Source organism: Neomonachus schauinslandi, chromosome 8 (assembly GCF_002201575.2).
Source record: "Neomonachus schauinslandi chromosome 8, ASM220157v2, whole genome shotgun sequence".
NCBI lineage: Eukaryota > Metazoa > Chordata > Mammalia > Carnivora > Phocidae > Neomonachus > Neomonachus schauinslandi.
The window spans coordinates 141,393,719-141,465,807 of NC_058410.1; positions in this window are offsets into that span (position 1 = coordinate 141,393,719).

The window sequence follows — 72,089 nt, forward strand, 5'->3', positions numbered from 1 at the left end:
CCCTGACACTCTGGTTTCCAAATCTACTTTTGTGAGTTCCTTTGGCCTGAATTTGTGCTCCATCCCAAGTTTAATCACCTCTCAGGAAGCTGCTAAGTGGAGATTCTGGGCTCGTGGAGAGGAGGAAGCTTCACTCTTGTGTCACCTCCAGGGCCTTGTCGTCACATATCAGGCTTTCTCCTGCAATCTGACATCTGTGAGCTGCAATGCCTCTCAGCCAAGGGCCTCTGACCACAGCAATGTCTGTCTTTAAAGATACATCTTGATCTTGACATGCATCAAAATGCATATTCAGGCTTTAGAAGTGTGATGCCTGAGGTGATTCTAAATGATGGAATGGAAGAGGGACAAAATGAAAGATTCTTTCATTCTCAAATAGATTGGGCATGCATGTGAATGCCCAGAGGGGGCCTCTGATTGACAGAGAAGCTATATATTGGGACAGAGGTTAGAGGTGGACAGAGAGGTTTCAGAATTGTCAATGTAGTCATTGTCACTAAAGCATTCAGCCAAAAGAGGCCACAAAGAGATGTGGAGAAAGGGAAGGAAGCTAGTGGGTCGAGGACAGACTCTTCTGAATGGAGAAGAAAGACTCGGGAAGAGGAAGAAAGATGAATAGAAAGAAGTAGCATCTGCAGTGAATGCCTTTGCTAAATATGAATGAGTGGATTAGCAGGGTAGCTGGAAGAATGGGTGGGTTGACATTAGGAGAAAATCAATAGCTCTTAATTAATACCACCCCAAAGAGTAAGGATGATGGGGGCAGAGGAATGGATGGTTTCCACCAAAGAAGGTCAATCCTGGTTAGAATAAATTATACCCTTTATAGATGGTCAGGCACACTGCACCTTTTGTCCTATTTTGTTTTTTGATTTTAATTTCTAACTGCTGAGTTTAAGAGTAGAGGAGCATATGAGTACAGAACAGGAGACATTCACATCAAACCCACAGCCTGCCTTCGTAAATCAAGTAAGCTTCCATTACTAAAATAGGGAACAATGGGTAGGTGACCCTGACGCCCACGAACCGAAGGTCAACTCCCTGAAAGGCTCTTCGCATCATACTCGCTAGAGTCTGGCCCTGTTCCATCTGCCACGACTTCATTCTGTGCACCAGGTTTTCCCCTGCCACGAGAAATAACAAATCTGAAAATCTCATTTTACAAATCCATGAAACAAAACCATATTAAAGACATAAATTTAAAGAAGGGAAAGGGTTAACCGATTAAAGAAGAGTCTCATAGGTGTTTAAAAATACCCTCTACATATGTAATGGGAAGAATGTAATTAGTTCTTTATAAAAAAGCACAGTAGTGCGGGATATAAGAAATAGAAAAGGAATACAAGTTTGCACACAAAGCCATGCATTAGGCTCGCAATTTAGGCCCTCTGAGAGCAGTACGGAGATAGGATGCTGAGGTCCCATCTGAACACCACCGGACGGAACAAAGAGGGAAGGAAAAAAACATGACATTGCCTATGGTATTTTCCCCTTCTGATCATCAAAGAAGGAAAAAGAGATGCTGAATACTGAAATCCCTAGAAAAGACACTCTAAGGTAGAAAAGACAATCCCGGTGTGTTTAGCGACCTTTCGGTGTTTTGTTAGTTTTGAGGCAAAGTGTTGAAGACATTTAGAAAGGTTAACATTTAAAATTAGAAAGCTACCAAAAAACCCGACTTCACAGAATTGTCCTAGCTATTAAGGCATGGAAACAAACTATTTAGTTATGAAAATGAAAATCAGGATTAAATTGACTTGAACGGTAATTGATGACAAGGGAAATGGTATTTATTTGGTGCCTTGTTAATATATTATTTTATAGCTCTTCATTAGCAGGGAGCTAATCAGTGTTTTCTTCACTACAGTAAACAACCCAGAGAAGTGTTCTAAAATTTCTATTAGCCTTTTGGCAGCACAGTGTTGAGTAAAAAAAAAAGAGAGAGAGAGAGAACATTGATGTGTAGAAATGGATTGTGGGTTTTTTTCCCAAAATGTTTACAGTTTGGATTTTGATTTTTTTATCTCTATTCCTCCAGTTATTTGCTTCTTGTTTGAGTCCCCACATTGCTCAAGCCCCTGCCACCAAGACTACCTAGTGATGGCTTCCAAAGTTTAGGCACAGATTTTCCGGAAAAAGTAATCCAGTAACAAGAGCTACGCCTACGAATATCTATTTCAAGAGTGATGCCCTAGCACTCAACCAAACAACAGAAGTTAATATTAGAAATTTTTACTGAAAGAAGACTGGAAAAAAAGAACTGTGCCTTTACCCATCCAGAGCAAATGACTGTTACAGGAAAACCACAGTATAAACCACAAGATAAAAAAGAGCAACCAGAAAAAAAATGAATCATCAGTGGCCTTGGAAGATCCAGCATTTGTTTTAAGTTGGTTTCCTCAGGAAACAGACTTGGAAATAGGATGATGGGTTTATTGGCACATGCCTTTGGGAATAACACCTATAATGGAGTGGGATCAGAAGGATTAGGCAGAAGGCAAAGATAAATACTGTGCAGCCAAATCAGAATCCTCACTCGATCGCACAGGGAACGTTACACCCAAGACGGCCCTTTAGAGATGGCCCAGATCTCTCAGTCCAGATCTCAGTGCAGGGGTAGGGACTTTGAACCCCTGCACTGAGCAGTCATTGGATATCAAGTGTTCCTGGGAGGGATGAGTCTGCTCTCTTCAGATCTAAGACAACTCCTGAGAGGGACTTACAGGTGAACAGTCTGCAAACAACACTCCTGACACCTAGGGAAATATGTGGTTCAGTCATATACCCATTGGCAGACAACAACGATCACTCAGTCCACCCCTGTGCCTCTTGGACCAACTTGCTTTGTATAGGTTGAATGCATCTTGAAATTGCTCCTCGACCATATACATCCTCTTTTCCTGCAAATTATTATAAGAGGGAGTTTAGTAGAATTAAATAAAGGCCCTGCCATTGCAGCTGATCTCAGGGCCATGATTAATACCCATCTCTTCCCTCGCCCTTAACGAACACCTCCGCTGGTCTAAAGTTGCTTATTTCATGGGACAATCCAGACTGTCAACCTCGGGAGGGGGGCGTCTATGACTCTCATCACTCTGTCCTCCTCAGTGTGGCTACTGCCCTGTCCACTGATTTTCAAAACTGTGCGGGGGGATAAGCTGAGATGCTCCTGCAAATGACCTCGATGCCAAACTTATTCCCACCTACCCACATTGTGTCCAGCAGCCCTATGTCTTCCTGATGGTTGGAGTCAAGGACCCCTGCCCAGGTGGTAACAATGAGTGGGGCTGAAGGCCTATGAGTAGTAAAGGGAAACCCATATTTAGAATATGTAACCATTCCAGTCAAGACGAAACTTTTCCCCTTCGAAGATGGAAGGGGTCTAGGGTGATCCACTTGCCACCAAGTGGCTGGTTAGTCTCCTCAATTGATGGTGCCATCTTAGGGGCTCAAAATTACTGAACTGTGGAGCATTCCACAATAGGATTAACTAGAATGGCCTTAATGCGGGGAAATCCATGTTGTTGGGCTCATGCACACGCTTTATCCCTATTGCCCTGAAGTACTCTGTTTACACACTCACGTGCCAACATTTGCAGAGCCACAGTGAGAAAGTCTGCCTAATATCAACTGGCTGAGTCATGTTGTCTGCTAGCTTGCACGGCGCCTCTCTCACAGTGCGTGTTATCCTACAGTATAAAGATTTTCACACATGCTTCCCCGCTTCCATGGACCCATGCGCATACCCCTTCCTCAGACTTTGGTCTTTCTCTTTCCAGGTTTCTGACCAACTAATGAAACCATTTACCACTGCCTGTCAATCCATGTATATACTTTCCTCATAGCACCTCTCTTTCAATGAAAAGCAATGACCTGATAAGCTGTCCGAAGCTTTTCTCTTCACTGTTGTCTTCCTGGGCCAACTCTGAGTGGCACTTCAGTGCAGACGCAGTCTATTTGGGGCTTGGGTTCACATACCAAGGAAACCCATTTGTGACTCAAGCTTGGTCTTGCTCTCCTCCCTCAGCTGGTGGTCAGGGTCCCTGCCTGTGGCCCTAGCTGAGGAGACAGTATCCATGCCATCATGGGGCGTGGCATACAGCATGTATGACCTGCTGGTGCAGCTTACTTACAACACTTCACCTGCTTGTACCCAGTCTTGAATTAGAGATATCTGTCCTAGGAGATCTTAACATCTTCCATTTTAAGATGATTTGCTGCTGGGCCCATTTAGCCTTATGATCTGATGGATCTATAGGTCCACATTATGATTTTCCTAAACGGGCTTCCTGGAAACTCCACTTGCTGTTTTTTATTCTTCCCAGCACAGATATCTCTAATGCCATGAGGTTTTCTGGGTTCTATTGTCCACATGTAGGGCTCTCTATACCATAGCTTGGGCCTTATGAAGAACCTTTTCCTACTCAAGGGTCCACCCAAATTGGGAGCCCTCTGGGCAACTTGGTAAATTGGTTGGGGAAGTCACCTAAAGTTGAAATATGTTACTTAACCTGAAGAGGTCTATCAAGCATTACCTTTCCTTTCTGGTGGTGACAAGTGTCATATACACCTAATAAACATACCGCATCTGGCCAGCCACAAATGGGCCGCTGTTAAAGTGGTGGTAGTTGACCATGATCTTCTAAGATCTTTCGGGTTTTTGTAAAGGCCAGAGTAGTGAATTAAATATGAATATGGTAGAGGCAACAACCTTCAAATCCCTTAGGTCACTAAGTGTGGCAATAATGTCTGCCAAAGTGTAATGCAATTTTATATTTACTGTCTTGACTTGGGGAGGCAAAAAGGGGTAGTTTTAGAACTTCAGCTTGGCCTTCTCCATTTTGGCAGCTCTTCCCCCACTGACCAAGAAATCAACATGATGGTTCCCAAATATGAACATGCCTTTTATAAATTTGGGTACTGGGAAAATAAACATTGGGCATGTCTCTGAACCCAGTGAACTTCCTATGACCTGAACCTGAACCTGAACCAGGATTCCACTAATTACCTACCCCCACTCAAAGTCTGCCATTTCTCAAGGTATTTCCCTTTCCTCAGCGTATGGTTCCTTGAGGGTATGGCCTTGGGGGAAGATCTGGAACAAGCGATCCTGTTTTTACAAGCTGAGATTTTACGGGGGTCCCTCATCCTGGGAATCTGGTCTCTGCTTCAGTCTGTGGGCTCTGGATTTAAAAACTGACTAAGTTGCAGAAGGCAAAGGAGCCTGGCTTCTTATTAGAATGGTTGTCCTCAGGCTCCTGACCATCCTTTTTAAATTTCTTCTGACTGTATATACTGAACAATACTCATGCTGGCTGAACATCTATTTTACCCTCAGAAAGGCTGTATTCAACTAACCATCTCTGTAGTTTTCTGCGGGTCAGTTTTCCACAGCTGTCATTCCAACCACACTGCTCTTTATGATGATTGTGCCCACTTCACTTATAATAGTTAAGTGCTGCCCCCTGGGCTCTCACTGCAAGACCTTACCATCTCCACTGCTATCCAGGAACCTATTTTTTTAACAATACCTCCTATTATATCGGCCCCATGGACAGCCACCACTGGGCTTCTGAATGATGTTGATGCTTGGAAATGGAATATAACGTGGGACTTCCATGGAGCGTAGTCAGCCGATGGGATGCTATGCACATTCTGGAATGCCTTCTACTGAGAAGCTTTTGATCTCTTCCACTGCCTGCCATGGCAATACTGCACTTTCATTTCACTTCCTTAGGCCATCACTTTCTTGAAACTTCCCAAAGCCATTCTGGTAGCATGTTAGCACTGTCTCCTGGGACCCCTGTCTCAAGGGAAGATGCTCACTTTGATCGAGTACTCTTAGCATATAATCTCCTATGCTTTCTCCTGGTTCATCCTGGTATGTGCTAGTTCCATCTTGCAGTTCCTTCAGAGTATAGAGCGCTTAGCTGGTCAGCACTTCCCCAGCAGATAATGTTTCACTTAACCCTAGTTAATGGTCCGTTGGCCAAGAGGAACTGTGTGGGCACATCCTAAGCAGGGCACACGTTGTTTTGAAAACCAGAGCACACGTTGTTTTTCATTGTCTTCAAGCAAAGAGGGAGAGGGACTAGTCTTGAGTGAGAAGAAATGGGCCACTTCTTCAGGCCCAGAGGATTCAGAAGGATCTAAAGATTCAGGAGTTTGAGTGTATTGAGACATATATTCCTATCCCAAGTCTCAGGTTGCTGTTCCTGCCATCAAGGCCCTCACCTTGGCAGAGCAGACTTCTTGGGATTTAGAATTCAACTTTCTCTAGAACGCAATTACTTTTACAACCGCATCCTGAATTTTCCTTCCTCTTTCTGCAGAAGATGAGAATCTTTTTTATATATTGGCAAGGAAGTCACCTAGCTATCACTTTTTGCTTCATGTTTGTTCTCATAGAAGTCAATTTTAGGGGCGCCTGGGTGGCTCAGTTGGTTAAGCGACTGCCTTCGGCTCAGGTCATGATTCCAGGGTCCTGGGATCGAGCCCCACATTGGGCTCCCTGCTCGGCGGGAAGCCTGCTTCTCCCTCTCCCACTCCCCTCCGCCCCCGCTTGTGTTTCCTCTCTTGCTGTCTCTTTCTCTGTCAATTAAATACATAAATCTTTTTAAAAATAAAAAAATAAAGAAGCTGACTAATGTCCCTCATTTTTGCTTCTCCAATGCATTGCTAACCCCCAGTCATAGTCATCTGACCTTATCATTTCTACTTTCTGGGAACCTCTCAAATGCCTGGGGTATTTTACATATCCACACATCCCTTCCATGGGATCCCAGTGGTATCCCATTCCAGTTCCCCAGTTCACCAGCGATGGACGTTTGTGCAATACATCGCTACTTTTCAGGGTTTGTCAGCATTTTCTTGACCTGGAGTAATGGAGTCCCTGTTGTTGGGAGGCAGGCAGATGATCCAGCTCCAAGATCTCTTTTAGAGTCTGTTTCTTAGGATCACTCCTAGCACTAAGTGCTTCCGTTGGTTTCTTGAGAAATAAACACTAAAATGGAGATTTGTATGCAGATGGCTTACTGGGGTACACTCTCAGAAACACCTGTAACAAAAAAAAGGGAAGCAGGATTGCCCAGGGAGAGGAGTTGCATTTGGGTGTACTTACAACAGAGGCCTCGGGTGACCTCACAGGAAGCTCTGAAGCTGAGATAGTCCTACAGAGATGTCCTACAGAGATGTCCTACAGAGAGGCAAGAGGGCCCAGAATTATAGTCCTATGTTGGTTGACCAGTTTTGAATGTGGCCTGTCTCCTGAGTGAGGGTGTAATGTTAGGCAAAACTGTTTCTTTTAGCTGAGGGAAATTCTTGAGGGTACGAGTTAGCTATACACGGTCAATAGGCACCATTCTTCAGACACTGGGGAAAGGAATACCTCATACCTCAAAAGTGGATCTTGGTAGCACAGCAGAATATCCACTATGGTACCAAAGCAATAGGAGACAGCCAGGTAATCTGCTCTATGCCTCAGACTCATGGCTGTAGCCCAAAATAACTTTCACATGCAAATCCTGTATGACATCTTCCTTAGCCAATCAATCAGGCAGAGTTGCCTTGACTTTCACCTTTTCAAAGAAGAAAAGTTGCCAATAACTTGCCAGAGCAGAGCATATTTTCTTCTGTAGCAAAGTTCTTCCATAATAACTGGAGTCAGAGTGGGGTAAATTACCTCCCAACAGTGGCCCCAAACATGTCTTTAGATACTTTGAGTCACTACCTGGTAAACTGCAGTCCTACTTAATTAACATCCAAGCTTCCTCTGATCTGGGAGACAAAATGAATTCCAGGGAATTCTGGTAGAGTTGTCAGACTTCAGCAAAGCCAAATGCTCCACATAATTAAATGTAGATTGGGAAGAATTCTGCCTGAAAATCAGAGCAAAACAGCATAACATATGGCCCGGGTGTCAAATTTAAAAGGATATTTGTAGAAAGAAGTGTGCCTATCTGGAGGCAATTGGCCATAAAGCTCATGAAAAGGAAATCTTGGAAGAGTTTCAAGGTTAAAATTCAGTGCTACAAAGATGACCCACAGTATTAATGATGGAATTTCCCTCTTCCTCTTCCATCACCTTTTATTCTTCGCAAATCTACATACGTAAGCTTCATTTGTCTGTTCTGTGAGTTTGAATTTTGGAATTTGGAATGAGTACTCCATAATGAAAGGGGAAGAAGAGCCAAGTTTTCAACTCAAGGTTGAGTATGTGCTTATTTGCAATGCAAAATAACTGATAAGGGAAGACAGAGAAATGAAGAGAAAAACAAAAGTATCCCACTTAGATTTAATACAGATATTTTTCACTCATATAAAAGTGGGTTTATCATGCTTCTTTGATTAAAACACACACAAACAAATAAAACAAAAACTTCCAAGACTTCAAGAGAAAACTGGCGAGTACAAATGGGTTTTTTTCTCATTCATTGCAAGTTAACCCTCTTGCACAATGTAAAATGGCCTCTATCTTCCCACTCAGAAGCCTCTGAATCCCTTACTTCCTAATTCACTCTCAGAAGATGGCATCAAGTTTATACAGCAGTTCTAATTTAAATTTGAAGCTACTAACTGGAATTTCCTCACTTTCCCGTAGTTAAACCTCATTCCCACCTGCTATAACAAAGGAGAGTTCCTCCAGCTCTATAATCCAATCTTGCAGCCTGTGGTGCACATCCCATCCCCCACAAAATTTTAGACGCTTTGTGTCTGTGATTAAGCCTTTTCTTCCTGTGCTCTTGTTTTTTCTCTCTCCACCTGCTTCTATATTTTCATCTTACACAGACTCTGTAGCTCACATTCATATTCTTTCCTTTCTCACCACTGGGAGGCTCTTCATTTCAATGCTGTTATATACGCTTTGAACTTACAGTAGGTTTTTTTCCCCCCTGTTGACTAGTCTCTATCTACCTCTTTGACTTCCCTGCTATTACGTGCTCTTGATTTTTCCCTTTTTCCTCTGGCCACTCCTCCACTACCCAACCTTTAGTGTTGGCATTCCTCAAGATCTGACCCTGGTCCCTTTCCCATCTTACCGTTCAGTAACCCCTTAAGTGAGCTCAGAGTCTCAGAAAGCTACTAGGGCACAAAACATAATAAGATAGCTGTGACATACATCTCGCCAGTGCTTCTGTGGCTCAGTTAGACTCCAGCCAATTTGGCCTGGACTTGACTTGGTTTGTCTCCAAGCTGCTGGTTAGGCCCAGATCTGCTCATGTCTTTTGAACTCCTCAGACCAGCAGCTCATGGAGGCTGGTGAAAGGCTACAATATGGAGAGCCCAATTGCATAAGCACATTTCAAGCCACTGACTATGTCACATTTGTTAACATGCCATTGGCCAAAGCAAGTCACATGGCAAGCCCTAAGCCTGGAAACAGGAAGTAAATTTCTTTCATGGAGATAGAGAGGGGAGGAAGTAGGTGTTTTGTGAATAGTGATCTAATCTTCTATATTAGTCATATATTTATGACTGGTGACTCTCAATATTTATATCATCAGCTCAGAATTTCCTAACTCTTGAGCTATACATGTGGTTGTCTACTTGACATCTTCAGTTAGTTTTTCAGAAACTTCAACATTAACATATTCAAAAGTCATCATCTTTTTTGTCAGATTTTATCTTCCTTTATGATTCCCTAGCTCAATCAATAGCATCATTATTCACCAAGTTGTATGATCCAGGCAACTAAGAGTACCCTTAACACCTTCTTCTCCTTAACTACTCCCAAGAAAATATAATTAATCAACAACTTACACCCACTTTAACCCCAAAATATCTTTTTAAAATCTCCAGACCCACATGCAACTTTAAGCTACCAGCATCTCTTGTCCAGACTATAGCAATAGCTTCCTGACTGTTTAACCCTACATCAACTTTGTCCCACCAAACCCAAGTCCATTCTCAACAATTTATCCTGATATTTTTTCTTTTATCTTTCTCTATTTTTTTTTTTTTGAGAGAGAGAGCAAGCACACAAGTGGGAGGAGGAGCAGAGGGAGAAGGAGAGAGAGAATCTTAAGCAGACTCCATGTCCAGCACAGAGCCCAATGCAAGACTCGATCTCACAACCCTGAGATCATGGCCTGAGCCAAAGCTAAGAGTCAGATGCTTAACCTATCAGGAGCTCCTACCCTGATATCTTTTCAAACAGGAATTATTTTCCCTGATCCTGCTCACTGACCACAAACACACACACTTAAATCCCTTCAATAACTTCAACAGCCTTCTCTTGTGCCTCTTCCTTTGTTTTATTTTGTGTTCCAGCCACACTAATCTTTCTTCTGTTTCTCTAAAATCTCATGTTTCTTAGTTTTTGCACATTTAGATTCCAGAACTCCTAGGTTTATTTTTCTATGCTATCTACAGAAAATTGACATCTATGCTTCCTTAGAACTTGTAGGTTAAAATCAACATTATAAGCACAAGTGCTTATGTCCATGATATTCTTAGAAGAAGCAGTATTGCATAAATTAAATGAAAGAATGAATCACTGAGAGAATCGAAAGACAAGCCATACCTGGGAGAAAAATATTTGCAAAATACTTAATTGATAAAGGACTGATATGCATAATATAAAAGAACCCTTCAAACTCAATAATAAGAAAACGAACAATCCAATTTAAAAATGGGCAAAAGATCTGAGCAGACCCCTCACCAAAGAAGATGTATGATGGAAAATAAGCATATAAAAAGACACTCAACATCATATGTCATCAGGGTATCGCAAATTAAAACAAGCGATGAGATACTGTTACATACCCATTAGAATGGTCAAAATCCAAAAGACTGACAGCAGCAAACGTAGACAAAGATGAGGAATGACAGGGACTCCCCCATTCATTGCTGTTGAGAACACAAACCAGCACCAGCCTCTTCGGAAGACAGTTGGGCAATTTTTTATGAAATCAGACATGTGTTTATCATACAATCCAGCAATTTTGCTGGTTGGTATCTATTCACATGAGTTGAAAACTTAACGTCCACACAAAAACCTGCACACAAATGTTTATAGTGGATTTACTCATAATTGCCAAAAGTTGGAAAACTTCAATCAGTGAATGGATAAGCAAATTGTGGTACATCCATGAAATGGAGTATTACTCAGTGATACAAACAATCAGCCACAGGAAGAAATGGAGGAAACGTAAATGCATATCACTAAATGAAAGAAGCCCATCTAGAAAAGCTTTGTACTGTAAGATTCCAATTATATGACATTTTAACAAAGACAAAACTAACCAGACAGTAAAAAAAACCAGCGGTCACCCAGGGTTCTCAGGAAGGGGAAAAGGAATAAAGCATAGGAGAGGTGAGGGGATTTTTAGGATGGTGAAATTATTCTGTATGATAGTGTAATGGTAGCTAGATGCCATTATATATTTGTCAAAACCTACAGAACGGGGGCAGCCTGGGTGGCTCAGTCATTAGGCGTCTGCCTTCAGCTCAGGTCATGATCCCAGAGTCCTAGGATCAAGCCCCACAGTGGCTCTCTGTGGCGGGAAGCCTGCTTCTCCCTCTCCCACTCCCCCTGCTTGTGTTCCCTCTCTTGCTGTGTCTCTCTGTTAAATAAATAAATAAAAATAATCTTAAAAAAAAAAACCTACAGAATGTACAGCATTGAATGAACCCTTGTATAAATTATGAACTTCAGTTAATAATAACCTATCAGTATTTGCTCATCAACTGCAATAAATGTACCACATTAGATATAATTATAGGGGAAACTGTGGGTTGGGGTGGTAGTGAGAAGGTATACAGGAACTCTCTACTCCTGGCTCAGTTTTTCTGTAAACGTAAAACTTCTTTAAAAATTCCTATTAAGGGGGGCGCCTGGGTGGCTCAGTTCGTTAAGCGTCTGCCTTCGTCTCGGGTCATGATCCCGGCGTCTTGGGATCCAGCCCCACGTTGGGCTCCCTGCTCGGTGGGGAGCCTGCTTCTCCCTCTCCCACTCCCCCTGCTTGTACGCTCTTTCTCTCTCTCTCTCTGTCAAATAAATAAATAAAATCTTTAAAAAAAAAATCCTATTAAAAAAAGATACAGGAAACCCTCATGTTGTAAATAGTCTGTTGTTAACATAGGATAAAACAAAGGAATTCTTTATCACCTAGCACCAAGGCTATTGTGATCCCAAGTGGGCCTTGGGGTTCCTGGGTGGTTCAGTAGGTTAAGTGTTTGATTCTTGATTTCGGCTCAGGTCATGATCTCAGGGTCATGGGATCAAGCCCCACATTGGGCTCTGCACTGGGCATGGAGCCTGCTTGGGATTTTTCTCTCTCCCTCTCCCTCTGCCCCTCCCCACCCCGACTCGCGGGTGATCGTGTTCTCTCATTCTCTCTCTAAAAAAAAACAAACAAACAAAAAACCCCCACGAAACAAAAACAAGCCAACAAAAAAATGGGCTTCATAAATTATTAGCATATTACACCAGGATCATGAATGATAGATATGGAAGTAGCCTGGAGAAAACAAAGTGTAATTAAACCACTGGTTCAAAATAAGTGTGATATAATCCTCATTCTCTACTCTTGGCAAATAAATTAAAGACAGCATACTGAAAATGTCATTGATTTACTTCTCAGATGATTATTCCGTGTCCTAGCAGTAGTCCTTAAACAATATTTTCTTGCTTCCATTGAATTCTTTCATAAGACGGTGGACAGATGCTTCCCAGCTGTTGCTATATGTCAGGAAGCAGCTTTATAACTCTGTCTCCCAATGAAATAAATACAAACTGTAGGTTATAGAAGTTCCAGTTCTCACGTTGGTGGTATGTCCTGGGAATGCTATAATGGCTACCACCTGATATATGCAGAGGGAAAGCAAGTACGAAAAATGTTCCATGCACCTCATGCCTTTCTGAAAAATGATAGCTTTCCCCCAAGACATATGGAAACAACTGCTTTCCTGAATGTGTAATGTCTCAGGGCACAGATGAAGCTGGTCGGCTTGACAGATAACAGCAAGAAGAGAAATATATGAACATTTCTCTTTGGGCCAAGAAGCAATAATGTGTCTTACTAGAGTTACTGCCTCTATTAAAACTAGATACAGGATATTAATTGTATTACTACAGGAGACAGAAACAAGGACTGGGAGCACAGCTCCAAAACAGCATGGGAACTGTCACTTCCCAGTTCAGGCTTTCCTAATTAAGTCCCAGTGGGGTCTCCTGTTCATTGCGGTAATGTGCACTTCTCAGGATAAATGATAGTTAAACACACAGAAAAAAAAAAATCCCGGCATCCAAACTGGTCACCAATTCAAATTCATACTAGTTGGCAGTGACCGCAAGAAGTTACACGACCCTCCAGCGTCTGTCTGTTTACCAGTGAGCAGTTGTGAGTTAGCGGGTTCTCTGCCTCTTCAGAGTAACCACAGCTGTATCTTAAGACCCAAGTCATCAAAGGCCAAGCCAGACCCATCAAAAGGCAGAACACCAGCAAAATGGAGCCACAAGAAATATTCGGTCTTGGAGGACACAATACAGAGACAGAGTGGTGGCTGTCTGCTGGCCATTTTTCTTGCTTTCAATTAAGCTGTTTTGAGGGGGCAAGGGGGAGGTGGGAGGGGCGGTCTCTTTTCCTTGGAACCCTCCAGCCATGCCCGCCATCTTTCATGTCAGGACTCCAAGAACATGGAGAGAGAATATGCAGGTGCACCTGGTGTTGGCTCCCCCGTGTGGCTGTGAATCCGCACCCAGCTGCGTCTACCTGTGTCCTGTGTGTTTACTTCGCTCCGCTTGCTCCCAGAGTGAGTCTAGCCTTCTTCTTCAACCCCAGCACTCAAACACTTTTTAGTACTCGTGTCTCTTTCCCTGGATTTTCTCAGAGCTTAAGAAATCTCCAAAGACAGAAAACAAACAAAACCCTGTCTCCAATTAAACCCACAAAAACGTGAAATACATCAAGAGCGGCACTTCTTTGGTCCTCCCCCCACCCATTTTTTTTTTTAAATCTTGAATTCCTAACGGTAGAAATTACATTTTTTTCCTCAAATGAAAAGACTATGAATAAATATATAGATACAGGATTCAAGTGAACTAAGTAGATTATAAAGAAAAGTTGCCACCTTCTGGCACAAAAAAATCTACAAGGATGGACTTGGTAACTGTGGTGGATAATCGGGGCCATGTCTGACTTGAGCAAGAGGTGAATTGCTGCTCTTGAAGGAAAAGCCACATACCCCACTCACCTGGCCATTTTCATTCCCCAGAGCCTTGCATACTTCCCTGCTACACTATTAATAAAACAAGTGAGTCCTATGAGGACATCTATTTTACTAAGCTATTATTCCATAGGGTGGTGTCCTAGGTTAATACAGCCTCATTAACAATTGCTAGCAGAACCCCTCAAGCTTTTCCAAGAATTCATTTTACAATAATGGAAAGAACATCACAATTTCCCCCCATATCCAATTTCAAATGCCCTACAGCAAAGAATAGGAAGTTAGAAACACAAAAAAGGTATGTGCTATCTTTTCAATGTCAAAAGCACAGTCGTTCTGGGGGTCACTGTTAGTTACTGAACAACCAGTGTGGATTAAACGTGCTTCCATTTTTAAAGTGCGTATTATTTTCTTCTTTGTCCCGTGGAACACACAACACTACAACACACAGAGAGAATCCACTGTTTTGGCCCTGCATGTTCTAAATTTCCCACAAAAGTAGCAAGACATGTTTCTTGAAAGTCTTCTAATACAGACACAAGAGGGTCATTGTGCCATATTTTACTTTGCCGTTTATTTAATGCCAGTACCATACTGGTTAGGGTGAAGAAAATGCATATTTGCTTGGCGCATGTTGGAAACTGTCATCCAGAGAGGCTGATGATTATTAACACATGTTGTCTCAATAATTAAGAGGTACCCAGGTCATTAAGAACTCATTAATCTTCAAGAATTTTTTATCCCACAGGATCAGGTGAGAAGGTAGAACAGGGAAAAATTATGCTTTGCTTTTTCCATTGGAAATGAAATAAAAGCCATACAATAATGGGACTGGAATGTGGATCTCTCTCTCATTCGGCTTATATTTCAACTGTAGAACTACTTATTACTTTAGAGTATGTTCTTTCATTTTGTTTAAAAAGATGTTTCTCCTAACAATGGTCCAGATAGAAATGTTTCTGTTAAATATGCATTGGAGTTGGCAAAAGTTGGTAATTTTTCCACCTTAGCTTCAGCTGTACTTGAATAATAAAAACATTCTGTAATCCCATCCACTCCTATTATTCGCCCAAAGCCTTTCAGCCTCGTATGCCCTTTTGCCTCCTTTCCCATTTTATGGGATGCCTTTCTCTCCACCACTTGCTTTCTTTCCCCATCTTCAAATTCTCCTCCAAGATGCAAGGCCATTATATTGCTTGAAAGAATCAAATCTTCTTTCCTGGAGTGTCGCACAACCGGAAGCCAAAGGTTTCTTAGCATCAAGAACAAAGACTTTTATTTTGTAAAATCCTTCGTCCTGAGTGATCCTCCTTCTTCCTGAGTTGAGAATGTCAGCATTTTGCTGAAGGCTCAAAGCCACTTAAGCCAGGCAGTGCAGTAGAAAGAAAAACTCACAATATTTTCCTGTAGAATGTTTTTAATGAAATAATGGTCTTGGGAGATGTGAGCTTGACAGCTCAAGAGACAGAGATATTCTGATTAGCCAAAGGGTCAGCAAAGCCTGGGTCAGCAGCAGGACACCAGCCTGACTTCTGGCTTAGGGCAGATCGGCCGAGGAAAATACAGTCTGTCTCATCACCGTCTGCAGAGCCCAGGCCGAATAGCCCCGATGAGGACCAGCTGTGAGGGCTGGCCTCTTGATGGAGAGATGCTTCAACTCAAAGCTGAACCGACTCCCCAGCCCGCTGCCACAAAGGGCCATCAGGCCAAAAATCTCTAGGCGCCCACCTCCCTAATCAAGCCCCAATCAAAGATCCACCCAGCAGCACATTACTTACTTCTTTGTCATCTCTTTTGCTCAACATCAATAATGAAACCGCCAATCAGGTCGGCCCAGTGTGCTATTTTGATCAAGCAAAAAAGGGGAAAACTTCTCATCCTCTTATATCTCATAGTTCAAATGTGTTTCTTTGAAGGAGACAGTTTTCTCTAATAAACAGACATGATGTTACAAAGATTATTAAGAAATCAAGTCCCAGTGGTTTCTTAGTTCACACACTGGACCATGGTCTATGGAAAATGATTGATTTTTACAGAAAATGTATAAAGACCCCTGTTCTCACACCTCTACCTCTGAACTTCCGTGGAATGTCACTGAGATGTCAAACACAGATCATCAGTCCACTGTAGTGTGGATCATACCACCCGCAAATCCATACACAGCAGCAGTCATCACCCTTCAAAACAATATCAAGTTTGGCGTCACCATCATTTCCTTAGAGTGAAAAGTGTTGGTTTAACGTTCAAGAGCCAACAAGCCTCCCTCACGTGGAGGAAACTCTGAGGCTGTGTCAGGATAGCTAGCAATAATTTCAGCGTACATGAAAGCGATTACAAGCCACAGGAATATATCCCAATAAATCCACCATAAATGTATTTCTAAATTAACTCCTCCTTAGCTAGCTTACCCTGGAAATGTTCATGGCCACCCCAATACCAGCCAACATGGCGGGTAATGGGATGGAAGGGGATTCAGAATGGAATATCATACTTTTTTCTAATTTTATATGAATATGTGACTGTGTTAAGGCCCCTTTTAAGGCCATGGAAGGGCCCGAGGTGTAGAGAAGGACCTGAAGTTTAAGTTTCTTGATTTTATAGCAGATTTGTTTCTTATTTTATGAGATACTTGGAAGTTCTCTACCAAGGTCATTCCAGGAATTTTAATCTAAATGTGACAGATCTGCTGACGTTTCTAGTATGCCAAGCAGTCTTGTTGATAAGTGCTTGGTTCTCATCTCAAAGATTGAACTTTGTGGAGATGCTGATGCCAACGCTCCAAAGAGAATGGATTTCTCCGGCCAATTCTGATCCTACCGGGGAACTTGGAAAGCATGTATCTTTACCATGTGGACAGAGCCAAACTGACCTGTAACCATCACCAGTAGGTGGATCTTCTGGGGCATCTTGTGGGAAAGTCCTGGGAGAGGCAGAGGGAAGGTGTTGCTTGCCAATGGAGAAGGTAGCAGTAGGCAGAAGTTCCTGAAGCTGGACTGGCATCCGGGAGGTCTGAGGGCCTGTGAGTGAGTTGTCCATGTCTGAGCAGCACAACAGAGCATGGAATCAGGTGCATCTGTTAGGAGAACAAAGAATTGGAAGCACAGAATGAGAACCAGGAAACAAATGTGACCTTTGGTCCCCAACAAGTTTCTTCCCAAGACACGTAGGTAGGACCTGTGAAAAGAACTAGAATTACAAACGCATGAACTCAGTTTTACTCCAAGTCCTGTCACTGGCTCCCTGTTCGAGTCCCTCATGTGTGCATCTCTGCCCTGCGGGGTCCAGACAGCACCCCGTTTCCACAGCTTCATCGGACAAGGGTTCTGCCTTTTCTCTGTGAATTCATTCATTGGTCAGTATGGGTGTATTGAAATGCTTGTTACACCAGGCTATGCTCTAGTTACAGAATCCCTAACACTTGGAGTTTATAATCTAGCGAAAAGGCATAGAAATATGAATACACTAAATGTGCTGTGATGAAAATAACACCAAGGGCGTAAAGCACATCCCCAGTGGGGGAGTCACTTTCTCTAGGGTGACGATCAGGAACGATGCCTGTGAGGAGGTGTCACATAAGCGAAGTCCAGAGGAATGAGAGGGGGAGCCATGCAATGGTAGATCTAGGGGGAGAGTGTGTCAGACAGCAGAAACAATAAATACAAAACCTGTGGCCCTTGGCATGTCCAGGGACAAAAAGAAGACTTAACTACATGGTGAATGATGTGCGAAGTGACAAGAGAAAAGTGTAGAGAAGGAGGCATGGAATCAAATTACCTAGAACTTTAGAGACCAAGTTAAGAAAGAAGTACTTTGTCTTAATTATCTAGAAAGATAATGTCTTACACAGGAAAGTGATGGAAACCTATTTATTCTGCAAAATGATTGCTCTAATTTCTGCATGAAAAACCTCAACATCCCTGTCTCTAGTTCCACGTCTTGGTGTTTCCCCTTGGTTTCTGTTATGATCCTTCTAGATAACCTCCTTTGTCACCTCCTGATGAGCCCACTCAGTCTGTGGAGTGTGGTTCTCTCTGGTTTGGATTCTTTCCTATTGCCAACCAGGCTCGGTTTTGATACTACAGAGAAATTCCTGGATGGCCAGAGAACAAGTAGATGAAGAGGAACCCAACAGGATACAGTGCTGGCTGGTATCTGTTGAGAATTTTAGCAAACCCAAATTTGGGCGGGAAAGCAATAATTTATTTTTCAGACTTCCAGACAAATGTGACATACCCAGAAATTCTTATCTAACGGTAGAATGTGTGTGTGGGGGGGGGGGGCGGGATGAGGTGTCAATGGCTGTCATTTATACATTTTCTATTAAAAAAATCAAAATGTAACAAAGTCCACAACTATAATGTACATGATTTAATATTCTTCTGTTCGAAGGTTGTCTTACAATCTTGCAATAGCACATAGCTAGGGTATCTGGGTGGCTCAGTCGGTTAAGCATCTGCCTTCAGCTCAGGTCATGATCCCAGCATCCTGGGATCAAGTTCCACATTGGGCTGCCTGCTCCTCAGGGAGTCTGCTTCTCCCTCTGCTCCCCCTCCCACTTGTTCTCTCTCTCTCAAATAAATAAATAAAATCTTTGAAAAAAATAGCACATAGCTATAATTATGAGCATCAATGTCAACTAAAATAAGGCTGGGTTCATGGAACTACAATAGTTGCAGAGTTTCGTGTCTCAGAGATAGAACCAACAATGAATCCAAACAACTCCTAGATGTTTGTGTCAATAAACTGAACTTTTCCAAAATTCTTCTGGAATTCATAGGCTATCAAAAGCTCTACAGATAACTGCGAGGGAGAGAAAATGAAATTCTTTAATCTGCACATTTCACAGGGAATAAAATATGTTCTGAAACTTTCAAATACCTAGATTTTTGGGGTGGTGCTGGTGGGCATGATTTAGTCTTAATAAGTTGCAAACTTAATAATACAAAAGGAAATATCACACTGCATATATATTAACAAGATGTAAAATTTGTTCAAGGATGGAATACTAAGGTCCAGCAAACAAAAACCCGAAGGCAGATTAGAGGTGAAGGCTAAAAAGGCAAGAAAAAGCAGCCTCCCTAAGGCTAAAGTGGAGTATTGTGTTGAACAATATGTATAAAGAATTGATGTTTTATACTCTCTGTACAGCAAGTTAATCCTATCAGGAATAAGTATTGATTCACATTTCACATCTAACTTTCTTAGCTTCTGTCAAATTTAATGAATGTTGATGCAGATATTGATTTCTCTGGCAAAAGGAAATTAACAGGACATTGTCCAATTTTGACCTTTACTTAATGAGCCATGTATATATCAAAAGCTTTTTAGAACATGTTGTTGATCAGCTACAGAGCTTCCAAAGCAGTCTTATGTACCCCCCCAAAATTTTAAGACTTTTAATGATCTCCAAACTCATAATTACAATAGAGACAGGCCTCAATAGATATTCAAAAGAGGGCATTCCCCTTGCTACAGTCCAGGCAATGAGAAATCTTCAGTGGCTTGAAGAATGTGGAAAATGGGGTATGTCTACTTATAATTCAAATACCATCTTTTACAAGGCCCTGAGGGGAGTTTATTTAATAGCAATCCTGAATAAAACCTCTGGCTATGTACCTTTATGTTTAAATATAAGTCCCAGCACATGTTTGTTTAAATCACTACTACTGAAAAAAGCTTGACTTTAGTTTTGATTTCCTTTTGGGCAAAAATTTAGTTCCAGAGCCTTGAAAAGAAATCACATGCATTACGGTTGATCTACTACTTTTAGTTATTTCATTTCTTTTTTCTGTAATGTGTACATTATCTAGATGATCCTAAGGCATGGAAATAATCAAATAAATAGCCAGATCCTCTGAGTAAATGCCCTTATAATCCAAAGTAGGTGTAGACTAAAGAGTTGGGATCACATTTTCTATTGAATGCCATATCTTGCTAATATAAACTACAGGAATCTTCTATATTTTGCAGTATATTGTAGCATTGTAGTTTTTTTATATCAAATTACCCAAAGCAATAGCTATTACTAAGTCTTGAATATAGTTTGTTACATAAATATGTATGATAGTGGCATTTGTTATAACCCGATTCTGATAGCCCAAAGTGCAAATTATTGGTATAAGACCATAAGCCAGTCCATAATTTTGGATGAATTAAATTTGGTGGAATAAATTTTGAAGCTCTTTGCAACTGTCTGCTTCACATCTCTCCTTGTTTAAATTATGGATTTCTAAAGCTCAACAGGTCCAAGGGAAAATGGAATTCAAAGGCATTATGAAACTGGCCAAAGAAAAGAGAACTATAAAGTGGTAGGATAGGGACCAGATCCAAGAGAACTGGTCAAACATAGTGCAAGGGAACGTCAAGAATCTTATAAAGGGAGGGAGGTCATTATCTGCTTGGCAGAAATGTTCAGATAAGTTCCTTGACGACTGAACAACACTGGTTTCTTCAAAATATATGAAAATAAAAAACATTCAAATTGTAAATGGTTCTCAGATGTATGTCACTTGAAATACTGCATGCCTCTAAATTAAAGTGTGCATTAACATGACCTTTCCTTAAATAAATCCATTCGCTTACTGTATATATTATTTTGAATCACAAGCTGCAGTAGAAAGTGGCCTAATGAACCTTCTAAAATATTTCTTATTATAGTGTAATTCCAATTACACCAAGGAAAATATTTTGGAGGAAGTTGTAATTTTATTAGGTTCTCTCAAGTATTTTTTCTGAATTTTTTTGGATCAAGGCCAATTATGACATTTTTAAAATCTGATTTTCAGCCTATAAATAAATAATAAATAAATAAATGAATAATAAATGTATACACAACTGAAAACAGAATGGAGGAAATGGGAATCTTTTGCAAATTCATGTATCAAGTATATTCTTAAAATTTTATAAGAATATTCTTTTAAATAAAAGATTTATAATCAAGACATTGACCTCATTTCAGGGTCAAACCCCATCTCTGCCTTCTTTCTTACATCCTGTACTTACTGTATTTAGTTGTGTAAAATAGTTGAGGAGAGTAATTCTTGACTAAGAAATTCCAGTCTGTATCTTGAATAGTATTAGATTGCATTACATTTCCTAAAAAGTGGGTTAAAACTATTTTATGTAGTTAAGAGATATTAAGCAGTAGAAACAAATTATCAAATGGAGTATTGGAACTTTAGAAGTTTTTCCTTAGAAATCTTAAAAATAGGTTAGGAAGTCACCTGGGATGGTAGAACTGTGGTCTCTCTTGAAGCAGGGAATGGGCCCTATGACTACTTGAGATTCTTTCCAGTTCAGTGAGTCTATAATTTTATTTCTTAAATGCACTAGCAATGTGTAAAGACCCTTTAAGAGCTATGGGATTGGGAATGGTCTTATTTTTATACAAATGATACATTGTAGTCACATGATGCTCTTTCCTCTAAGGAGCTTGGAGAGCTTTCTTGACATTTTCTAATTAACTTTCCTTGCATTTCTCAGACGCATGAATAAGGCACATGTTATTATCCGCATTGTAGGCACAGCAAAGTTGAGTGCCTGGGGATAAAAAAAAATGGTGAACCCATACTTATAAAGCTTGAATACTTGAATTAACAAAAGACTTGCTTTGCTTTCAATAAGGCAGAGTTTACAGAGGAGGTAGCTTCACAAAATCCTCGGTCTTTGAGAGGAAAAATGAATAAACTTTTTTGGGCACAACTGTGTAGAATCGTGTCCATGGTACCAGCTCACTATATGTAGCAAAACGATGGAAGGGCAATTGTGAACACAGCTTTTAGGGGAAAAAAAACAATCAAAACCAATGGATGGTCCAAGTCATGTATGGTATGAATTCCATTTACCTCAACTAGTTATTTTGTTGGCTGTAAAGTTGTCATTTTTAAAGTCCCATCAAAATGTAGTAAGGGAAAGTGAAAGTATGCAAAAGACATAAAGGACAACATAAGGCCAAATTCTGGTGAACAGGGTCTATTTTTGTTTGGATGTGCCACACACTGTAACTCGAATGATGTGCGTCATCCTCATGCTAACCCTCATGTAGATGTGGAAATTGAGGTTCAAATAGATAATCCCATGAAACTCATGAGTATTTGTAGACAGAGAAGGTTTTTGCCCAGTTTTCATTCTGTCTTCCAAACCAAACATGAAACTTTCAAAGTTTGGAGATTTTAGGGGCAAGGGGCATGTAGTCACTAAGAAATATGTGTGTTTTTAGTTATATCCTGTCCTCCTCTTTAAAATTGGAGGTAAAAGTGACACACACACAAAAAATAAGACGAACAGGAAAGTCTCCTACCTTTTCACTTAATTTTTTGGCCACTGTTTACATTTATTTTTCTTAAAGAAATGAAACAAAATTGTGATTGAGGAGGAAGTATATAATGAGGAGCTAAGAATTATTTGGGCTTAAATCCAGTGATATCACAAATCTTCTATCTAAAGCCTCAAGGGCTTTTGTATTTGTGGTGGTGAGAGGGGAAATACACAGAGAGAGAGAGAGAAGAACTGAGATAGAGAAAAAGATAGATAGAGACAGATAGACAAGACAAACAGACATAGCCGTGATGGAAGGAAGTTCCACTTCAAGTATGGAACAATAGCTCCTATAAAACCAATCCTGCTCAAAAGAACAACTACAGATTCTGGAAAAAAATGGAAAGCAACTGCATGAAGATACCAGAGAGTGAACAAAAAGAGACAAAGACTCTCTTTGAGAAGTAACATTTGCAAGAAGAGAATTGTAGTGGATAGAATTATATCTCCCAAAAGATATGTGCAAGTTCAGATTTCTATACTCACAAATGTGACCTTATTTGGAAATAGGGTCTTTGCAGATGCAATCAAGTTCAGATGAGGTCATACTGCATGACTAAGTTCCTTGAATGAAGAGGGATATTTGGACATGAAGACATACAGGGAGAATGGCATGTGATGATGGAGACAGAAATTGGAATGATGTGTCTATACACAGAGTGGCATCAAGGATTGCTGGCAACCACCAGAAGCTAGGAAAAGGCAAAGAGGGATCCTCCCCTAAAGCCTTCAGAGAGAGCAAGGCTCTGCTAACCCTGAGTTTTGGACTTCTAGCCTCTAAAACTGTGAAAGAATACATTTATTTTTTAAGCCACCATGTTTAAGGTAATTGTGTATGGCAATACTAGAAAACTAACACAGCAATGATACTGAGTTTCCCATTTTACAGATTTTACCCTGGGAGTAGTCCCCAGTATTCAATGAGGACAGCTATAACTTCAGTAGAAAAACCTCAACATTACTGGGTTGATAAATCAGAACAGAATTTGGGACAACCACAGGCCTTGGAAAGTGGAGTTCCAGAAAAGGAAGAGTCAGAGAAGGGAGCCTTGGATTCTAAATATACAGTCTCCCTAAGTCTCTGTCTGATCCTTGTATGACACATATATGATTCAAATACATGCATTATGCAAACAACAAGCATCCCTGGAAAGACTAAAACAACTGAACTGCAAGGAAAACAGAACAGAATTTTCAGTTTGAGTTAAGCCCACTTAATAGCCTACAAAAACAAACACAGGGCTCTTTAGAGGAACATAACTAGCGCAGAATTTTGTGAGATGTCATTTACAAAGTCCAGGATACAATCCAAAATGACTCAACATAATAAGAAATAGGAAAACAGGGGCACCTGGGTGGCTCAGTTGGTTAAGCTTCTGCGTTTGGCTCAGGTCATGATCCCAGGGTCCTGGGATCCCGTCCTGCATCAGGCTCCCTGCTGAGGAGGGAGTCTGCTTCTCCTTCTCCCTCTGCCCCTCCGCCCCCACTCATGTTCTCTCTCTCTCTCAAATAAAACCTTTAAAAAAAAAATAGGAAAACATAAGCTCTTCTATACAGAAAAGACAATGAATAGAGACTGACTCTATTCCCAGATGTTGGAATTAGCACATAAGCAGCTATTATTGTATGCTCAAGATTGTAAAAGAAAATCTGCTCCTGTTGAGGAAATCTCAGCAGAAAAATAGAAACTACTAAAAAAGGATCTAATGAAAATTGTAGAACTGAGAAATATAATATTTAAAATAAAAAATTTGGTGGATGTGATTAACAGCAGAAAAGAGATGACATAGGAAAGATCCCATGAGTTTGAAGACTGTTCAATAGAAATGAAGAATATAAAGAAAAAAAGGCCCAAAATGAGCAACTCCTCAGGAACTTGAGATGACTCAAGAGATCTACCAAGGATGTAATTGGAGTGCCAGAGGAAAGGAGAGAAATGATGGAGCAAAAAAATACATTAGAAGGAATAATGGCTGGAAATTTACCAAATTTAATGAAAGACACAAAATCACAGATTCAAAAACCTCAGCAAACACCAATCTTGGTATTATTACCAAGAAAATCTCACTTGGGCACATTATGGTCAAACTTCTGTATTTTCATATAAATTTTAAAATAAGTCTGTAAATTTCTATTTTAAAAATTTGCCTTGGTTTTGATTAGGGTTACTTTGAATCTTTATAGAAGACTGAAAAGAAATTAAATTATAACAATTTTGAAACTCTCAGTGCATGAACAAAGAACACAATTCCATTAATTCAGATTTTCTTTATTTTTCCTCAGCTGTTTTCAGTGTATAGGTCTCCTGTGTGTTTCCTGGAGTTTTCACAGAAAAGATCGTCTGTGTATTTTGTTAAATTTAGTCCTAAATATGTTGTGTTTTTGATATATTTAAATGACTTCATTTTCATTTCAATTTCCAATTGGACATGCTAGCATATAGACATATGATTAACTTTTGTGTACTAAACTGATATCCTGTCACCTAGCTAAAATCACATGCTAGCTCCAGGAAATTTTTTGTAGATTCTTTAGGATTTTTCTAAATAGAGAATAATAATACCACAAACAAAATTTTTTATTTCTCCTGGGCGCCTGGGTGGCTCAGTCGTTTAAGCGACTGCCTTCGGCTCAGGTCATGATCCTGGAGTCCCAGGATCGAGTCCCATATCGGGCTCCTTGCTCAGCAGGGGGTCTGCTTCTTCCTCTGACCCCCCCCCCTCATGTGCTCTCTCTCTCTCATTCTCTCTCTCAAATAAATAAATAAAATCTTTAAAAAAATAAAAAAATAAAAAATAAATAATAAATAAAAAAATAAAAAAAATAAAAAATAAATTTTTTATTTCTCCTTTCCAAATTGGATGCCTCTTATTTCTTTTTCTTGCTCTACAGAACTAGTTAGTATCTCCAATAAAGTGTTGAAGGAAAGTGGTGAGAGGAATATACTTGCTTTCTTTCTGATATTAGGGTGAAGATTTCTGTCTTTTACTGTTGAATATAATGTTAGCTCTAGATTTTTCATAAATGCACTTTATAAGGTAAAGAAATTTCCCTTCTATTTCTTGTCTACTGAGAGTTATTACTTTTTAAAGTCACAAATGTATATTGAATTTTTAAAAATACTTTTTTTGGCTCTATTGACAAAAGTTGGTTTTTTTTTTTTTTTCCTTTTTTAGTCTGTGAATAGGATGAATTAAATTAATTGATTTTCACATGTTAAGCTAACTTTACATTTCTGGGATAAATCTTGTTTGGATACAAAAGGTTATTATTTTATATATAGCTGATTATGATTTGATAGCTTTTTGTTAAGGATTTTTTTTAAACTTTCTACTTTTCAATATTAGTCTGTAGCTTTCTTGTAATGTCTTGGTCTCATTTTGTTATCTGGGTAATTTTAGTGTCATAAAATGAATTGGAAAGTTTACCATTATCTTTTATATTCTGGAAAAATTTGTGTAGAATTATAATTCTTTATTCCTTAAATATCATAGAGAATTCAACAGTGAAATTATATAGGCCTAAAATTTTCTTTATGAAAAAGTTAAATCACAAATTCAAGTTTATAAAGTTGATACAGGGCTATTTGAGAAATGTATTTCTTCTTAAGTAAACTCAGTATTTGTCTTTCAATTAATTTGTCTTCCTGTTGGAATTGTAGAATTTATTGGCAAAAGATTGTTTATAAAACTCCAGCATCACAGTTTTTATATTTGTATTTTCTGTAATTATTCCTTTCATTCCTGATATTGGATATTTTTGTCTTCTTTTTTTTTTCTTAATTAGTCTCTAAAAAGGCTTTCAACTGTATTTCAACTGATATTTTCCCAGAACCAACATTGTTTGCTTTGATTTTTCTCCATTTTTTTTCTGTATTCCATTTCATTGATTTTTTAGTCTTACCTTTATTACTGCTTTCCTTCTGCTTAATTTGAATTTCACTGCTCTTCCTTTGCTAATTTCTAAAGGTACTACCTTATGTAATTGTTCAAAATCCTTCTCGTTTTCTCAGTTAATCATTTAATCTTAAAATTTTCCCTCTAATCACAGGTTGAGTGACATTCCACAAATTTGAATATGTTTAATTGTCTTTTAGTTCAAAGTATTTTCTATTTTCCATATGTGTGTGTATGTGTGTGTGTGTGTGTGTAGCCTATGGCTTGTTTTGACATCTTTATGGTTTTGCTCTTTAGTTTTATTTCTCTGTGGTCAGAAAACATATTTGTATGATTTCAAACTTTTTTAATTTATTGAATTTAAATGTATTTCCAACAAAATGATACAACTTGGTAAATATTCCACAGTATTAAAAATGAATTTGTATTTAGTTATTGTTGGATAGAGTATTTTATAAATGTTAAATAGGTCAAGTTTGTTGATAATGTTTTCAAAGTTTATATTCTTACTGATTTTCTGCCTACTTATTCTATCAATTCCTGAGCTAAGTTTGTTGAAATTTCTTACAATACTTGTATATTTTTCTATTTCTTTTTTCATTTTTGTTAGATTTTTTTCTGTGTATTTTAAGGCACTTTTATTAGAGGCATACAAATTTTGAATTATTATAAATCCTCGATATTGACTTCTTTTTTTCTTATATTGACTTCTTTATCATTAAGTAATGTCTTTTATTAACCTTGGTGATTTTCCTTTTTATTACATCTACTTTTTTCTGATATTAATATAGCCATTCCAGTTTTATTTTTATTTGTAATTATGTGGTGTCCCAAGCCTCCATAGATACAATGAACTAATCTCTGGAACCAGAAAATGTCACCTTATATGACAAAGACTTTGTAGATGTAATTAAGAATCTTGAGAGAGAGACAGAGATCATCCTTGATTATCTGGGTCAGTCCTAAATGCAATCATAGTTGTCCTTATGAGAGAGAGACAGAAGGTGATTTGACACAGAGAGAAAAGATGAAGGCATTGTAACCCAGAGGCAAGGATTACAGAGATGCAGCCACAAATCAATAAAAGCTGTAAGTCACCAAAACCTGAACAAGGCAGGGAACAGATTCTCGTCTAGAGCCTCTGTAGGGATGGCACCCAGGCTGACCCTGAATTTGATTCAGGGATACTGACCTCGAACACGTGACATCCAGAACTATGAGAAAATGAATTTCTATTGTTTTACGCCACCAAGTTTGTAGTAATTTGCTATAACAGCCCCAGGAAGCTAATATACAAGGTCTGTCTTCTTTCATTTTACTTGAGGTCTATCTCTTTTTTTAAAATTGGGTTTAGGTAGCATAGAGGAAGTTCTTTCCTTATTATTCATCTATTCCTGCCTTTTAATTATGTTATTTAGGACATTTATATTTAATGTAAAATGTAGTTGAGTTAAATCTAGTCCATGCTGTTTCCTATTTGCCCCACTTACTCTGTATCCTTGTGTCCCTCTTCCATTCCTTCTGTTGAATAGAGCATTTTTAGAGTCTATTTTTTCTCTACTCCTTGTTTATAAAGTATATTATAGTTTGTTTCATTCTCTTCAGTAGTTTCTCTAGATGTGTACAATATATCCTTTTATTTTTTTTACTATCTATCTTCAAGTTACATTATTTTATATTATTTCACATATAAAATCAGAACCGTTACTGGCTTCCATTCATTATGAGATTGTTGTCACATCTTACTTCTCCATATCAAATAAAATTCCATTGTTATTCATTTTACTTTGGATTAGTGTCTTTTTTTTTAAGATTTTATTTCCTTATTTGATAGAGAGAGTGAGAGAGCACAAGCAGGGGGAGCGGCAGAGGGAGAGAGAGAAGCAGGATCCGTGGGGAGCAGGGAACCCAACGTGGGGCTTGATCCCAAGACACTGAGATCAGGACCTGAGCCAAAGGCAGACACTTAATGGACTGAGCCACCCAGGTGCCCTTGGATTAGTGTCTTTTTTAAAAGATTGAAAATTAAAACCAATTCCTTTGTATTTACCCACATTTTTACTATTTCTAGTGTACTTCAATTTACTGTGTATAACCAAATTTTTATCTGGATATCATTTTCCTTCTATTGAATAACTTCCTTTAACATTTTTTTGTACATCAAGCCTGCTGCCAATAAATCTTCTCAGCTTCTATTTTCTAGAAATTTTTTTTTATTTTATCCAAACTTTTGAAACATGTTTTTATCTGGATATAGATTTAGAAGTTGATTTTTTCAGCTTAGTATATTTATGAATTGATTCAAAAAAAGCACTTTGGGGAAATTTTTAATTTTAAATTTATGATTTTATTTTGAAAAAAGAAAACCGAGGTGAGACTTAGTAAAAGTCACTTCAGGACCAGAAGGGTCTACTCATCCCATTTCCAGTGACGAGACTTTACTTTATGGAAAGATACAATAGACTCCTAATAAAGAATCTGAAATTAAGGTTAGAAGTAAGAAAGGGGCACCTGGGTGGCTCAGTCCCGTTAAGCATTGGACTCTTGATTTCAGGTCAGGTCATGATCTCAGGGTCATGAGATGGAGCCCTGAATTGGGCTCTGTGCTCAGTGGAGAGTCTGCTTAAGATTCTCCCTCTCCCGCTACCCCTCCCTACGTCCCCTCTAAAATAATAAGTAAACCTTAAACAAAGAAGAAGAAGTAAAATCTGGCAGCAAGGGTTACTATACCTTTCAGTGAATCTCCAAGGAAGGTTTGAATCCCATTTCTGGAGTTTTTAAGACTAACAAAATATCTCTTCTGAATTTTTTAAAAATATTGTCTGGAGAGGAGGGGTGGTAACCTTATAAGACCCTTTCCTATTCAAATATTTTATTAACTTGCTGGAAAAAAATAAGAACACGTCTTGCTTTTTAATAATGCATTTAGTTTTCAAAATTTTTAACATTCATGATCTAATTTGATTATTACAAATGCTATAGAAGAAGTTTAGAAGATACTCCTTTTCCTTATTCACAGATAAGGAAACACAAACACAGAGATTATTACATAGCCAGTAAGTGGCACGAATGGGACCAGAATATGCTGGTCACTACAACACTACAATGCTGAGTCAATTAAAAACAATTTAATAGTTTGATGCTAAATTTCGGAAACCAAAGAAAATTATTATCTCATTGAAGGATTCTAGTAGTGTATGTGTGTGTGTGTATGTTTTAACCAAAAGAAATAGTTTAACAGAATTTATACCCCAAGTGAATGTGGATCCACAAAGTGTTATCCCAAAGATCCTTCTTTCCATCTCATGGGCTCCACTGTGAAATGTATCTCAGATTTTATTTTCAAGAATCTTCCATTCTAATCTCATAGATTTCCATCCCAGGCATTTGAATAAGAGACAAGCTTGGAAATTGACCCGCATTGCTAATATTTTTCTCAAGACTTCAAACATTTTTATGGATCAGGCAGGCCCTGAAAGTCCACCACCTCTTACATATCTCAGTCCTTACTTTAAATCCATCCTGGTATTAATATATCTGCAGCCTCCTAAACCCAAATATTCCTGAATTAAACCACGGGAGGTCAAGATATGCACTATTCTGCCAAAGACATTTTAAGTTTTTTTCCATTTTTCTACAGGGTTTACAACTTTTAAAATAACAACTCCCCCCCCCCCTTTTTTTTTTCCTTTCCCTTAAAAAAAAAAACTTAAAGCAAAACCCTTGAACATGAGGTTTTATGTTCCAGCAATGATTGAGTGTGGTTGGACTGGAAATGCTGACCTTGCTGTTATGGTGTTTGTGTATTGAGTTCCTGGCAGGATAATCCTGGCATTAGAAAAAAAAAAAAGAATTCCACCTATACAGTGTTTTTTTCAGGAATTATCAGTGCCAGGCATGGTTTTAAGTTACATGTTAACAGTGAGGTGGGGAGACATTGCCCCAGATGGTGGATATAAAATGTGCCATAAATTTTAATGAAGCAAATAAGTCACTAATAACCCTACTGCTCACACCGCTATGTTTGGGGCCAACCTTAATAAGGGAAAATTAAAAAGGCACATGTAGCCCTTGAACAAGTGCCTAAGAAGCCTAATATGATTTACTCATTCAGCTATTCACACTCTGATTGCACAGCCCCTGGTCATCTGCTCAAGAGCAGCTGCTTCATGTAAAATAAATAAATAAATAAATAAATAAATAAATAAATAAATAAGCTTATTGACCACCAGATGTCCCAGCCTATAATGTGTGCTGGTAGATTTCAGGTCACTCAAAGTTCAGACAGATTTCCTAAATATACATATGTTTTTGGTAGCAATGCTCCCTTGGAAACCATACATGTACAATTTTTTTTTTTCTAGCCAGGGCCCAGAGATAACTTTGGGCTTCCTTGAAGTTGTGAGTTCTCAACCAATGGATTTGTTTTTGTGAAGCGAAGTCTAAGAGAGAGGCTATTGGTTAAGGATTCTGGAAAAGGGCATATGGGACTTTTTCACTTTTCATTAAAACCCTGCAAAAGATTCCTGAGGCTAGGCATCATTAAGTCTTCACCAACCCAAACAATTAACTAGGACATGATAACTGAGCAACACTCTCTGGTTGAAGCAACTGATATTCAAGGAGGTAATATGACTCAGGCAACAACAGACTGAGCATAGAATAGAACCAACTCTCCAATGCAAGCCTCTTAGACCACATAATGTAATAATGCACATATTTAGCATTTGGACCTAACAATGTACTAATGCATGCATGCACTATTACATGCACACAAAATTAGCAACCTTTAAGGGATGAGATAAAAATGAAATGAATGATATTTTTAAATATCTTGCTAAGTTTGATAGCTTCACTATTCTTAGCTAAAATCTCAAGGCAGAATATACAGTTAAGACAAGGCTCACCATTAACCATGGATACATGTCTCTATTTCAAATAATCTTCTGTACAAAATTAATTCCGGGGCACTGATTTCTCGTCAGATCTGATTATATCATTCTTTTTGCCTCCTGAAGCGGTTGATGAAGAGCTCACATGAGGCAGATAAGTGTCAGCTCTGCCATCCCTTCTTGGCTGCAATTACATGATCTGTCTTATTTTTGACCCAGACTCACTCCTCAGGACTCTTTTTAAGCCAACTTGCCCATTTTATAAGGATTTCCTTCAGTTAAAACAGGATAATATCCTTGAAAATCTCTGTTAATGAGGAGCATGCAAATTACAATACATCACACAAATTGGAAAGCCAACACATGCATGAAGACATCAGGGGCAGCCCCTCTGTGGGGATGGATGCTTCCTCCTGGTACCTCACCTCCTACTCTGGGCACTCAGCAGATGGGTGGAATGGAGGTTCCAGAGTCAATCATACATTCATATATATAATCATATATATGATTATAAATAATCATATATTTCATATATTGTGTACAGTTCCCTTGTCACACAATATTCATTTCTTATTTTTAGATAAAATAAATATACATAGAAGTTCTATTTTTTTCTCACACTCAAAAGATAATCACAGTGGGACATAAACTGTTTCAAATCATCATCCAAGTCCTTAATACAAAGCCCCACGTCTGAGGCTCTGCTTCTTCCAATAAAATATTCTTGTTTGTCAACAAGTTCCAGTTTCCCTCCCAAGGTAATCCAAAATTTCATGTGATGTTGAATTACATATTCCCGAACTCCTTTCTACAGATTAGAAACTGCATGCCTCCAGGAAAGCATGAGCAATATTATGGCTGATTTATGTAGATTTTGACCATTTATGTAATTTTTGTTGATGTACTTAGACTTTAAGATTTTGGCCAAATATAATGAAAAGGAAAGCTCAACGCATAAATTGCATATGTTTGTAAGTTTTTTTCAATCTGTGTTTGAACTCAAAAAATTACATGACTATTATTAGTTATATATCAGGGGACCTCAAGAGTATGTTTGTTTTTTAAGCATGCCCATACAAGTTTTAGCCCATACAATTTTTTTTTCCCCAAAACTTGTTTCCATGTTTAGACTGTTCTTCCTTTACCTTTGGTCCTAAATAAGAAAAAATATGTCCTTTCATCCACAAAAGAGGATGATCCAAACTGATCCTCTGCTCTATCTGCATCTATCCACACACTTGGAGACTAAAAAAGCCAGCTTCTACCAGTTACCAGGAAGACTTTTAATACAAAAGAGAACCACATCCCCTGCAACTTAGAGTCATGCTTCTGACTTCTGCTCGGTTCTACTGATTGCATTAACCATCCGGGTGGAAAGAGAAAGGAAATTTTTATTGTTAGATAATTATTTTGTATATTATGATACTATTTTAAATTATTTACCATCTTTTTGCATCCCTGACCAGTCTCTCCAAACAATTCTTTCCCCTCAAATTTTTGACTTAAATTTCCCCAAAGCACATATGTCCCAGGATCCTTTCATTTCATAACTGTTTAAAAATGAAATCATTATTTGTTCCTGTACCACATGCTGACAAATTTCCAGAACAAGCCATGCAGTTCTCTACAATGTTCCCAAATGTTTCAAATACAGATATTTCGGAGAATGCCAGACTAAGATTTAAGGCTGCATTTGCAAAGTAAAAGTAATTTGTAATATAAAAGTGATTGTAAAGTCATTTTAGCAAAATTAATTTTAAATCTGGGCGATAAAGGAGAGGTGCAGGGCATGTTAAGAGAAAACCTTCCTATGTTGAGATATGACACTTTGACGGTAACATTTCAATAACAGATGATGGATCTGGCCTGTCATTGACTTGTCTTACTTCCCAGTCGGGACAGCGAGGAATATAATGCTTTTCAAATAAAACTGCACTGAACACACAAACATCACAGAAGATCTCCATAGAACTACCCTCGGAAGCTTCAGGGATGGAGGAGGGTTTAAAATATAGTTTAGATATTTTTCTGACTTTGGAGCCAGGTGAAAAGGACCCCACAGAACTGAAGGAGAGTGTGCGCTGCGTCTTATTCATGGGGCTTTCCTCACACCTTCCCCTTAGACATGTTTAATTAGCCAGGGCCTGTTGTGTTTATTTGGTAGATTTGGATACAAATGGCGGGGGGGGAGGTCTTTTCATCTCTTTTTATCAGTAGTCCCCCAAAGCCAAGGCAGGTGTCTGTGGGATTAAACATAATTACGAAGGGGGAGAGTGAGAGAAGGGAGACAGATAATAGTTCCCAACAGGGCTGGAATTTGAGAATGGGAGCAGGTGCTCCAAGAGGCCCCATGTATCCAACTCATTTGAGCCCCGATGTTGTGCGAAGGCCTACATATTCATCCTTTCAACGGGGAGGGCACTGGCAGTCTGTGAGGACAAAGGCAGCCAGTCGGAGCCGTGCCAGGATGGCCGGCTTCCGCACCATGGCTACCCGGGTAACCAGACCCCGCTTCTCACTGCTGCCTTTGTTGGGTGGCGGCCACAGGAAACAAAGTGCCACTTCTCACGATTGTGCAGCACATGCGTAATCGTCCCCCTTTCGGCTCACCATCATGAATTAGCAATTACTCTATTATTAGGTGGACAGGCGGCAGCAGGTGACAAAGCCCCACAACTTCTAGTTTATATTTCTGAAGCCCTTCATTGGGGTTTTTCAGTTTGGGCTTGACCCCTTCCGCAAGTGTATTCCTATTTTGCAGAAAATTCTATGATCCCATAGAAAAGCGGTTTTCTTTCTCAATTTGGAGGGTCTGACCCGTGGTTCGACGGGAGGGGGGAGGAAAGCCCTGAAAGAAAGATGGACAATAAGGTCCTTCTTCCACTCAGAGAACACCTGGACGGGACAAAGGAGACACAAACCTTGGAGCTCTCACCCACCCGCTGCGCCAAAGCAGCTTCCCAGCGCCGGCTGACTCATCTCAGCCACGATGACTCTGTCTGGACTCTTCATTTAAGATCCATTATTTACTGAAACTTTTAAGATAATGCCACTTTTAATCTACTTGCACCCACAGTTCCCTAGCATTTAGAGAATCAGAGGGGAACCGGGAGATTTTAGTTCTTATGGCTCAGTGCTTTCTCAGCTCAATGAATGGAGGAGAGTTTTAATAGTAACTGATAGATTATTTCAATGAGTCTTGAAAGAAGGAAGTTTTTTGTAGACCTCAGAAAGAAGAAGAAAGCCCTATTTTTAAAGCTGGGCAGCAACTTTTTTTTTTCAGACCTTAGAGGAAAACTTGAATGTCAGCATTCCAAATGGTAATAATAAAGCAGAGGGAAGAAAGTTATTTTTTCCAACATGTCCTGGGGTACCATTTATTTCATAGTCATGTACATCACTATGTAACAGGAATATTTTACTTAGATAAACAGAATATCTGTTTTGATTCTTCTGTCCTGTCAGCTAGGAAAAATAAAATCCAAGGATTAGTATTTTCAATGTATGAAATTATAAAATAATTTTATTGTCTAAGTATACATTTCCTATACGCATCCAGGTACAGTCTTTTTCTCATTATAGGCTATCAAGTGCATTGTAAAGTACTCGGGAACAGGGTATCTGGTTGCTCTAAAGCCAAGGTAATATGCCAGGAATGTTAGGACTTTCAGTTTGATGAGCATATATATTTAGGACACCAGGAGGAACTCAATCTGGGTCCATTATTAGCACGTTGCCATTTCAGGATACGTCAGGTCATGCTAGGAAAATGAGAACAAATCTTTGAAGGATCAAAAAGACTTTTTCGGAAGGGACAGAATAAAGATAGCCCCTTTTGGACAGCCGGTTCTGAGAATCTAGAGTAAATTGAGGGCATCTGCACTTCTACAACAACAAACTAACCATAGAAAAAAATTCACTCTGAGAAAACTGTCAGGATGTACTGATTCTATTCGGGGATACTAATTAGGTATTGGTGTGAAGAGAAGGGGGCAGAGATTAGATTATCAAGAAGAAAATGGTTTTCCAAATTAGTCCCAGGGGGATTTTGTACCAAGATGCTAAGAAGGATGTATGCAATAAGATCAACATGAGTCAAAGGGCCGAGCTCGTCAACTCATTGGACTTCTGCAGGAATCAGAGTAAAAGGCATCTGTTTGGGGGCTGATAAAGCACGGGAGAGGGCCCTTCTGCTTTCAGCGATGCCATCATTGGGGGATGGACCACGCCACCTGTGATCAGGCTAACAACAGCACTGAAGAGAAGATGGAATCTCAGGGCAGTGGGATGGGGCAAGCCCAAAACCATGAAAGGTCAATCAAATCAAAGCCTGGAGAAACCCCAGGGAAGACTCAAGTAGTAACAAAGAAGGTATCAGAGACCTGGTACAAAGGGGCTGGCCACCTTGGGATTCTTTTAGGAGGGTAGGCTTCAGGTTCCAACAATTAATTTAATTCCAACAATTAATTCCAACAATTAATCAAAGACAAGGCAATTTTTGTTATCATTTCGTTATTAATTGTACGCTATTTGTACCTGGAGCCTGGTCTGATCCAAGAAACTCTGGTTTCTACATTTGCAAAATACATGGCTTGTCTGAGCTTGTATAAAATATGAAATATAGAGGCTTTCAAAAGGAAAAGAATGATCTCTACCTTCTTTGAGAAGAAATAATTTGATATGCTTAATATTTAAATATTATAAACTATGATCATTTTATTTAGAGTCTCTGTGAAGCATTCATCTCAACCTTGGGAACACAGTGAGGAATCTTCCAGAAGCATGCGGGAGAACAAGATGGCACTGGTTAAATTGCTTCGACCTGATCGCTGAGGGGAAACGGAATCTGGGAGTGAGTCTCAGACTGGACAGAGATGGCAGGCATCTGAAGAGATGGTCAGACTCTGAAACAAGAGTGATGAGGATTTTTTTGAGGTATTTTGCTGCCCCTCAATTCACCACCTAAAACAGAAACGTCCTCAGCAGCAATTTCTGGGTTCTTGGCCATGTGGCTTCCAGGCCTGGGGAGGAAGGAGTGAGGAATGACAAGAAGTAGAGAGGGACTACCAGGGGTCAGGGCTGTGAAATTCAGCTCGAGGTACATCCTGAAACAACTCTGTTCATGTGAAGCACCTTGGAGTTGGAGGGTCTGGTCATCAAAGTGTGCATCCGTGAAGCAACATGGAGCTTGTAGGGAGAGCAGGGGAGGGAAGCATATCCAGTCACCAAATGGGATCAAGGAAGAGGATTCACTGAGTGGTCTGTGTGAAGGTTTTGCTGCCGAGTAGCTCCGTCTGTATGGATCGGCAGGCGGGTATCCAGTGGTGAGCCTACAGCGGCCATGATACCCCAGAACTGCAGACAGAAGGATGGTTTGGATGTGAGGCAAAGGACTGAAGACAAACTGGCCTTTGCTGGCTACCGCCCACCTGCTCACCAATGAAATAGCTTCGCTGGAGTAACAGCTGCTTCCAAACCTGGCGTAGCATTCCCTTTTAACCTCTAACCATGCAGGGGAAAGGATTCTGGAAAACGTAGTTCGCAGCTTAGCCACATTGACCTACCACAATTGGGCAGTCCGTTCCTGTCAGCCTGACAACCATACAAACTTCTTTTAATCATATTTAACTTACAAATAAAGAGAACAGCAAAATCCATCTAATGGGATGTCATTCCCGCTACAACCAAACGATGTTTACCTTCTACTTGAAAGAGGAGAGACAAAGTCAGTTTATCCATACTTGGGTGATATTCATTTCTCTTCGAGCTGAGTCACACACCAGTGTTGAGATCTCGTAAATACTGAAACATATATTAATTGCTGACATCTCTTAGATAGACAAGGCATCATTTCTGCAGTTGTTCATGTGGCCGTATTTGGTATACATGATATTCTTCCTCCAACAGCCACTTCTTATTCTCGTTGGCCTCAGAAAGCAACTTAGCTGGTCATGTTTTCTTGCCGGGTAGGATGATCCAAACCCTCCCTCCTGAGGTATCTCCCCATTTGCAGTCCTGACTGAATTGCATTGTAGTTTACAATGAACTTTCATCACAAAACATGGCAGGGTAGTAAGAGTTATACCTCTTACTACTTATTACTTATTGTCCTTTGTTGCTAACGTATTCCTCCCTATATTGGCTGTGCAGCAGTAACTGAATTCCCCCTTAATGAGATCAATTGTCCCAGCCTCATGCCTCATTGTTTAGCGTTATGAGTAACCCAAAATAGCCAGGTGGCAGACTCAGCTTCTGGCTTAATGGAAACAGTATGTGCCCCCTGGTGAAAGCATTTCTTCCCTGAAAACTAAAACCTCAAGACAGACATCTAAGCAGAGCCCAGAATTGTGGAAACAAGAGGCAAAATTTTGCTGGTGGATGATTAAGAGTAGCAGTGGAAGGAGTCGCTCACATTCCACATTTCTTGATTCCCAGACCTCTGCCATCCGGCTATGGGAGAAGCAGCACCATGAATAGGCTGTTGATTCAGAACATGCCCTGGAGCGTTGAGGACATTACCCCCCAAACAGCTGGTACTCTAACTAATCTTTAAAGATGTAAAGGCCATTTCATGATTCTCAGTGTTCAGCTGATGTGGGTGATGGAAGACGGAAGACGAGGTGAGATAGACGCATTCCATCAGCATAAGCCGTTGCGGAATTTTAGTGTGACAGCTGCTCTGAATCAGTCTGGGTGGAGCGTCGTGACAGTGAGTAAGATATTCCGTAAGTCTACAGGCGGTTTCTTAGAAGCAGTATTTTGAACGGGAAAGGCAAATCCTTATCCACAGTAAGGGTCTATTCTAGTGAGAAGAAATGCTGTTCCTTGCATGATGGAAATCATCCAACATAACCAACCTGCAAACAGATGGCTGGCTCACCCTTGGTGTGCCATACTGGGGGCTCAGCGTTGATCTCTGCCACTGGCAGTGTGGGAATTCATCAGTGCCTAAAGTCAGAAGAGCACCAATGAATAGATGTTTATGTTGCTGTGTTCATGCATAATCTCCATGCCTGCTTCCATGGCTGCTTTTCTTCACAGAGCTCATTGTGCAAGGTTGGGGTAACTGGGGAAAGAGGATTACTGACATCCACAGAATGAGCCATCTTGTCCCAGATATCCAAACATCTTCTGTTAATGTTTCTAGTTATGAGCAATTACAGTGGACATGAATATCTTCACACTCAGTGCCCATTTGAAGAGATATCGTCATAGACTTGCTCCCAGACCTCCTTGTTACTGATTTTCCAATCATGTTCCTTCCTCATTTTTACCATTCAGCCAAATTGATAACTATTGCCCATGAATTCATGGACAGCTGTATATCTGGACATCTCCCATTACAAGTAAAGTAAAAACAAAACAAAACAAAAACAAAAACATGTGCAATGCTCAAAATTTTGCCATGGGAAGGACTTACCTTCTTTACTATGTTTCAGGGCCTCCCTGGGATACGGCTAAATTTCTTTAAATGCCTACTTTGGGTAGATTCAGCATATCATGTAGAATCTTATGTAAATCAGGAATTTTTTTTCTTCTTCAGTCAACACATCCCAGAGAATGATCCATGAGACCCTATATGATTGCTGAAAGACAGAAAGTAAAGTTTAGGTGCCATGGGAATCTGAGCCACTTTCCATGCAACTTATGGGTAGGGGCCTTCAGTGACTGCTCGAGCCATTTCCCATTTCCCACTTCAAGTTGAAGATATAAGACTGCTGTGTACACCCAACTCTACAGCTTGGTGGGCCCACACAACACCCAGTTCGCTGTGGATGGCTATGTTACAGGGAAGCTTAGGGGTCCGTGGACAAATGTCCGTCCTCTTCTAGGTCCTGGTGATAAGCCAGAAGCTATTTAGCAAAAGAGAATTGTCATCTACTGAAGATGACATGATTTTATTCTAAAACCTGAAGCCTATAAAGTGGTTCAGCTAGACGGACTTTACAAAAGTTCCAGAGAGCATATCCATCTGTAGTAGACACTCCAGGAGCCACGGAGTCAGCTGGGTCATATAGCCCAAGTGACAGAGCATCTAACACAGTGAGTATGGCCCTATTACAAAGACTTCTCTTGCTTTTAGCCACACTCAAAACTCATATTCTTTCATATTGTCCCAAAAATGATCATATGTGGCCTTCAAAACCCAAAGAGGCTCACTAGGTATTGTATCTTTTTCTTGGTAATTAGGAGGGTCAGCTGTAGTTACCTTTTCTTGATCTTGCAAAGGATATTAAAACATGCCCTAGACATTTCCATAAGCTGCCAGGCCCTTGAATATTAGTGGAATGTATTTCTCAACCTCTGGCATACATGCTTCTTTCTTTCCAAAAATTACAAGACAGTTGTTACTTCCTGCCCCTGAGAACTATCAACCTGGTATCAGTGGAGGGCCTGATATGAAGTCTTCTTGAATGGAGAGGCGATTAATGCTCCAGTGTTAGCCCCAAGATAGAATGGTAAAGGTATATTTCTGGCTGTGTAAACTGAAAGCAATATGCTTTTTGTGGTCTTACTAAAATATAAAAAAAAAATAATCCAATTAATCAATATAATTGGCTACCAGATATCAAGGTGTATTCCTTTGCTCCAGTAAAGAAACTACATCTGGAACAACACCTGGAGTTGGACTCACAGTTTCATTAAGTTTAAAACAATACCCTAGAATTCTCCCAAGAGCTGTCTGGGTTTTGCTCAAGACAAAGTGGTGAGGTCCAATGAAGATGTGGTAGGAGTCACAATCTCTGCATGTCTGGGTTTTGCTCAAGACAAATTGGTGAGGTCCAATGAAGATGTGGTAGGAGTCACAATCTCTACTTTCTTTCTCTTTGATGGTACCCTCCATTGTTGCCCCTCTTGGGTAGCTCATCATAACACAGTGCTTCCCTTCTAAATGTGCCCTTGACCTCCCTAACCACTGACCCGGCTGCAGGAGCATGACCATCTGCATACCTCTTGTGATCAGTCTTCTGTGATTCTTAACAGAAAACAGGGGATGTATATTATTACCTCCCAGGCTCACCACCATCTATTTTGTATGTAATTTGCTTGAATTTGTTTTGGTTGTGTTAGTTTTGTTTTGTTTTGTTTTGTTTTTAAAGAAAAATGTTCCTTCTGTATTATCAAGTCACTTCAGTGCTGTACCTGCAACATAATGGGTAGTCAATAAATATTTGTTACATTAACTTAGACATTTGTGAAGGGGAAGGATAAAGTGTATCTATATTGGAGCAAAGTTAGGGAATAGATCAAAATGTACTGATGGTTGCTTAACGTGCTGAAACACAATGAGACCTGGTCAGCTCCAGAGCCAAGGTTGATGGTTAAAAAAAAGAAAAAAGAAAAAAAAAGCCAAGGAGAGAAAAAGTTATACTGGCTTTGCAGGATCAAGCCCCTTTCCTACCTGGGTCATCTCTTCTGAAGGTACCTAGGGGTGACAAAACCATGAGAAGCCCAGTGAAATCAAGTAATAAGGTAAAACAATATTTTCAGGGATTTGTTAAGAAAGTTCTATTTGTTTCCTTCTTACACATACAAATAGATACGCCACACAGCCTAAAAAGCAGTGCTGCATACAGACTAATCATATAATTTAGTATCAAGGCACTTCTAAGAGTGACAGGTATGCTATTAATAATTATGTTGGGACAGCATGCATGAACACAGGCAGCCCCAGGCAACCAATACATAGAACCAGGGGGTAACAATCATCTGCCGTACACCTAGTATTCTCAAAGCTCATCAGGCTATGTTTGCAGGATGGGCCCTTGGGGGTCAGAGCCAGGAAAGAACCTGTTCCATGTGATCCACAGACTTACCCACATCCCTCAAGACATACTTGTATTATATTTGACGATAGCACTCTTTTCCCCTCTACTTTTCCCTATCACTTTCATATTACCTCCCTTTATTTCCTATTAATTTTGCTTTATTCACTATTATTTCCTTTTGCTCGCATTCTGATACTCCCTCTCCGATAGTTCCACAAACTGAATTTACTACCCCATGCCTCAAGGTATTCTTAAGATAGGACCAAGACTCTCAGGGTAGAATTTCTTACCTGCAGTATAAATTTGCTTCTTAAAAAGCAGATATAAATTCGGGATCTTTTATTTCCCAGGTCCATGACTCTGAAGTCGTGGTATAAATCCTCCAATTGTACCAAAGAGAAATACTAAAACTACCAGACTTCCTGTTACCCTGAGCAAGCTGGATTTCTTAAGGAAAAATACTTTGGGAGCTAAAATACACTTTGGAAATCAGCCTTGTGCAGCTTTGTTGTGGCGGTGGTTTTAATTTCACCTACCGTCTGGGATCTTACCTTAGAAAAGTCATTGAAAAAGGAACCACTATTGAAAAGAGCAGCTTTTAACTGACTAAGCCTGTACGGAACAACTGCTGAATTCTGCAACATGGGCTGTTTGCTGAGGGATTGCCATGTTGTTTCATTACCAGGGACTCGGGATTCCAACCAGACCTGGAGCACAGGAATAGCAGAATTGTAGCAGAATTGTACCATTACCGGAGGCAAGCAGTCAATTAAGGGAATGTGCAGAGGTAAAATTTAGTACAGGGATTCTCTGCACATCAACCACACTCAGCTGTCATGCTGCTATTTAGCTGGGGCTGCTTGCTTAAAATCTTCAAATTGCAAGCTAGGAGTGACATGGCAGTGGCGGGGCTAAAAGAAAAAAAAAAAATGTAGGAGTCTGAGCATGCAAAGCCTCAGAAAAGGCATCATTGTATCTCCTCTGGTACTGAAACTTTTTCTTGCAGAGTATTTTAACATTTTTATGATATGTGATCATCCATGTCTGAAAGATGCCTTTTTAATGGAAGTCACTACCAAAACCTTAAGTAAGCTCCAATTAGCAAAATTTCTCTTTAAAGAATTTTATAGAGTTGTTTCCCCTCAAGTCTTTGTGGTTGCCTGTGTGTGTGTGTGTATGTGTGTGTAACTTGTTTCATCTATTACGGCTTAAGTAGTTGCATGAATAGGCAAATATTTAACATCTGCCTCCTTTTTGCCTAATCACTCGGATAACTTTGATTACATTTGGTCATTATCTATAAATATAACATTCAGAAATGACTTGTGTTTCTCTTAATATATTATTTTCCCCACAATTATGGTAAAGAAACCAGAAGTTTTTGTGAAATGTCAGAGAATTTTAAATGGGTTTCTCTAAGAGATCAATGGATCTCTTTACATTACTTATAGATCTTCACTGAAAACCCTGGCAAACAGTCTCATTAGCATGCTCTGCTGTTTCCCACCTTAAAAAATATAGGTGATGCAGCAGAAACTCATCCCTGATACTACAAGATAAACTCATAATACATGTTCTCTTAATATTGCGTTATTAGCATTTTATTCTACAGAGAACAGCGTAATTTTTTAACGGTTGAATCTGTTCCTAAATTCTAGTCTGTTCCACCAATGTAGTCCTATGCCAAAATCATAATCAGTTTGATTTATAGCATATTTATAAATCAAATTATAAAAAGTATATGATAAATAGAGTGTATTATCAATTTCTATAATTTCTTATAGGTGCATGTATTCTCCCATATCAGAAGAAAATCCCTTAGAATCTTCAACTTAACCAACTACTGTATATAAAGTATCAAAAGGATCTGATTTTTGTAATATAGCTAATCTATTGTTCTTTACCTTTGTCTCAAAAAATTTTTCCATCAAAAGGCCAACCTTGTGAAGCTATATTTCAAAATAATATTAATCAGTTATAATTTTAGAGCTAAACCAAGTAAGCCATTAGAATGTTTAACTATTTCTCTGAGACCATACATTGTAAGAATGTTTTATTACTGAAAATTTCAAACATACACCAAAGTAAATAGAGTATTATAAAGAACTTTCTGGCATGCTAAATTTTCAACACTCATGTTGTATCATTCCTGTCCTAGCCTTGGAATAAGCCTTTTCTTTAAGAAGCACTGGTTTCTTTGAAACCTTTTACTATAGAATATAACTTAGAAATCAAGATACTACATTTCATATGCAAACAGGGCTATTTCTAGATTTTCTCTTCTGATGGTTTCCCTGTCCACTCCTACACCAATACACTTTCTGGTTTAATTATAGAAGCTTTATTGTATGTTTTAATTTCTGTAGGTCTAGGTACCCCTCCCACCATTAGCTCTTCCTTTTAAAGTTTTCCTTAGATATATTTGCTTGTTTTTTCTTCCAAGTAAATTTTACAATTACCTTTTCTGTCCCCAGAAAATAAGAGTGGCATTTTTATTGGCATTACATTCAATTACTCCAGTAATTTATACAAACAAGCATCTTTATGATAGTGTGTCTTCCCATATTCCATATATTCCTGTGAAATATATTCCATTACTCATGAATTTATCTTTATATTGTCATTCATATGGCAAGAGTCACATGGTGCCTATAATGGTCTATTTTAATCATAAATTGAATCCTTTTTTCTTAATTAAATTCTTATGCAGATATTAACCCAAGAAATAATTATTAAGTCTTGCTCAACTTGTCGGCAATTTTAACCCTGTTAAACTCACCCTCCTCTTGTTAAACATGTATGTTATTTCCATTGGTAGAAGCCAAGTTGGTCTTTCCATACTCTAGAATATTATGGGGAAGGTACTGATATTGTTCATGCTTGTACTACACCAGTGAGCTATGTATGGTTCCTTATCTCCTGGCACCTCAACCACTGTATCTCATATACACTGTGCGGTTATTGTATCTTTGAAAGAAGAAAAATGCATTTTGGTAACTACAATGGAAAGTCTCATCAAAAGGAAATCAAAATTAAAAAGAAAAATGCATTTTTCTTTGTTAAGTTTATTAAAATCTAAGAGTGAATGAACTTTCACCTCCCTTATTCCATTTAATAATAAATGATGCCAAAGAATTCTTTGAATTGACTATATCAACTGCATGGTTTTTTAATAAAAAGGTTTTCCCAACAAATTTGTTGTTTATTTGTCTGGTTTCCACAAAATCATCATGTCTTTCTCTATTCCAGTATACCACACACTAGTTTATGACAAGTAAAGTCAATAAGGTAACTACCTATTTTTAAAACTTATGACTGGTGCATCCAGAAGGAATTAAGATGGCCTACAATATGCTTGCCATATGGAACTGCCAATACTTTACCATATGAATTTACATTAGAATGTTTCCTACTTAAAAATATGGGAATTTCACAGAGTTCAGATTAATATAAATACATAGGTAGATAGAAAAATAGATTGATGAGTTTATAAAATATATAAAGGAAAATACAAAGTTACATGGAAAAGAAAGGAGGTAACTGTTCTAGGAACCAGAACTAAGTTAATTATTGAAATACAGTACCCAATTTGACTCTGAGTTTTTGTGAAGCTAAAGCAAATAGAGAAGAAAGAAAGAAAGAAAGAACAAAGAAAGAAAGAAAGAAAAAAGAAAGAAAGAAAGAAAGGAGAGAAAGAAAAAATGAGCCATCCTAAAAAAAAAAAAAAACCTTCATAGAACTCTAAACTACATATTTTCAGATGCCTTTTGCTACACTAATCAGCACAGAAATTGTTCATTCATCAGAATGTTCCATAAGATTATTTTTCCTGTTTAACTCTATTTTTAAAAGAGAGGTAAAAGAGATAAAAATAGTATTAGTGATTATTGTTGAAAATATTTCTAAATCATTTTAGTTCCTTGACCTAGAATTAATTACATACTTTGAAAAATTTAAATCCTTGACAAATTACTGAAGGCCTGTATAAACACCAACTCTCTTTGTAGAATAATGATTTTATGGAAAGACTTATGTCAAAACACTTTTTCATCTTTAATATTAAAAAGTATAATTACTGTTTACAGACATGTTATATTACAATTACACTTCAGATTGCATTTTTGGAACTATTAAAATGAAACAAAATATTACCTGGTCTAGAACACGCACACCAGTGTAGCTATCGGACTTACAGGGAGTTCACAGAATGTAGGTGAACCTAGAGCAGCCTCTTCTGGGACGGACCACACTGGTGGTTTCAATGAAACTTTCTTCTATATTGCAAAATATCTCTGTAATTGAGGTTTCTGAAGAATTTATTCTGGCTATTCGATGTATTAGAAGATATTTCGAGATAGGATCATGTATTGTATCCTTCTAAGTATGATCTTGCCGTAATTCTTGGAAATTTTATTATCATAATAGAACATGCACATCCATTCCACCTTACGTAATAAACTCAGATTATCTTTTCATTTATACCAAATGCATTTGACTTTTATGCCAAATGCATGTAGGTTGCACAATAAGAACATACTGTTAAGAAGGCCGTAGTACCTGTCAAAAAAGAACTCCTTTTTTACTGGGACAAACAGGAATATAAACATTAGTCACAGCATACAGTGCTTGGTTTTTTTAAAAAAAACAACAATAATAGCCTTGCCTGTAGGGGTGAAGAAAACCTCCCACAGTAGGAGATATTTGAGCTGTCCTTATTGGATTATTAGAAATTTACCAGGTGAAAAGACACAGGGAAGGACATTTGAATTAGCAGTCATGAAAAATAAAAAGAAATGGTAATATGAAAAAGTATGAGTTGGCGTGAACAACAAGCAAGATGGTGACTTCTCAGCTATGAAGTTTCAGGCAAGGTGGAAACTTAAGTCTCAAAACTTACCATCACTGCTTATACTGGTTTTATAGTATGTCAGCTGAATGAGACTGGAACAGCATTTGCTAGAATTCCCCTCTCTGGGGCTTGTGGGTGAAGGTGACCCACGAGAACTATGCAGAGATTTGGAATGACAAGTGAGTGGAGGAGGACATGGGGCTGTGAAGCTGGGTGAGGGTCAGGGCTGGGTTGCAGCTCAAGCGCAAAGTTGCTGATTTGCTTGACTATCTAATCACCCTGGGGCAGCATCTATGTCTGCAGCTCCCTCCGGAAGCCCCACCTATCTCCCTGTCCTTGTGCAAAGTGCAGTCTGCAGTGAGAAGCACATGCAGGGTCCAGCTGCTCACGAATTCCAGTTCATCCTTTATCTACCCCAGCTCTTCTCCCACTGCTGGCTTCACTGACCTATGACAATGTCATTCCCACCCCCAGAGGCAGAGGCAGCAGCTTTCTTTCTGTAAACTTCTTCACCAGCTCCCCAAATCACGTAAGATCTAAAATAAATCTTTTATACCACATGACTCATGGTAATTTTTCTTCCCTGGTGGAATGTCCAGTGATACACAGAACTTTCTGTTATTTAAAATTTACACATATGGTACTGAAACATCACTTTTCCTTCTGAAGACAAAGATAAATCACATAATCCAGGCTGATTTTTTGTGTATGTATTTACCAACCTGTAGGGAAAGTCGTGAAGAAGGATCAGAACTCTTTTTAATGGGGAAGTAAAGGACTTGGCTATACCTTAGGGGAATATCTCCATGAATAACCCATTCCTCTTTGTAAAGAGAGCAAAGGTGAATGGCTTGGATTCAGATTTGTTCATAAAGATTAAAACTGGAAATGCTCTCTTTATTCTGGGGTTATTCTGGAACTGAGGTTTTTGAGGTGAGGGCTGATCCTCTTTCCATGGGTCTATTGCTTCATGTGTATAAAATCATAAATAATGCTATTAATGATGCTGTTAAATGTTCTCTTGGTCCCATTTATTGTGAGATCCCACAATGTCCTGCCCTATTTGATGCCTCAAGCCAAGGGTAACTAGCAAACTGCTGTGCAAATGTTTAATAAATTTGATAAATGTGTTTATTTAATACAGCAGTTGAGTACCGGGGATTAAATGCCTTTGATATTCAATCAAAACACCTGCTTTCTGGTACCTCAACTTAGCTAATAGTTAACTTCAAGCTCTAGCTTTCTATTTCTTTGGTTTATTTGGCAAGGGGTAAAAGCTGTGAGACACTGCTTTAAGACATCTGTTTCAGATCTAGAACAATATTTACACACAGTTCTTTCTTTATACACTGAAAAATAAATAGCTATTTGAACTAGGAAAAGACAAAAGATTGGCTAAGCATTCCTGATAAGGCCTTATGATCCTGTGTGTGCATGTGTGTGTGCGTGCATGCAGGAGAGAGGGGCAGTGAATGACAGTCTCAGGAGGCTGAATTATTTGTCCTTGAGCTGCAGATTGGAAAGGAAGAAAATGCTTGTATTGACAGTAAGCTTACAGACAACCTAGCTATAATGATTTCAATCAAATTTGCCGCCCTATTTTGCTAAGAAAGAATCAAGAGCACAATTAAGAAATCAATGATGATTATTGTATGACAAAACACAGTGTCTGACAGGAAAAAAAAATCTCTGAGAAAAGAAAAACTTAATTTTCAAATGGCCATCAGTCCCCTAAAGCTAAATAACTTAAAATATAATTTTAAGGCCTCTCTTACAAATAACCAGACAATTTCACTCATTCCCAGCAGAATGATAACTCTGTTGTTATATTGCTGTGGAGATAATAATGTCTAGCTTCTTTTAAGATAAACATTTCCAAGCAGAACACAAGGAATTTCAAATGAAATAATGTGCTCAAGACTTTCTTCATGAGCAGTCTACACACTGTCCCCCCCAAATGAATGGGATTCACAACAGATAAGGTATTGACTCCCCACTATAACATTGAACTAATCATGAAACAAAACAGAAGCAGAAACATGTTGGATACACGAATATATTCCAGCATAAGCACATGAAAGCATTTTCTTATTTGTATTCTATGCATAATAGTTTAAATTAAAGATAGGTTGACAAAGGTGCATTAGGGCTAATAAGATGTAAGACTAGCTCTGCTCATTCAAAGTAGTAGCCATAAAGAATATGAGGTTGGAGTGCCTTTCAAGAGATATATAATGCAGGAGAAATAATTTTCCTGGACCACTATAAACATCAAGATATTTTGACATCTACCTTGTCTTTTACTTTAAAAATTCCCCTTCTAGTTATTTCCCCATAAAATTAAGTGTAGCTCTAAAGATTTCCATTGCAATATTACTTAGAATATCAAAAAAGATCAACTATAGGGGATTGTTTAAATAAATATGATATATGATATAAAATTCCAGCCAGATGTTAAATTAGTATTTGTTACCAATAAAATATTTCCATATATATTATTATTAAAAATACATAATTTACCAAATAAACTGTATTGTGTGTGTGTGTGTGTGTGTGTGTGTCTATGTGAGAGATACAGAGAGAGAGAAATCTTGCATTATATAGCCCAAATGGTGGGGTTTTTCATTTTCTACTTTGCAGTCTTTTTAAAAAAATTCTATCAACATATTGTTTCCATAATTAGACATAAGTTATTCTAGTTTTCTAAAAAATTGAGTGACAAGAATAGAGGATGATGCAGGCGGAATTTGAGATTTGGGAGGAATTTCATATCAAGAAGTTGACAAAAGGCCATTTAATGTCTTCTTTTTTTTTAAGATTTTATTTATTTATTTGAGAGAGAGAGAGAGAGAGAGACCACGAGCAGGGGGAGGGGCAGAGGGAGAAGAAGGCTTCACACTGAGCAAGGAGCCAGATATGGGACTCAATCCCAGGACCCCGGGGATCAAGACCTAAGCCGAAGGCAGACGCTTAACCAACTGAGCCACCCAGGCGCCCCTAATGTCCTCTCTTCTAAGGGAATGCCTCTCCATAATATCTTCTCAATTTATTTTCCCCTTCCTCCTCTCCAGAGCATTCTTCAATTTGCTGATATCCAGGTGTTTTCTTTCATATTGACTACGCTTCTTACTGCACCCTACACTAATGTGAATCTGGGGAGGACATCTAACAGAGTCAAGTCTGTGTTAGCCTAGTGACATCTTGGTCAAAGGTAACATGGACCACCAGGTGGAAAAAGCAGCTGTTTTAGGGAAGGGGGCTGGAGGGTGGGGTTGAGTGAACACTTCTTGAAGAGAAGCAAAGCAAAGACACACCTAACATTTTCAAAGAACGAAGGATAAAGGAAACTTAATTTAAAACAATATCCTCACTTAGGTCAGCCCAGTGGGTCCTGGTATTCTGGGTGGTACTCTCATCCATCCACGAGAGGAGTGGGTTTCAAGGAGCAATCAGATTTAAGACAATTGGCATTCAGCCTTGGCAAGGAGTGGGGACAGAAGGCCCTTTGTTGAATCAGGCAGCCAGAGTACCTTGTGCTGAGCAAAATCTGGATTAAGAGAGTGCATGCTTGCTTGTCACAAATGTTTTATTGTGTGTCTGGGCAAGTCATTCTCACTTGTTAAAGAACAGCAAGGGTTTTGTTCTCCGTGGGCTTAAAATAAACCAGAAAAATCAGAGGGGCTTAGGTGGGGGAGGGGCAGGAGGAGGAGGAAGCCTTCATGTTTATGGTTTATTTTTGTTTAGTTAGCTCTTTAGCTTTTTGAATAGGAAACGTCCTTGGGGTTTCAATTCTTAAAGTCTTTATTAGCTCTTACTTTAAAGTATATTTTATGCTGATAACTTTTTTAAAAAGCTAAACTGGAATAAGAAATTTACTTTTTATCTCAGTATAAATATCATCATGGTAAAGAGTACTACATACCATCAATGTGTGTCAACCCTGGCAGGCTACGTAAGCTGAGGAAGAATATGGGTCTAGCGAAAGAGAGTATTTGAGTGTCATTTTCCTTAGGCTTTTTTGCCCATGCCCTTTTTTGAAAAATATAAAAATCTCGTAAACTCTTTTATTTGAAATACCATGAATGCAACAAGAAGCAAATCATCCTATTGGAAAACTGTGCTCTTTTTTTTTTCAACTTCACATGCCCCTCTTCCAATCTATCATTTCCCCCACATCTACCACATATTCCCAGAGCTGTGTGATTCTTATTGAAAACCATTTATTGTGTGCACATGATCAGAAAATCAAGTTTCAAGTCCCAGCCCCATTTTAACTTAGCTGCCATCTGTACTGGGGTGAGTTACTTACTCTCTCTGGACCTCGACTTCCTCATCTGTCAAATGTACATGCTGCTACCTGCCTTCCTATCTAATAGAGTCATTGAGATTCAAAAATATATTTTAAGATACTCTGTGAATAAAGAATATGTAATGGTAGCAATTAGGTAAGGCCTTCAACTTTGTTATTGAAATATAGCTAACATAAAAAAAAGTGCTTGTATTGTATAAAGGTGTCAGAAAGTGAGAATTTGTGGAGATGACTATTTTTGGAGAGATTTTGCTTTGCTGTGAGTCTACATCCCACTGTTCCAATGTTAGTAAGGCTTACAATCTCCATTACCTCTGGGCTGGTAAGAAGAGCATCCAGACTGGGGCACCTGGGTGGCTCAGACGGCTGAGCGTCTGCCTTCGGCTCAGGTCATGATCCCAGGGTCCTGGGATCGAGCCCCATATCGGGCTTCTGGCTCAGTGGGGAGTCTGCTTCTCCCTCTCCCTCTGCCTCTCCCCCTGATCATGCTCTCTCTCTCTCTCTCTCTATTCTGTGTCTCAAATGAATAAATAAAATCTTTAAAAAAAAGAAGAAGAAAAAGAAAAGCATCCAGACTAATGTGAATGTGTTCACTGCTTTTAGGGAGATAGCGTGCAGGAAGCATATGCTAAATAACTGGACCTGTATGTTACATTTCTAAGAGCTACTGAAAGAACCAAAAGAACCACTAGAGTAGAGACGCACTCCACCAATCAAGGCTCTCCTTGACTTGCAAGGCTCCCAGCAATGACCATCACCAACAACCAATGAAAGTGCCCCAAGAGGGAAGCAGCCAGTTTTAACTATCTACAAGACTCAGGGAGAAGAGAACCATCTAGCCAAATTTCATACAGTGCTCCATATTTGTTGCAGGAAATGTAGATGGACATCCTGAAAGTCACTAGCAACAAAATGGAAAATAAAGACCCTCTCTTTACCTGTAGACCTTTTCTAGAATAGGCATTACAGTGTGTCTTTGTAAATGATGTTAGTGAGGCATTTCACACAGAAAGGTGGCATAAATGTCGGACCCACTTAGGACAGTGGTGAACCAATTCAAAGGGGAGTTTTCTAGAGGAATAAAAGATGATCAATATAACAAAAGAAATGATACCCTCTATTAGGAATTGAACTGCACCCCTCCCCTAAAATCATATGGTGAAATCCTAATCCCCAGTACCTCAGAAAATGACCTTATTTGGAAATAGGGTCATTGATGATGTAATTAGTTAAATGGGGTCACACTAGAGCAGAATGCCTAACCCAATATGACTGGTGTCTTCATTAAAAGGAGAAATGTAGACACGATCGGGGAGAATGCCTGGTGAAGATGGGAAATATGCTGCCACAAGGCAAGGAATTATCAGAAGTAAGGGGAGAAACCTGAACAGATCCATTCCTAGAATCTATTCAGAGGCGGCATGGCCTTCCTGATGCTGCAATCTTGGACTTCAAGCCTCCAGAACAGGGACACAATAGGTTTCTGTTGTTTAAGGCACCCATGGTGTGGAACTTTGTTAGAGCAGCCCTAGCAAACTAATACACACTTTCTTAGAATGAGCTTACAAAAAAAAAGGTATTTCAATACATATTTTATAAACGTATAAAAATAATATTTTAAAATAGCACAATAGTGGAATCTAATCCCTAGGAAAAAAGCAGACATATTTAAAACATAGGAGTACTTTAAACTCAGATGTCCATAGAAATAAAAAAGGATAAATGTTCAGCTCTGAAGTCTTACTGATGTGCTTATGACATCACAGTCAAATCTATTCACATATCTGTCTTCCCCACTAGTCTGAATGTGCCTTAATAGGAACTCTGTCCTATTTAGCTTTCTAATGCTCGAACCCTGTGCAAAACCCAAAAGGGGTCTGTGAGATTCGAACTTAAGAGAATAACCATTATCGGCACCCAAATGACAACCAGAAAGCATTATTTCAGTTAATCTGTGACCCTAAATCAGGCCTGTGTATGTATTTCCTTGTTGTCATTTGAATTCTAAACCTGTACAATGACTACAGATTTTAATTTACGGCATTCAGGTGCAAAAAAAAAAAAAAATCACATTACTTAAATTTCCTTAAGTACACTTATTTTTGACTCTGAAACCCTGTCTCAATGATGGAGAGACATTCAATTGCATTCAGATTGTAAAATGCCCCCTCTGTCCTAGGATCACCCACAGTAGGGCTGGGGATTACTCTCCAGCGAGCAAGGGCCCCCCTGGCCCCTGCTGTTATGGTTCCTTTTGTGCCCCTCCTTGCTGATCCCTCAGGTTGCCTTTGAAGAGGTCAACTCAGCGTCTGCGTCCCTGTTGAACACCAGGTATCTTTGTCAGGCTGGGAGCCCAGGGGCTCGGGATCCATCTCCAGGAGTACACCCCCAAACATTCTCTGTCCCAGGGACCTGAGCAGGAGCAGGGTCCCAGTCTTTCTTAAATGTCGCTAGAATGCCTGCGTCAGCACTCTCCCCCGTCCTCCAGGGTGAGACAGCTCCTTCTGTCCCACCTCCAGGCACTTCCCCGTCCTTGCCCTACCGAACAATCCTGCAGGATCTCTCTCCCAGGCCCTTATACAAGCCAAAGGGTGGTTTTCACCAATTAGCTGCTTATTAATTCGCCCCGTTACATACATGGTGGAGATGTGCAGCTCTCACCGCTGAACAAACCAACATGTCACGAGCATTACGTTGGTTATCAGCTAGTGAGACTCTCGTATATACCCTTGACTGATACGCTCCCCTCAGGGTCAAGCTTTCCTGAGCGTACAGCAGCACTGGCTGGAAATGGTACTGGACTGTGAGACTATTTATTTCCCTTAGTTTACAGCAGGGACTTAGAGCACCTCCTCTCCAGGCTCCCCGAACCACGCCCCTGTCTGTTTCCCCATTGCCGTCTCACGCTTGCCGAGGCAGGTCGGTGCTTGGGGCTTGGGGACACACATTGGGAACATCTTTCCCCACCCGGACCAAAAGCTGCCGGCGGGATGTGGGCGGCTGGCTCTGCCCGCACCGCATCCGGGGACTCAGCCCCTATAAACTGCAGCCGTCCTGAGTTCACACTAAGTAGGAAAATCAATTAAAGGAAAGCCAAAGCACAACTTGGGGGAAACCCCTCCAGTCTCCGTTTAATATTTCTACATGTTTCCTTTAACTTTAATCAAACTTGGATGACTCCAGCTGACTTTTCCATACCCTCACTGTTGTTTCAGGTCTCAAATGAGGGCAGGATTCAGCATGGTTAATTACACAACGACGCCCCGGCCCTCGCGTACACCCATGACCTATTGAAAATAGAGGATTTTCAGGAATTGCGTCTGGGCTCCTTGAAATCTGTGCGATTGTGGGTGTGTGCACACACACGCACTCATACATACACGCACGCACACACAGACTCTGTTTCAGGAGTGGTGTGCAAAGAATCAGCCCCCGTCGACCATTTTATTACTGTTTGCACATTTGGTGCCGAGCAGCAGTGAGCGCCCCAGCGTCTGCAGCAGCTCCGGCAATTAGCTCCGAATGAAACAGTCATAAATAGTAATTAGCCATTCCCTCAGTCACGTCCCAAAGCCTTTAAAAAATCCGCAGAGAAATCAATGCATTCTTTTCTAAAGACCTATTACAGACACACCACCCACTCCACCATCATTTTGCAGAAGCTGAGGGCAGGGGCAGCATTCGTGACGCTCCCCGGATGCCCCGGAGCCCGTTCCTGATGGGGATCAGGGCAGCAAAATGAGCCAAAGGGAGGGGAGAAGAAGAGTCATGTGACCGAAGGTCAGGAGAACAGCAATTAAGGTGGGGAGAGATGGGTCTGGAGGAATGGAGAATATGCAACACAGGATCATAATTAATACGGAATCGCCTCCTACCGGGGCTCTACCTCTGCTCCAGCTTTGAACCCCAGTGTTGTGGGAGAGCCTCCCTTCTCTCGGGGGTGAAGGCTCAGCAGCCGGGACAGGAGAGGGAGAACCTAGGCCAAGGTCTCCTACTAATGAAGCTCCATCCCCTGTCTTAGGAAAGTGGGTTCTCGGCCCCTGACAGGCATATCTGGGTCCTGTAAGGGAGCGACTGTGGTGGTGACAATTGAGCCCTGTTGTCCAGTAAACAGACAAGGTCCATTCTGTGACGTGCTCAGTAGCCTTGCTGTGATCATTCTTACTCTCTCAGTCGGAGGTCTAGAAAGGGCCCACAAGCTTATCTGACTTCTTCTCTCAACCTCCACGATGTCTCTTCCCTTCCTTCCATTTCAAATAGATTCATGCACGGGAAAACCCGGCGCTCGGCCTTTTAGTATCAACCATCTGGACCATGGTTCAGGCGTTACCAGTGGCCTGAACAGGGACCTCTGGTGTCTCTTCCATTTCTGTGGTGCTGCAGGGGTTCCTAGCATATGGCATCCGAAACATAGACCTGAGCATCTCTCCCAGCCTTACTTCCTACCATACATCATAAGTTCTCTGGTTAGCCAAACTGTAGGACTCAGTATCCCCTGAATGCATCTTTTCTGGGTGTCTCCTTGACTCACACACATATACACCCCTAGTTCATAGTGCTCTGCTGTTGAGCGACTCTATCCCTCTACAAGGAGCAGCCTGAGGGACCCAGACCCCTGTGCTGGAACCCTGACTTTGCAACTTATGAGATGTATGAGCCTGAACTGTTCTTTGGTCCCTCTCAGCCAGGAATTCTCTGCCCTGGTTGCACATGAGTACCACCTGGAAGGTTTAAACAACCAAACAACCGTAACACAACCACTACCCCAATACCCAGACCCTAGTGCAGACTCCTGAAATCACAGCCTGTAGGGGTGGGTCCCGGTGCAGATGCTTCTGAGAAAGCAGCTCATATGAGTCTCTTCCTACGTGATCCTGACCATCATTTGAAACTGCATTTTTGCTCACCTGTAAATCAGTGATAATAACCGCCCACTTCCAATGGTAACCTGAATTGTTAATCCTACACATGGGTAACATGCCTGGAAAATATTAAATATGTAATCACTTAGCTGTGATTATGACCCTATTATCCATTTTACTTCCAAACATTTTATCCAGGCCCTCGGAAGGTTCTGCTGTAGTACAGCAGAATTTACGGGCCTGCTGGATTCTGGACCCCTTGAGAGCGTTTCTACCTGCCCAGTGCTAGGCCTGTAACTGGCCCAGGAGAGCATCGGCATCATGAACAAGCTATTCTTCCTTCTGGAATGTTCCCCGCCTTTGCTGCAGACATCAGCCCATCATTCAAGGTCTATGTCAGCTTCTCACTTTTCCCCTCCGCAAACTTTTTCCCATCAGAGGTCAGAGCTCGTGTAGATCATTCCCCTGGTGACTAGTATAACTAACCTGGCAACTAGTTAGAACAACCCTTCCTTCATGATTTTATATTATTTTAACTTGTTTGGCTATTTTTGGTTCATATCTTGTTTCTCCAAATAGACACTATGTTTTTACCATTTTTATATCCTTCACAAAGCCTAACATGGTATACAACACATGGCACATATTAAGAAAAATAAATAAATCCTCTGATGATGGGGGAAGGGAATCCTACTTTACTTTTAGTGCAGATGGAAATGGGATAGAAAAGGCAATATTTTTTAAAAATTTGAGCAAACATTTTCATTTCATGGTGGTAGAGTTTGTGACTCTTGATCTCAGGGTCATGAGTTTAAGCCTCACGTTGGGAGTAGAGATTACCCAAAAAATAAAATAATAATAATAACAATAAAATTTCATGACAATGAATTGTACTTCCTTTTTTGGTAAACACACTATGGGCACCAACTGCCAAACGTCAGTAAAATCATACGGCAGAAGCAACAGAGTTTGGAGACATGGATTCTAGGCTTGCCGCTATTCATACCTAACTTGAGACTTTGAGCAAGTCAAGTCACCTTTATGGTTTTCAGATTTTGTAAGAGGCAAGGGTTCTACGCTGATCTCTGAGGTAGCTTCCAGCCCTGACGTTCTGTATTGAGGACTCTCCGATGTGTAAATACAGGTTTACTACGTTGCAGACAGTGAGGCCTTCCCAATAGATAATATTATTCCCCTGAGAATGCATGATGGAATTATACAAAAGAGAGAATCCAGGGAAAAAAGGAAAACCAGCATGAATAATGGAAAGGGAACAAAGCCAGGAAGAAGCGTGATTTGTGGGACTCTACTGCCCTCCTCAGAGAGAAGGGTGGTAGTGGGCCGGCAGATGCCAAAGTGGGCAGGGAGAAAGAGGGCTTTCCCGCACCCCGCATACACCAAGCAAACTTTCATAGGCAGGCAGGATTCAGTAAGGTAACTATTTCTGAGATGATCATATGCCTCTGAGAGTCAGATGTACTAATTTGAAAGCTAATCAAATCATCTTGATAATTATTCCAACCAACACTGATAAAGCAGTTGCTAAGCCTCTGTCAAAAGCAAAAAGGACAGTATATATACGAACATTATAAAACCTTATTTCTCACCCTCAGATAAGCTGCACCACTCCCCTACCTGGTGAGTCTTCTAGTAAGTGCTTGAAATTTTTTATGTAAATCACTATTAGCTCCTCACATTTCACTGGGTCCTGAAAGGTCCTCACTGGTGGAACGCTGTGCACAGAGGTCTCTATGTCCCTGAGTGTCCCCTTCTCCTCCCCAGGATGAGGGAGGCCAAGCCCTTTCCTCCACCCTGTCCCCGTGTCTGTCACACCCTCTGAGTGGATTTCCCTCTTCTCCCACCTTTCTGTACAGATGTGAGTCATTTATGAAAACCCACCTCTGAAATCACTACTACTTTGTGAACCCTTCTCCAACCCTCTGTCACAACCAACTTTAGAGATAGTCGGTGAGACCGTTACATGAGGAGAATGGAATATAAATGTCCACCTCCTTTCCGGAACCACCCTCAGACCACGCTAAAATGAGAGGAAGGGAATAAGAAGTCAAAACCCAAGGGAAGAAAGAGAAAAAGACAGATCGTTTCACTGGAGAAATTTTGTCTTCAATAAAAAGAAGGGAGACTTTAGTGAGAGAACAGTAATAAGGAGCACATTTCCGAAAGGGAGTGGGGTGGTTCTCTACAGGAGAAAAAGAAAGAAAGAAGAAAGAAAGAAGAAAGAAAGAAAGAAAGAAAGAAAGAAAGAAAGAAAGAAAGAAAGAAATTAGATGTAATTATCTACATTAAATTATCAAATAATATATGCAATAGTAAAGAATATATTAAAAATATATATTATATATAAAAACATAGCGGTAGTATGTGAGAATGTAAGAATAATAAATCCTAATATATCATAATAGGTGGCTTACCATTTAAAAAGTAAATCAAGAAATAACTATATACATATATTTTTAGAGAATCAAATAAATGCCAGAAAATAAATAGCTAACAAAACTGAAAGTGATTGCCTTTGGGGAGGCAAATATTGATGTTGTTGCTTTTGACATATGCCTTTAGATGGGATTATATTAAACTTGCTGCCTGTAATATCTAAGCAAAAAAAATTATTTTGTTTATTTTTAAGATTTTATTTATTTGTCAGGGATAGAGAGAGAGAGAGGCAGAGAGAGAGAGAGAGAGCGCACAAGCACGCACAAGCAGAAGGAGAAGCAGGCTCCCCACTGAGCAGGGAGCCTGATGTGGGGCTCGATCCCAGGACCCTGGGATCATGATCTGAGCCAAAGGCAGATGCTTAACTGACTGAGCCACCCAGACATGCCCCCCAAAAAAACATTTTTTAAAAGATAGGTAGAACATCAACTCATCACTCTCTTCTGTTCTATAGCCCCTACCGGACCTTTGCTGGTCTCTTCTTTATCATCTTATATTCTGTATTGTAACTGCGTACTTTGACTCACTAAATGATCATAAGCTCCCTCAAGGGAGGTGCCATGCCATTTATTTTCTTATTTCTTCCAAGCTTCCCTGACAAGGGCTAGTGAAAATATCAGCATACATTTTGGGGAGTTGTCATGTTCAGAGCGTACCTGGTACAGAAGGCGCCGCTATTCTAGACATCCTGCAATCTGTGGGGTATTCCTACACAGCAAAGAATTATCCTGCTCAAAACACTTCGAGCAACAGCAGGGGTATGATACTCGGTTTGGTTTCCAGTCCCCATGCCAATAATGCCAAGGAGTAAGGTTTGCAAGCCAGGAGCTGTTTTTACAACTGAGTGAGAGTAAGTTACAGAGGCTGATTAGATAAGACAATATATCCATTTGGTTGGATCTCCAAGTAACAAGACAATAGAGAAGTATCATTAATAATTTCACTCCTACCCCCAAAAGAGTCTCAGGCAGTAGCTCTAATTAAGGGCCAAGGCGTCAGTGTGTGTAAAGCTCATCAGAATACTCCAGTAGCTGTCTGGTTTGGAAATCACCATAAGTTTAGAATTCACTACTAAAGGTGGGTGACCGTAGGAGATAGGCTAAGAAAGAGAATTTAGAGTCCCTAAAAGAAAAACTTACATCCTACTCCATTTGTTTAGAGCTAATAATCACTGCAATGGGAATTTGCCAAAAAATAATTTTTTTTTTCAGCGTTTGGATTTGGCTCAATTAAACTCAGAACAGTTGTTGTTCCAGTGGAACCCAGAGCAGCTTTCTGTCGAACTTAGCTAGAACAATATCTGATATCAGCAACACCCGATCTATCAAGACAATACCTTTATTTTCAAATCGCTAAGAAAACATGGGGTTTTTGCCATGAGCCTACAGACTTTACAGACATTTTGGGACATGGGCACTGTAATTTCTTCCTTAATACATGAATAATTATGTCTCTCTTTTAAACAAACTGTTCCTAAGAGTTCCATAATAATATCTATAACTTCCAGCCCTAAAGCATTGGCCCACAGGTAATATTTAAATACAGTTCAAAATGAACATCAGCCTCCGATGTGCAGATTTATATGGTATTATTAAGTATTATGCTGTCTAGTCACCAAATAGCGACTGCATGGCCAAATAAACATTTGAATAACTTCTCCGTTGCTCTATCAGTCAAACTAACGAAAGTTAAAACAACAGCATAATATTTTTACCTGTCAAAATAGCAAATACTATTAAACTTACAATACTCTGTGTCAGTTCCCTGCACCAAAAGGTATACAAAAGGATTTTTGTTGTTAGCAAACAATCTAAATATCCTGCAATAGGAGGATAATTAAAGGAACGCACATATAATTATTTAGCCATTAAAACCATGCTTTCAAAGACCGTATAAAGACATGGAAGAAGAGTAATCGTAAAATAATTTTATAAGGCAAGGTATAAAAATCTATATACAGTATCAGTCAGGATCATAAGACATACATGAACATTCATATATATAAATACACATCTATTAAAATGTAGCAACAGAGTAGTATTTCTGGATGATGAGATTATGGACAGTTTTTATTTTCTTTCTACCTTCTGAGAGTTTTTCAAATTTTGCACCATGAAAATGTGTTATGTATTTTTTAATTAGAAAAAATAAACTTCTCGGTGCTGCTCAGCAGCCCTCAACCACACAGACAGCACTCACCAAGTGAGGGAAACCAGTTGCTCGCAGCAATTGCTCAATCCCAGAGAGACTTGAAGGCCTGATTCAATTAGGAGAAGAAAAATCATTACTTTTTTTTTTCCCTCCTCTGAGATGTTTTTCTATATGTTCTCAGAGATGGGGGTAGAGTAAGATATACCACGTGGAATACTAAATCAAGAAGAAATAGATCCATTTTACAAGGGTGTGTTTTGAAATCATTATTATAAGTGAACTTATTCACTGTGCGTCAGGCTTGAGCAATAAACAGCACCCTTCTCTCTGTGTCTATGAAGCCCCGTGTCTCCACGCTTCTGAACAGCAAAATAAATCAAATTACCCCAACAAAAAGCATAGTATTCTCCAAAAAGAGGCCCTGTATCCCTCCCTTTATTCTATATTGTGCTTGAATAAAGCACATGAGACCCTCTCATCGAATCGGTCTAAATATAAAGCCTTTGGAAAAGCCAGGCATCCTCCCCTTTCCAAACTCACTTACAATTGCCATTTATGTTAGTAAGAGCTGTGTGGTGGGATAAGGAAAAACCATTCCCGTTATGTTTTATTACATTTGTATTTTATGAACTGGTCTCTTGGATGATAAATCAGCGCTACTGCAAAACCATCATTCCTTAGGGAAAACCTCCAGGAGATTTCCTTTCTTTGTGCTGTTCTGATGGCATCAAAAAGAAAAATCCAAAAAACTACGCACAAGCCGAACGTCCTGGGCCTGTTGTGACTATTGTGCTGTGGGTGGTTCCCCAGTAAAAATGCCAGCTGCATTGTTCCTAATGAGCAGGAACTACAGTTTTGCAGAAAAGAGAGAGAGAAAGCGCCTGAGGGGTGGTATTGCATTTTACAAATGTGCACTCAGTGGCGGGCAATTAAGCAAGCTGGAATCAGATCAGGCTCACCATCAGTAAGTCTCAGGCCCCCAAGGGCTCCACCCAAGGGTTTGGCCCAAGGGGGGCAGCCACACTAGCATATGGCCTCATTTGTCTGCTCCAAGAGAAGGGTACACGGATTCATACCTCAGAGTTTGCTATCCTTACCCATCTCCATATAGGCAGATGCTGTGCTGAATGTGTCCTTTTCTACCCATTTCTTTATATGTCATGCCTGGCCTGCAGTCCATTCCTCTGTTCATGTAGCTCCCGGAACTCAAAGAATTCTTCTTTTTGTTCTTTCCCACCCTGGCCCCTTTTTTTCTCCATAAACTCTCTTCCTCCCTATTCTGGTCCTCCTTATTTTCTCCCCTTTTAAAAAACGAAACAAAAACTTCATTTTTTTAGAGCAGTTCTGAGTTCACTGCAAAAATTAAGTAGGAAGTACAGAGTTTCCATGCACCCACTGCCCTCACGCAGACACTGCTGTGCTCCCACACGACGGGGGTACGTTGGGTAACATCAATGAACCTGTGTGGAGACATCATATCACCCAGAGTCCACCGTTCACATTAGAGTTCATGCCCGGTGTGCATCTGTGAGTTCTGACCCATGGACAACGTAGCCACCACCACAGTGTCATGAAGAATCATTTCACTGCCCGAAGAATCCTCTGTACGCTCATCTTGCCCTCTCCCTTACTCCCTGGCAGCCACTGATCTGTCCCCAAAGTTTTGCCTTTTCCAGAACGCCATATAGTTGGAATTACACAGTGTCTGGCCTTTCAGATTGGCTTCTTCCCCTTAGTAATATCCATTTAAGTTCCCTTCATGTCTTTTCATGGATTAATAGCTTATTTCTTTTTAGCACTGAATAATATTCCGTTTTCTGGTTGCTAGGTTGGTTTATTGTTCAGGGTTTTTGTTTTGTGTTTTGGATTATTTTGTCCTGAACTGTCTTTCCCAGGTTTATTGAGCTACAATTGACATACAAAATTTTTTAAGTTTGAAGTGTAAAATGTGATGATTTAATACACATATAGATTGTGAAATGATCATCACAATAAAGTTAGCTAACATGTCCATCACCTCACATAATTACAATTTTGTGTATATGCGTGGTAAAAAAACAAAATTGAAGATCTCTCTCTCTTAGCAATTTTCAAGCGTGTAATACAGTATTGTTAACTATAGTCACCACGGTCTATATTAAATCCCCAGAGAACCACAGTTTAAGTTATCCATTCACCACTGAAGGACACTGTGGATAATACCAGGTCTTAGCAATTATGAATAAAGTACCTATAAATATCCATGTGCAGATTTTCATGTAGACACAAATTTTCAATTCATTTGAGTAAATACCAAGAAAGATGATTGCCGGACTGTGTGGTAAGAGTATACTTAGTTTCCTAAGAAACCACCAAATTGCCTTCCAAAAGGCAGCACCATTTTTGCATTTCTTCTCTTTGGATGAGATTCCCTATTGCTTCACATCCTTCCTACCATTTGGTGGTGTCAGTGTTTTGGATTTTGGCCATTCCAATAGGTATGTAGTGGTATCTCATTGCTGTGCCAATTTATAACTCCCTAATGACACCTAATGAGGTGTGTGTACAGATCTCTTGCCCATATTTAATCCTTCAGGTCATTTTCTTACAGTTGAATTGTAAGCATTCTTTGTGTATTTTTGAAAACAGTCTTTTATTAGATATTCCTTTTGCAAATATTTTCTCCCATTCTGTGGCTTGCCTTTTCCTTCTCTTGACATTGTCTTTTGTGGAGCAGTTTTAAGTTGTAATGATGTCCAGCTTATCAATTATTTCTTTCACGCATTGTGCCTTTGGTGTTGTATCTAAAAAGTCATCACGGGGAGCACCTGGGTGACTCAGTAGGTTAAGCATCTAATTCTTGAATTCAGTTCAGGTCATGATCTCAAGGTCGTGAGATCGAGCCCCATACCCCCCAGCTCCATGATCAGCAGGGAGTCTGCTTGAGATTCTCTCTCTCCCTATGCCTCTTCCTCCTCTTTCTCTCTCTAAAATAAATCTTTTAAAAAATAAAAATGAAAATAAAAAGTCATCACCATACCAAAGGTCATCTAGATTTTCTTCAATGTTATCTTCCAGGGGTTTGCATTTTACATTAAAGTGTATGATCTATTTGAGTTGATTTTGTGTTCATTGGCAAAGGGTGTAAAGTCTGTTTCTAGATCCATTCTTTTGCATGTGGATGTCCAGTTCTTACAGCACCATTTGTTGGATAGATTACTTTTGCTCCATTACGCTGCCTTTACCCCTTTGTCAAAAATCAGTTGACATATTTAAGTATGTCTATTTCTTGGCTGTCCATTATATTCAATTGATTTATTTGTCTGTCATTTCACCTCTTGGTTGTCTTGATTAATTTTTGATTGATCTCACCATTGTCTTGATTGCTGTGCTTTATGGTAAGTCTTAAAAGTTGGATAGTGTCAGTAACCCAACTTTGCTTCTCTCCTTCAATACTGTGTTGGCTGTTCTGAGTCTTTTGCTTCTTCACATAAATCTTTAGAACCACTTTGCTGATATCCACAAAATAATTTGCTGGAATTCTGATTGGGATTTCCCTGAATCTATAGATCAAGTTGGGAAGAACTGACTTCTTGATAATATTGAGTCTTCCTATCCAAGAATATGGAATATCATTCCATTTATTTAGTTCTTTGATTTCACTCATTAGGGTTTTATAATTTTTATCATATAGATTTTGAACATATTTTGTTAGATTTATACTTAAGTATTTAATTTTTGAGGGTAATGGAAATGGTATTGTTTTAATTTCAGATTCCATATGTTCATTATTGGTATAAAGGAAAACAATAGACTTTTGTATATTAATTTGGTATCCTGCAACCTTGCTGTAATTGCTTATTACCTCCAGGAGTGTTTCATTGTTGTTGATTCTTTCAGATTATCTACATAGACGATCATGTTTTCTGCAAATAGAGTTTTATTTCTTTTTTACCAGTCAGTATACAGTAATTACCTTTTCTAGTCTTACTGCATTAGCTAGGACTTCCAGTATGATTTTGAAAAGCAATGATGAGAGGAAACATCCTTGCCTTGTCCCTAATCTTAGTAGGAAAATGTCTAGTTTCTCACCAGTAAGTGTAATGTTAGCTGTAGGGTTTTTTGTAAATAAGGAACATAATAACTTCCTCATTAAGCTGAGAAATTTCCCCTCTATTCCTGGTTTACTGAGAGTTTTCACCATGAATGGGTATTGGATTTTGTCAAAAGATTTCTCTGTATCTACTTATTTGATCATGTGGTTTTTCTTCTTTAGCCTGTTGATTTGATAAATTACATTAACTGATTTTCAAATGTTGAAATAACTTTGTACAGCTGGGATAAATCATACTTGGTCATAATGCATAATTCTTTTTATACATTGTGGAATTCTATTTGTTAATATTTTGTTAAGGATTTTTGCATCTATGTTCATGAGAGATATTGGTCTGCAGTTTTTTCTTGTAATATCTTTGTCTGATTTTTGATATTAGGGTAATGATGGCCTCCTAAAATGAATTAGGAAGTATTCCCTCTGCTTCTGTCTTCTAGAAGAGATTGTAGAGAATTGGTATAATTTCTTTTTAAATGTTGGTAGAATTCTCCTGTTAACCCATCTGGGCCTGGTGCTTTCTGTTTTGCAAGGTTATTAGTTATTGATTCTATTTCTTTAAGAGATATATGCTTATCCTGATCATCTATTTCTTCTTGTGTGAGTTTTGGCAGATTGGATCTTTCAAGGAACTGGTCCATTTCATCTAGGTTATCAGATTTGTGAGCAAAAAGTTATTCATAGTATTTCTTTATTATCCTTTAGTTCTCCATGGATCTGGAGTGATCTAATATTAGTAATTTGTATTTTTTTTCTCTCTCTCTCTCTTTTTTTGGTTACCTTGGCTAGAGGATTCTCAATTTTATTGATTTTTTAAGAAACAATTGTGGTTTTGTTGATTTTTTTCTTTGATTTCCACTTTTTGCTTCCATTGGTTTCTGCTCTAATTTTCATTACTTCTTTTCTTCCACTTATTTTATACTGAATTTGCTCCCGTTTTTCTAGTTTCCTATGGTGGAAGCTTAGATAATTGATTTCAGATTGTCCTTTGTTTCTAAACTATGCTATAAAATCCCCTCTAAGCACTGCTTTTGCTGCATTCCATGAATTTTGATAAGTTGCATTTTCATTTTCATTTAGTTCAAAACATTGTTTAATATTTCTTCAGATTTCTTCTTTGACCCATGTGTTATTTAGAAGTGTTTCGGTTTGGGGGGATTTTCCAATTATCTTTCTATTATCTATTTCTAGTTTAATTCCATTATGCTCTCTCTGAATGCAGAAATTATATGTCTTTTATCTTAACATTGTTAAGGTGTGGTTTATGGAACAGAATGTGGTTCATATTGGTGAACGTCCCATGTGAGCTTGAGAAGAATATGTGTTTTACTGGGTTGAATGCAGTAGTCTATATATGTCCATTATATCAAGTTTATGGTGATGTTGTTGAATTCAACAATGTCCTTACTGATTTTCTGCCTGCTGAATCTGTCCATTTCTGAGAGAGGGGTGTTAAAGCCTCCAACTATAATAGTGGATTCACCTATTTCTCCTTATAATTCTATCAGTTTTTGCCTCGCATTATCTTGATACACTGGTATTAGGCACATTAGGGATTGTTATGTCTTTTTTTTTATGATTTTATTTATTTATGTGTCAGGGGGATAGAGAGAGCACAAGCAGAGGGAGAAGCAGTCACCCTGCTGAGCAAGGAGCCTGATGTGGGACTGGATCCCAGGACCCTGGGATCATGACCTGAGCCAAAGGCAGATGCATAACTGACTGAGCCACTCAGGCATACTGGATTATGTCTTCTCAGAGAATTGACATCATTATCATTATGTAACACCCCTCTTCATGCCTGATAACTTTTCTTGCTGTGTAATCTGCTCTGTCTGGGATTAAGATAGCTACTCCTTCTTTCTTTTCATTTGTATAGCATTTAAAATTTTTCTCTATCCATCTATTTATAATCTATATGTGTCTTTATATTGAAAGTGAGTTTCTGGCAAACAACATGTAGTTTGGTCTTAGTTTTGATCCACCCTGACAATCTCTGTCTTTTAATTGGTGCATTTAGTCCATTCATATTCAAAATGATTATTGATATATTTGGATTGCTGTCTACCATATTTGCTATCATTTTCTATCTGTGGCTGTTATTATTTGCTCTTATTTTGTTTTCCATCTCTTTCTGCCTTTTATGATTTGAATTGAGCATTTTATGATTCCATCTTCCCATTCTTATATATCAGTTATACTTCTTTTTTCACTTTTTGTAAGTGGTTGCTGTAGATATTGTAAAATACATTTACAACCAACCCAAATCCACTTTCAAATATCTCTATACCACTTCATGGATAGTTCAAGTACCTTATAATAACAAAATATACCTGATTCCTCCCTTTTCCATCCCTTTTATCATTGTGGTTATTCATTTCACTTGTACACAAGCATATGTGCATATATATAATAGAATACATTGTTGCTATTATTATATTGAACAAACTTGTCTGTTAGATTAGTTAAAAATAAGAAAAATAAAAGTTTTTATCTTATTTTCACTTATTCTTCCTCTGATGCACTTCCTTTATGTCAATCCAAATTTCTAACCTATATAATTTTTCTCACCCTGAAGAATTCATTTAGTGTTTCTTACAAGGCAGTCTACTGGAAATAAATTCCCTCAATCTTTGTCTAATAATGATTTTATATCTCCTTCAGTTTGGAAAGGTAATTTCATAGGGTACAGAATTCTATATTTGTGGGTTTTTTTTCTCTCAACACCATAAATATTTCACTCTACTCTCTTCTTGCCTCTATATTTCTGAGGAAATATCAGATATAATTCTTATCTTTGTTCCTATATAGGTAAGGTTATTATTTTTTTCCTCTGGCTTCTTTAAATATTTTTTTAATTTCTGATGTTCTGAGGTTTGTATTTGATATAGTTAAGTGTGGTTTTGTTTGCTTTTAAACTACTTGATGTTCTCTGAGTTTCCTGGATCTGTGGTTTGGTGTCCAACATTAATTTTGGGTAAATTCTCATTCATTATTGTTTTAAATATTTTTGTTCATTTCTCACTTTGTTCCCTTTCTGGAGTTTTCATGACATGTATGTTATACCTTTTGGAGTTGTCTCACAGCTATTGGATATTCTTTTCTGTTTCTTTTTCTTCAGTCTTCTTTTTTTTCTATTTGTGTTTCAGTTCTAAAGGTTTCAATTGAGATAGCCTCAAGCTTAGAAATTCTTTCCCAGCCATGTCATGTCTCCTAGTGAGCCTATCTAAAGCATTCTTCATTTCTGTTACAATGTTTTTGATCAGTAGCATTTATTTTTTCATTCTTTCTTAGAATTTCCATCTGATGGCTTACATTACCCATCTGTTCTTATATGTTGTCTACTTTTCTTATTAAAGCCCTTAGCATATCAATCACAGCTTTTTAGATTCTTGGTCTTATAATTACAACATTCCTCCCATATCTGATTCTGTTTCTGATGCTGGTTCAGTCTCTTCAAACTGCTTTTGCTTTCTAGCATGTCTTGTAATTTTTTATTGAAATGAGGACATGATGTACTGGGTAGAAAGAACTGTGGCAAATAGGTTTTTAATAATGTAGTGGTACTGTATGGGGGTAAAGGAAGCATGGCATAGTCCTATGATTAGTCTCAGTCTTTTGGTGAAGTTGTGCCCCTAGACTATGAACTTCATCAGTGTTTTTCATTTTCCCCCTCTTTAGGTCAAACAGTGTGTTCAGAAGGGCAAGAATTGGGCATTTCTCTTCTCCCATGTGGAAGGCTAGAGCCTGCTGAGGTTGAGTATTTTCCTACCCTCAGTTTGGTTAAGCTCTGAAAAAATCTCAGCAGATTAGACTCTGGTAAAAAATAGTTTCTCCTGGGGGCGCCTGGGTGGCTCAGTTGGTTAAGCGACTGCCTTCGGCTCAGGTCATGATCCTGGAGTCCCTGGATCGAGTCCCACATCGGGGCTCCCTGCTCAGCGGGGAGTCTGCTTCTCCCTCTGACCCTCCCCCTCTCATGTGCTCTCTCTCATTCTCTCTCTCTCAAATAAATAAATAAATAAATAAATCTTTAAAAAAAAATAGTTTCTCCTGAGGGCAAGTCTTGTTTTAAGAACAGAATGCCCTGGAGTATTTCAAAATGATTATTTTTTCCTTCCCCCTGCCAGAAGCACAAGGGGATTTTTCTCTGGGATTTACTGCAAGAATCATGTAGAGACTGAAGGTAAAAGTCACCAAACTGGGAGACAACCCCCACACCACCATCACCGGGAGTCCTTGGAGTTTTTAACTCTCAGACTTGTCTACTCTGAGCCTTCAGCAATTTGTCAAGTACCGTTCAGATTCGTCTGCCCCAGCACTGGCTCTCCATGGGGTGTCTGCTGACGGAAGTTGTGATTCTCTTAACCACTTGTTCATCTCTCCAATTTGGGGGGCAGGAGTTTGCCCTGTGATCTCACTTCTACAGCATATCTAAGAAGAGTTTTTGACTTTTCAGTTTTTTTCAGCTTTTCATTTGTTGTGAGGACAGAATGGTGACTTCTAAGCTCCTCACATGCTAGATCTGACACTGGAAGTCCTGTTCTCTTCCACATTTTTATTCAACTTCTAATAAAGTACCACATAGTTTATATTGATTATATATTTTCTGATATTGTTATCTAAATTGTTTATATATATTAACAACTAGATGTTAAGCTTCCTTTGTTGAGGAAATATACCTTATATAGTCTTCATTCCACTTTGCCCACTTGGTACAGTTGCTTGGTACAGTTAAATAGGTGTCCAATAAATGATCAATAATTGATTGAAGTTTGTTAGTAGTTTCTAATCTGTGAGCACTAAAAAAGTCTTGTGACCCTCTACCCAATTGTAAGTGTATACTGAATACCTTGATTATGAAAATGTACAATAAAAAATCTACTAGATATCAGTAATGCATCTAAATATGCATTTTATTAATGCCAAAAGCATTAAAGAGAGTACATACATCTGCAAGACCTAAAATTTATTTTGTACACATATAGAAAATGCTTGTGAACAAATTGATTATATGTGGATTCCTTGAAAAATCTTCATAGCACCTAAGTACCTCCCTGCCTTCCCATCACTCACCTGAGACAAGTGTAGTCCAAATCTTGGCTTTGTCACTTACTAGTGATGGGGATTAGTAGGTGTTAAGGGGAAGTAACTGGCAGTTAGCTTAACCTCTCTGAGGCTCAGTCTTTTTTTATATAAAACTGTGATTATTCCTCCCTGTGGGGTGTTCATGAAAATTAAATCAAATGGCATACATAGAGTAGTTAATATAATACCTGGAGCATAGTAGGTGCTCTGAAAATATTCTCTTGCCACTTTTCTCATATATCCCATGTCAAATTCACTTTCAAGAAAATACAGTCTTTCTAAATGAATGTATATAGGTTCTCTGTTGCCAGAAAATAGAAGCTCTGTAATTCAATCTCATTTCCCCCTCAGTTTTCACTGCCAATAAACTCTGAGCCAAATCAAATGCCCCAGTGTTTTGATCCACCAATCTGTATTTCTGCAAGACTCTACTTTCTTCTGCATCTTTTATATGGATGAGGATCAGTTTTCAATTATATAATCTCAATCATCACAAAATGTCAAATACAAAAACGCACATATCAATTTAGGTACAAATCATACATAATGGGAAAAGCACTGCATTAAAGCATAAGAAAATTGGAGATTTACTCACAGCTCTAATACCAACTAGCTTATATGCTTAGGTATGTAATTTAATATTAATAGGTGTTAGTAAAATTAAACGATTTGTGAGACCATTTTAAATTATAATTTGCAATTATTCTGATCTTTAAATAGGGACACATTCAGAATTATGCTCTATATAATTTTCTTACTGTGGCAAATTTTGAAGTCAGAAACTTAACGTACATCTCAAGAAAATGTCTACTAATATTTCTCTCTTGAGCGTGCTTTTAGGTAGCTGAAAGTAGGGTAGAAAAGACATTTAAATCCCTACAACTAAGAGAACTTGATATTTTAGTGAAGAAAAAAATATTCTTTTTTTAAAGATTTTATTTATTTATTTGTCAGAGGAAGAGTGCGCGTGAGCATAAGCAGAGGCAGAGGGAGAAGCAGGCTCCCCGCTGAGCGAGGAGCCCAATGTGGGGCTCGATCCCTGGGCCCCGCGATCATGACCTGAGTCGAAGGCAGAGACTTAACTGACTGAGCCACCCAGGCGCCCAAGAAGAGACATTCCTAAACGTTCCTCAAGAAGATTTGAACTTACATGTGGCGCCTGGGTGGCTCAGTCGTTAAGCGTCTGCCTTCGGCTCCGGTCATGATCCCAGGGTCCTGGGATCGAGCCCCGCATCGGGCTCCTTGCTCAGCGGGGAGCCTGCTTCTCCCTCTCCCACTCCCCCTGCTTGTGTTCCCTCTCTCGCTGTGTCTCTCTCTGTCAAATAAATAAAATCTTGAAGAAAAAAAGATTTGAACTTCCATCTGATGCAGCTAGTATCTGCATTTTTGCAGAAACATTGTCCAATGGAAGGAATATCGGATTAAGGGGGGAATAAGAAAGTATGCTGGGTAAGTAGTTGTAGTTAAAACAAAAAAAGCTCTACAATAATACTAAGGTATTATTTTTATAAGGTCCCTAAATGAACTGCTGAACATTTTTACATACTCAAGTAACAATATTTTAAAACCTTAACTATTTAAATTTTAAATAGTATTATTTTTATTTGATGAAAATAAATAATAGTTTCATAAAAATGATAGTAAAATGAAGCTATGTCAGCATTAACTAATGTATGTTTCTAATAGTGGTGATAAATTCATGCCAATTTATCCATTCCATCTATATTAATGTATAATATATTTTCATGTATTGACATAATTCAGTCACTTAGACACTAATTATCCCATCTTGTTAATATATGTTTGCTTGACTTCATGTTGGGTCCTTAGTCATTTTCCTTTGTTATTGCTGTTGTTAATTATGCAGACAAAAATGAAATAAACTTATCAGGGTAAAAACATATTTATTTATTCAATTCCCTATGTCAGTTCTCCTAACTTACTAAGAAAAGCAACCATTTCCAAGTATCGTACCTTAAGCCAAAGATTTGTTTGTTTATAACCTGTTAGTTCCTTCTCTAAGCCAGCATAACACTAACTGCACTCATATGTAGTCCTGTAAACAGAGGGTCCATCTGATCATCTGACTCGCACGGCACTTTCTAGTGTAGCTTTCTGGCTAGTGAAGCAAAGTTATCCATCCATGCCTACAAAATACTTTCTCTTACTAGAACCTACTTATTCATTAGGTGAGTATCTGCAGGGACTGAAATATGTCAACAACCAAAGTCCTCATAAATACTTAAGGACAATGGCTTTACTAATATGCCACCCTTAATGACATAACTTTATCCTTTTTCAATATTCTACTTGTTTCATTTCCTCAAAATGACCTCTAATACCTTGAAAACAGGCTTGGCAGATTAACTGGAGTTAAAACCACAGAAAATACCAGACAGCACATCATGCTTTACCAGTGTAGGCTAATTTCGAGTCTGACTTTCTCAGAGAAGAAAATTAGAAAGATAGATTAAAAAAATATTTTAAAAGAATGATTCTTTTTCTCAGATATGTATTATGCTAACAGTATTTCAAGAAACATGAAATGTTCCAAATATAAATGAAATGCTGGCACCATTAAAACATGTAAGTTAAGGAAAAAAGGAAACCCAGGGTTAATTCATAATCCATCACAAAATAACATTTGCAAGGGTTCCATATGCCACTTCTGCTAAATGTCTTCCTTTCACATGTGCTAACATCCTGTATTCACTGCAGGATATCAGATGCAGGAAGTGAATTGTATCCTTTTCTTCATCATTTGATGTTTGTAGGTTAGGGGGAGCACGCGGAGAACACTTGCTTCGATAGCTGGAAACTCAGGTCTACCCTTACTAGGGCATTTACCAACTTTAGAATGTGAATGAGTCACTTCACTTTTCTGTGCAATTAGAATTTACCCAATGCTCTGTGTTCGTAAAATATAAGTATGGCTTCAAAAAAGTAAAGGCCAAATGGGATAGTTTCTTCCAGATAAGGAAGAGAGCTCTAAAGAAAAACTACAGTTCCGTAAGTTTTTGGAAGGCCAAAGGCCCTCAGCAGTGAGGGAGGACAGCCCTGAAAACATCCTTAGCAGGATTCTCAGCACGGATCGCAAACCACAAGCATCCCGCCTGACATAGGCACTTCATGAGAACTTCAGATCTGAGCGTTTCCCTCAAGCTGCTGCTCCCAAACCCAACTTTATGACTGAGTGGTCTTTGTTTTTGGTTTTTTATTTGTTTGTTTGTTTGTTTACAAAATCAG